Below are 72,089 nucleotides of genomic sequence, written 5' to 3' on the forward strand. Positions count from 1 at the left end.
CCAGAATGACGCTCACGTCTCCAGGAACGTTTCTACTGTTCTGAAGCGTGATCGGAGAAGAAAGTGATGAGTTACAATAGAGAGAAGGTGAAGGCTTCTAGAGAGAAGGTGGAGAAAATGGAGAGTTGAGTTCTGAGGAGGAAGAAGAGTGCGTGCAGGTGAGAGAGAGTTTTTCAAAAACTCAGTTTTGTTAATTTCCACGCCCAAACGAACGAGCGTCTCCTCTGCTGACACCTGCACTCCCACTTCTGATTTCAGAAACTTCTAACGTGACACGTGGCGCTCGTGCATGCAGTGCAAAGTGCGTTTTTAATGACTCTGAACAGTGACGTGGTGTGCAATAATTGGGATTTGACCTATAATTGCAGTGCTGATTTCCTAGGGTCTTACAAATCTATTTTGTTATACTAATAAAAATAATAATATACAACTTGAACAAAATCACAAAAACATTTAAATTAATAATAATTTAAATTTAGACATAGATATTTCTTTTTTTAAATTTCAGTATGGTAAACCAGATTTATAATAATGACATTAAATTATTATATTAGAGTAAATGAAATGTCTTTAAACAATTGTGGTTATAAAATTATACTTATAAAAATAAATTAAAAAATAAAAATAATTATGTAAAAAAATCATCAAAAGAGTATTCTACTTGATAAAAATAAATAACAAATAAAAGTATTAAGAAAATAAAAATGATCAAATATGTGTCTAAGAAAGTACATCAAATATATGAAAGAACATCCCAAATATCAAAGTAATGGAATCTTTAATAGATAATGAAAGAAAATTAACAAAAAATTTTTCAAGTAAAACAAAAATTTAAAGATAAAAAGATACTAAAAAAGATAATATTTTTTGTATTAGCTAGTAAATGAAAGTTATGCAATTGAATATTTGAGATTAAAAATCAAATATTTTCATATGAATAAAAAATAAATTATAAATAAAAATATTAAAAAGTAAAAATGTGAAAAAAAAACTATTTAAATATAAATAAATATACATGTTATTAAAATTGTGTTAAAAGGGTACTATTAGGCAAGTTTCCTACATATACATAATACTTAGCATGAGGCAAGTTTGGTATTTGTTCATTGAGACCATTAGTCCATGCTATTTTAACTTCCATCTTTTGACTTTCGTATTTTAAACTTTCGCTTAGTAACTAAAGAGGAAATAAAATGTAGAGCTCAGGTACGACTCAACTAATAGAACGACCAGAATTAATAATTTTTTACTAAGAAGTTTGTTAACTTTATGTCTCACGATACCAAACAAACCCTACTGTTCTCTAAGAAGTCAATAAAGAAAACAGAAGGAAACTAACTTATAAAGTTCCTCCCACTGATTATTATCTTATTTTACTTTTAATACATAATTAGTTTTTCTATTCATTGAAAGTCAAAGACAATCTAAATATATAATTAAAAAAGAAGAGGCTTCAAGGATACAGGAAGCAAAAATTGAAAATGATGCCATCATGAAAGGTGTCGGTCCAAAATATTTAATATATGTCAAAAAAATGTTGCTTTCTCCAAATGCCATACCCAAAATACGCGCTTTGAATATGACAAAGTGTTAGATAATAATTATATATAATGTTCGAAGTGTTATTTATTTTAGAATGAATAGAAGGAAAGAAAATTGAGAGGATCAAATAAGCACTTTTGAGTAGAGATGACTTTTCCGGCAGTCTTGGCCGCCAGAGCCGGTCATGAAACAACATCGGTTTTTAATTGTATGTAATTTAACAATTCAATTTTTCTTCTTAATTCTATTAGTCAAATATAGGATAATCCTTGTTTGGTATGCATCAAGTTCCCACTTAAGTCATTTCTGGTAATTTCCAATCTAATAGTTGATCAGCTTTGCCATATGTAGCACGTGTTGACATATTGTACAAAATTGCTTCCATGAAACATGAAGTGCCCTTCCGAAGGGGCCCGTGAGATTCACATGTCGACTGGTGATACATTTACTTGGGTAACATTATTTTAAATTTTTTAATTTATTATATATTGAGTAAAATATTTAAAGCTTGAGGGCATGGTGTTTTTGGAAGGGGTGGGAAATGGGAGTGTCCCTCACCCAATACCAATCAACGAGTCCGAGTCCAAGTCCAAGAGATCCATCACCAGCTGTGCTAGATGGGATGAATTTAATCGTTGAAAATTATTTTTTTTTCAGTCTTTTTGAGAAAAATGATGTCAAATGACAACATACTTAAATATTTTTTGAAGTTTATTATTTCAAATATGTCATTTTCTTTTCAATTTTTTTTTTCTTTTCCGCCATGTCTTGTTATGTGTGAGTTACAGCAGTTGATATAGAAAAAAAGGGAAACAAATTATTATCCAACGTTTTTCTTTATACTTTATTCCTTATTTTTATGATAGACAATAACAAAATAGTATCGGTAGGTAGGAACGTGAAATGGACATGTTTTTTTTAATTGTTTGAAATATTTTTTATTTTAATAGAAAATTTTCACATTCATATATGTCATCTTACATTTAAATTATTAAAACCCTTTTGATTTATTTAGCTAACTTAACAAATTTATATTAAATTTTATTTGGTATGTTTTTTTTAACTTACTTCTAATACACATTCAATAACTTTTATGTTTTTTATAATTTTTTATTTTTTATCTAATACTTTTATTTGACATTTACATAATTATAAGTTCTTTCTTAATCTTTAATATTAAAAAAATGCATATTTTGACATTAAATACTTAATAATGTCATTTTTTTTCTTTGATATGATTTTTTATTTTTCTATAAAAAAAGCATTTTCAATTTGGAACGGAGAAGATGAAAGATGGAAGAAGACAATTTGGAACGCACGGTGAGAACTCATGATGCTGTACGGGTGATTGTAGACCGATTGACCAAGAGCACTCATTTCTTGGCAATCAACCTGAGAATGTCTATGGCAAAGCTGGCGCAACTTTACATTAAGGAGATTGTGAGACTTCATGGAGTACCCTCCAGTATTGTGTCAGACAGAGACCCTAGGTTTACTTCCAGGTTTTGGCAAATACTACAGAGTGAGATGGGTAGCAGACTGCAGATGAGCTCGGCCTATCATCCCCAAACGGATGAACAGTCTGAAAGGACGATCCAGTCGCTTGAAGATTTATTGAGGACTTGTATCTTGGATCACCTATAGGGGTTTGGGATGAGGTGTTACCATTGGTGGAATTCACCTATAACAATAGCTACCAGGCTAGTATCGGCATGACGCCATTTAAGGCCTTGTATGAGAGGCGTTGTAGAACCCCTCTATGTTCGTTTCAGGAGGGTGAGTCTTTATTGACTGGGTGAGTCTTTATTGACTGGGCCAGAACTTGTGCAGCAAACTACGGATAAAGTGAAGTTGATTCAAGAAAGAATGAAGTCGTCTCAGAGCCGACAAAAATCATATGCTGATCAGAGGCGAAGAGCATTAGAATTCGCAGTTGGAGATCATGTATTCCTCCGAGTGACTCCTCCTACTGGTGTAGGAAGAGCCATTCGTGCTAGGAAATTATCTCCTATGTACCTTGGTCCTTACCAGATTCTGAAGCGTATAAGATCAGTTGCCTATGAGATAGCCATGCCGCCTCAGCTTGCAAATCTCCATCCAGTATTCCACGTTTCTCAACTCAGAAAGTGTGTGTTGGACCCTTCACACGTATTAGAGGCTGAAGATGTTCAAGTTAGGGAAGACTTGTCTGTAGAGGTGCAACCAATTAGAGTTGAGGAAAGTCAAACCAAACAGCCCAGGGGAAAGACTGTCAGACTAGTCAAGGTAATTTGGGATGCTAGGATAGGCGACTCTACCTGGGAGCTAGAGGACAAGATGAGGGATCCTACCCCCACCTATTCTCTGGTAAGTCTAATTTTCGGGGACGGAAATTTTAAATTGTTGGAGAGAATGTAAGGGCCTGAAAAATATAAGGCCATTGGGCCTTATGTGAGGCAGCCAAGCCCATCAAACCAAGGACAACTTGGCCTTAGGAAAGACTTCTAAGAAGTCTGATGCTTTTGCTTGAGTTCTCTCTCTCTCTAAAACTCTAATGCCCTAAATTCTCTCTGCCTTCTCTCTAGATTTTCAGCTCAAAAAACCATAGGAATTTGATTTTTGTGCTATCCAAGCGTCTGCGGCGTAGAGGGCTTCATTTCTACCGAACGTTCTCTTCATTCCGACCGGTAAGTCATTTATCCCCTTCTCCTTCACTGTTTTTAAACCTAGGGCATGCAACGTTACTGGTTGCATGTTACGAGTGGGGTTTCATTTTCGTACGTTTCGCCAAATCAAGCTCTAAGAGCTGCTGTTGTCACCACTTTGGTGGTTTGTAGGGGTCAGGTTGAGCTATTGTGCTATCAAGGGTACTGCTAGGACAATTTCAGTTAGTTATGCTTGGAGAAACCAGGTAAGGGGAGTTAGTTATGTTTTGTTTGAACTATATGATGTGTATGCTTGATAATTTATGATTATTTACTGTTGAGTTATATTTTTGTGGTGAGCATGTTGATTTGTATCTGCTGGATGTGTGGAAGTTGTGTAACCACGGTGTGCTGAACATTATTTGACTTGGATGAGGTTGTTGGCTGTAATGAATTTCTGGTCTGGAGTAAGAACTCTGTAAAACCGTCAATATGAGTAGTGGGTGAGTGTACATGTACTGTTTCAGGTTAGTGTGAAGGGAAGTGATGCATTGTAATTGGGCAATTGGAGTCTAGAACATATTGTACAGTTTGGATGAATTTTTGAGAGTACTTCGTTGGTAGGATAGAGGGACCTTAAAAACCTGAGTTGGCACATCCCTGATCATAGAGCAGCCCTGGTCTGATCTAGCAAGTTGTGACTAGTCATATGTGCTGGCGTCGAAGGTGAGTTTGATGTGTTCAGACATTGGGTTCTTCTCCGATGACCAATTGGGCAGTTTGGCTAGCTTGGATGAGTCAATTAGAACTGGTTAGGGTCATAAAACTGAGTAAAGTCATTAGCAACCTGGTAGAATTGAAATTGGGTCCTTAGTTTAATAAAATTGGAGTTTTAATGAAAAGTTAGGGAGTGATTACTTTAGAATCAGGTTAATAACACCTTATAAACATCTAGACAAGTTTAACTAGGTACCAAGTATGAATTAGAGGCAATAGAAGTTGGAAGAAAGGTCTAGAAGTGGTAAGGAATGGTTGAGTAGATAATTCTGCAGAAATTTCGTTCTGCAGAAATTTCGTTCTGCAGATTCTGCAGAGTCGCTATACGAGTCATCTCGCATAGTGAAACCCTGTAGAGGGTGCTCACTGTCAGGAAAATTCGCTGTGCGAGCTGGTGTGCTGTGCGAATTATCAGAGGGTGTTGCTCTCTGTTTGTGGACTCGCCTGGCGAGTCCTGTCGCTATGCGACTGGTGATGGTCTGGCACCATTGTCCAATTAATTCGAAGGACAAGTGGAGCGCATAGCGAGAGGTTTGAAGGGGATTGGTCTCTGTCTGGGCTCTCGCATAACGACCTGGGTGTGCTATGCGAGAGGTTTGAAGTATGATACATGCTGCGAATTAATTCGCTATGCGGATTAAGGTGTGCGCTGTGCGAGACCTGCCTGTCTCGCCTTAAGAGTAGGGGTGCGCTGTGCGATTCCTTTCGGGTCAAGTCTCTTCTTTTGATTTCTTTTGATTGAATCCAGTGTGTTGAATGCATAATATGATATGATCATGTGATTATGTTGGAGCTATGCGAGAGTATGAGTTATGTTTGGATTCACTGTGATAATATGATGGTATTTGGTTACTCATGCCTTGAGTTCAGTTTTAAAGTGACAGTATGGTTCATGGACGTAATTCCATGATCCTCAAGGAGAGGATACATGGTGGTGCCCTAGTAATGTGTAGAATGATTGCATGGTAGCTCAGTCTTGGGGGGTTTTCTGACGCTCCAATGGTCTTTCATTCTCAAGTAGAGATGATTGATCCTTGTGGTGAGGAGTAGCAGGAGGTCCTAGTCTTTGAGGCTTCTAGTATGCTCCAAGGCGCGGAACGGACTAACCTCGTGAGTTTGGTAGGGTGGAACCCATTGGCAATGGCTTTGCAAAGCAGTAGAGGCCACTACGAGTGCATAACCCGCCATAACTCGACAATCATTCTAGTCTGGACGAGTCGGTTTATAAAGCAACAAGTCTTGTGATGTCATTTTACCATGTTTTGAGTGAACTATGCATGCCGTGTGTGATTGAATAACATGCTTTTTATACCTAGCTCACCCTTTCTTGTTTGTGAATGATTCCTTTCACGATAATCATCCACTTGGATGGGAGCAGGTGGCGAGAAGGTTCTTTTGGAGACAGCTTTGAAAAATGAGGACAATGCTGCTGCCTAGTCTCCTTAGGACGTTATTAGTTATTTCTTGTATTTTGGAATACTTTTCCTTTTAAGTTTCCAATTTAGACTCTATTTCATTTAAGCTTAAATTCTGGAGTTACTTTAAGGATGACACGAAGAATGACATGACTGTAATCCTAATTACTCTTGATTATTTACTATATTATATATGATGGCGTCTTTATTTTATATATTAATCCTAATTACTCTTGATTATTTACTTTATTATATATGATGGCGTCTTTATTTTATATATTTTTTTATATAATTGAGACGGATAAAGCTTGAATTTATTTTTTGTTTTTCGATATGGAAAAAGTAAATAAATATATTAGAGTAGTAAATAAGATGAAAGAGAAAAAATAATTTTGAGACAGCTCATTCTTTGTCGAAAGCGGAGCTGAAAGTGGAACAATCCCACACAAATCCAAACATTTTATAGGGAAGCAATATCTTTCTGTCGTGTTAAGAACGAATCCCATTTTGTTGTCAAATGGCACGTAGCTTCACATTCTCCTTCTTCTTCCTCTTCTTCATATTTAAATCTCAATATACCACCGTCGTCTTCTCCCAGAATACCACCCAACAACGTTTTAAAGAAGCTCCAAAGTTCTATAACTCCCCCACATGCAACACCCTGCAGCACCACCCGAATGACACGTGCCCCAGGAATGCAGTCCACGTGGCAATGACCCTGGACGTGGCATACATCCGAGGATCCATGGCGGCAATCCTCTCCGTGCTCCAACACAGCTCATGCCCAGAAAACGTGATCTTCCACTTCCTCTCCGCAGCTTCCAAACCTTCCTCCTTCACTACCCTAAACCAAACACTAACTAATTCCTTTCCTTATTTGAATTTCCAAATTTATCCCTTCGACGACATCGCGGTTTCGCGCCTCATCTCCACCTCCATACGCTCCGCGCTGGACACGCCCCTCAATTATGCGCGAAGTTACCTTACAGACCTCCTCCCTCACTGCGTCGTCAGAGTCGTATACCTTGATTCCGACTTAATCCTTGTTGACGACATCGCCAAACTCGCCTCCACGCCGCTCAGCGACACGGAGGTCCTAGCCGCGCCGGAGTACTGTTCCGCCAACTTCTCGACCTACTTCACGCCCTCATTCTGGGCCAACCCCTCGCTATCGCTCTCCTTCTCGAACCGGAAGCGGCCGTGCTACTTCAACACCGGCGTTATGGTGATCGATCTACAGCGGTGGCGGGCCGGGGACTACACAACAGTCATCGAAGAGTGGATGGAGTTGCAGAAGAGGATGCGGATCTACGAGCTCGGGTCGCTTCCGCCATTCCTGCTCGTCTTCGCCGGAAGGATTGCGGCGGTGGATCGCCGTTGGAATCAGCACGGACTCGGCGGGGACAATTTTCGTGGGCTTTGCCGGGAACTGCATCCCGGGCCCGTGAGTCTGCTGCATTGGAGTGGGAAGGGGAAGCCTTGGGTCAGGCTCGATGCAAAGATGCCTTGCCCTTTGGACGTTCTGTGGGCGCCGTACGATCTGCTCCAAACTCCCTAGTTCTAAAATTTTTTATTTTGTTATTAAAAACTTATTACAATCAAACATAAAATTTAAATTTGATTCAACAGAATGTTTAAATTTTTTTTGCCATTGTAAAATTATTAAATATTATATTTTTAATACAAAAAATTGTTAATGTTAATAACTTTAGTTTTCTCTCATAGTTATAAATTATGTTAAAATCTATAATCAAATTGTTAAATAATATATTTTCTATGCTTAAACTCTAAACATATAATATAGTAAAATATAGTAAACATTCGATAAAATTTAAAATTCAAACAAACTGTTTAATGGAGTTAAATATTTTGTTTTTTTTATTAATTCTATTTTTAGCCTCCTAAGTTTCATACTCTTTTTATTTTGTATATAAAAAAAATGGAACCTAATATTCATATGTTTTTTATTCTCTCTTGGTTTTTCATGCCTTGGTTGAGGGAGTCTAAGAATTACCGTGTATATGAACTGGGCCGAAATTTTTTTGAGATGAATTTGTTATCTTTGTATCTTGATGACGAAGAACTGTTAATTAAGAGAAAAAAGAGACAGAGTTATTAGGATGATTTTTTTTTTATCATTCAAATATGGTAAGATTTAAATTTAACCTTTAAAATATTTTTTTATTTGTTTTCTCATATCTTTTTTTTTTAAATTAAAATACTTTCTAAAGCTAATTACATGTAATTGAGTAATGAAGTGTTCTAAAATATTAATAAAAATAAAATGAGATTAAAATAATTATATTTTATACAAAAATAAGAAAAAAAACGTAGTTTTAGTTATCTTTATAGCATTTTATAACTTTATTATAATTTTGACGGATTCATAAGTTTGTGATAATTGAAAATATTAATGTTAAAATATGAAGAAAGATAAAATAAAATTTTATAAAACGATAACAGTTAGAGTGATAAAATATGTAATCAAACTTAATTTCACGTTTATGGTTAAAAATTTATTATGTTATTATTTAGTTGTAATATAAATATGATTTTTGAAATTTAGTAAATATATTGTTCAAAAATCAAAGTTAATGTGCTTAAAAAAACATATAAAAACTGATTTATTACTATTAGGGTAATAATGAAGCCTATAGTATAGTTTTTTACTTTTATGTAGTGTCACTATAAAAATAAATACCATATTACCAATAAAAATAACTTAATGAGAAAATAAAAATTATTATCAGAATTTATTGATAGATTTTAGGATTTTATTTACTTACAAATATTTTTATTATTGAATTCATTGGTAAAATTATTTGGTAATAATTTTTTTATTAATGAAAAATATTTTCGTCGATAAAATGAGTATCAAAGTTTCTATTTAATAAGCTTTGATCATGTCATGGTAAATTTTTTGTAAATTTGCTGATAATAATTTTTGTAAGATCCAACACTTAGTCTATTAATAATTTAACTATATAAAATTTTATTATTAATCAATTAGTAATTGATTTTTTGAAAAATTCATCAATAAATTCATTGTTAATTGAATTTTTAATTTTTTTTATAAATTCATTGGTAAAAGGTGATGTGAAACTAGAGAGGTGAATTTGTTTTATGGATCTATCTAGATTGGAAGGCTAAAAAGCTCATCAATTTGGAAAATTGGTTAAAATGAGAAAACGAAAAAAGTTAAGAAGATTGAGTGGAAATTGATAGACATCACACTTTCAAGGATGGAAGACAAGTCTAAAAGTTTAAACACTAAAACTTAAGGGTTATTGAGCCACTCAAGAATGTAAGAAAATCACTCTCACTAATATAAAAGAGATATAGTAATAATTATGAATAAAACTCAACTTTTTTTTTCTTTGATGAAAATGGTTGAGCTTATACAGAAGGTTTAACAATGAGAATTACAAAAGATTATTAGTTATAACTACATTCCACTTAAACAAATAATGATCCCACTAACTTAACAATGATCTAGTTAATAATGATTCCACTACTTAATGGTTGATTGTAACTGAAATTGTGGCAACCAAAAAATCCAAAAATAATAAAACTCAGCCCACCAGTTAGCTGGCCATTAATCACAAACATGCGTATGACTTCTAACTATGCCTTGCGGCTCATATATACAAAAGATGGAAGCTCGACATTATAGAAGTTTGACAGTATATCAGCCTAACAACATAGAAGCCCAGCAGTATGGAGCTCGATACAATAACCCAATTTGTTAGCATGGACCTTGGCAGGATAGAACTCGACATTGAATTCATCAAAAGGGGCTCCAAATATTTCACAAAATTTTACAGAAATGTGTTATAAATAAAATAAATATGGGTGAGGATAATATGAGAAGTAGAAGAGAACATGAAGAGAAGAACGAGGAAAAAAGGAAAGGAGAAAGAAGATGAATAGTAGCAACGATAATGAGCATGCGATTACTGAAACTTATGAAAAAAGGAGTAAAAGTCAAGAAGATCAAGATTAAACATACACTTAAGTAGGGTTGGGAAGCTTATATGAAATGCTCAAAAGGACTCTTAGCAACAAGGCCTAGGTGCTCTAAAATGTCTTGCAAATATAAAAGTTGAAACAAATACGTAGAGAATATGAAGGTTGAAAACTATTTTTTTGGGTTAGTACATGTACGAGCTCTTTACATATAAATGTGGTGTGATTTACTAAGTTATAATTGAACATCTACATGGTGGTATTTTGATACAGTGCTCATGCTAAAGTAATATCCTATATGTTTATGACTTTAATTAGTATTTAATTATGTAATGTTTCTGTAATCTTATAAAAAGGTTGATCTTGTAAAAGGTTAGGACATATTAAATGTCCTGCTATATTTATTAAAAATTTTATATCTCATAAAAAGAAGTGGCGGCAACGAATGACATTGAAAGAGAAATAAGAGAAAGAAAAAGAAAAAAAATGTAATTGCATATAATTCAATAATTTTGCTTTATTAACGATTTTTTCTTTCTAATAAATTTTGTTTGAAGGTAAATATGATTTTTCTTGTGGTGGGTAATTAAGTATTGTTTATTTATTTTTTTTTTATAAATCTTTAAAAAATTTTGTATTCAAATTTGAAAATGAAAAGTAAATAATTGTTTAGTATTTTATCTAATAATTGTTTTCAATTTAGTTATAGTATTTTGAAATATTTAATCTTAATTTTATTTAAAAATAATGAATACAGTTTCTTTTTTTAGATTTAGGCGTGTTTAGACGATGTGGACGTGAGAAAATAAGTTTATATATATATATATATATATATATATATATATATATATATATATATATATATAATTTCATTAATAAAGTTAATAACGACCAAAGATTTCAAGTTTCTTTTTTAATTGAGAGGATTAATATAAAGTGATGGGTCATTTATTAAACATATACATATTTTTAAATAAATGTAAAATATAACAAGTTATATAATATAATAGGATGAAACTAAGTCAAAGAGAAGTACATTACTGGTGACATGTAGCATTGAGATGTTTTTCTTGTAAATATCCTTCCAAATAGATAATTTTTTAACAAACGTGTGCCAATTTTTTTTAGATGCATATATCAGTATGTAAGTATAATCAGTTATATATTGCAATTTCCAGAATTAGAACAAAAATATTGAAGATTTTCATTTTAAATGAAGATGGAAATATATTCCCTACAGCTAGAAATATATTCACTATAACTAGAAATGTGATTTACAAATAAACATTTAACAATATTTACAACAAAATTGAATAACATATTAAGTATAAAAGTTGTTATAATAATAATTTATAAGATTGTTATGTTTAATAATATTAAAAGGTAATTGGGCTGCTATTAAGTTATTATTAAGATAAAAGGCTCATTCAAATATTTATAAATACATATATGTAAGTAAAACATTCAATATTTTTAAATTTATTGAGTTTTATTTTAATAGAACACTAACTTAAATTTAAAGTGTTGTTCACAGATAATCAACCCGATAAACTAAAGAGAACAAAATCACAAAAAATATCCACTTTTTAATTTTAACAGATTTGTTTTTGGTACCAGTTCAGAAAACCTCTTATCAATGAAGGTATGTTAGATGTATATAAACTCATGTCCATTTCTTATTTTGTCTGATGTAAGACTTTGTTTGTACCCAACATCCTGCCCTCAAACAAAGGACTATGGTTCTCCACCTCTCCTATAGTGAAAGTCTTTTTCTTATCTTCGAGTACACCATGGTCATCACTTCTCTTTCACAATCAATGGTTAAACACTGAACATCTCTTTCTCTCTACCTCTTATGATTCACTTCCAGATTATTTGTCGGCCACTTGTCAAGACTTCACTTGATCATAGGAAACGTACTCATCTAAGTCCGATCACCAGAACTCAATTCATCCGTAAATTATGCTCTAATGAATTCCTGTATTCATGCGCGTTAATGTAGCGAAAGCACAAACCCAGAAAATGAAAGGATTGGAAAAGGGATTCGAAAACGACACAGTTTTCTAATTGAAAATGTCTTTCTCGGATTTTGTAAGTTTCAAGATTTCTTTGTAATCAGGGTAATAATATATATATATATATATATATATATATATATATATATATATATATATAGTATTTTATGTTTAATCTGGTGCTGAATGAAACTGAACCTACATTTTTTTTGGCTTTCAATCATTAGTACAAAAAAAGGCTTTAGACGTCTGTTATTTTGGTCTTTTGACGTCCGACATGCACCCGACGTCTTTGTGGGTGACGTTAACCAAACATCTATTGTGCAAGGTCGGACGTCTATATAGACGTCCGTTCCGACACAACAGACGTCTATATAGATGTCCGTTTGTGTCGTAACGGACGTCTATATGGCTGAACGGGTTATTTAGGGTTACGGGGTTTGGACGTCTGTTTGTGCACTGCCAGACGTCTAAGGGTCACTCAATGAAAATTATAATAACACGTCAAAAACATGCATACACAAAACGCTATCAAAAAATTATTAACGAAAAAACTAACCTGAAGAGCAGATTCAAAATGAAAATGGAGGGAAATGAAGGAGTGCACGACCTAAAACGTAAGCCAAAAAATGCCGCCCAAGAACACGGAACAAACTGCACCAAAACGCATCGAAAACGATTTTTAATCGGTCCAAATGAAAGATATTTCATCACTGAACATATTAATCGAAATAAAAGTAAGATTAAATGGTCCAAAACAGATAAAAACCAACCTGGAAATGCAAGGCGCAGAGGGAACTCTCACGGAAGCGTGTAACTCCTCGCGAGTTCGCGTTTTGGTATATATGTCCTTCTTTTAAACGTCTTTTAAACGTCCGTTCTTGAGGGGGCCAGGCGTCTATAATATTATAGACGTCCAGCCCCCTCCAGAACGCTATCAAAAAATTATTAACGAAAAAACTAACCTGAAGAGCAGATTCAAAATGAAAATGGAGGGAAATGGAGGAGTGCACGACCTAAAACGTAAGCCAAAAAATGCCGCCCAAGAACACGGAATAAACTGCACCAAAACGCACCGAAAACGATTTTTAATCGGTCCAAATGAAATATATTTCATCACTGAACATATTAATCGAAATAAAAGTAAGATTAAATGGTCCAAAACAGATAAAAACCAACCTGGAAATGCAAGGCGCAGAGGGAACTCTCACGGAAGCGCGTAACTCCTCGCGAGTTCGCGTTTTGGTATATATGTCCTTCTTTTAAACGTCTTTTAAACGTCCGTTCTTGAGGGGGCCAGACGTCTATAATATTATAGACGTCCAGCCCCCTCCATAACGGACGTTCAAAAGGCTGAAGCAATCAACTCTTCAACCCCCCCCCCCCCGTCAGCCTTTTGAACGTCCGTTCTGGAGGGGCCGGACGTCTACAATATTATAGACGTCCGACCCCCTCCAGAACGGACGCTCAAAAGGCTGACGGGTTCAACTACCCTGTCAGCCTCTTGAACGTCCGTTCTGGAGGGGGCCGGACGTCTACAAGCTGAAGCAATCAACTCTTCAACTCCCCCGTCAGTCTCTTGAACGTCCGTTCTGGAGGGGGTCGGACGTCTACAAGCTGAAGCAATCAACTCTTCAACTCCTTCAGTCTCTTGAATGTCCGTTCTGGAGGGGGCCGGACGTCTACAATATTATAGACGTCCGCCCCCTCCAGAACGGACGTTCAAGAGACTGACGGGAGAGTTGAAGAGTTGATTGCTTCAGCCTTTTGAACGTCCGTTTTGGATGGGACGGACGTCTATAATATTGTAGACGTTCGGCCCCCTCCAGAACAGACGTTCAGAAAGCTTAAGCAATCAACTCTTCAACTCCCCTCGTCAGCCTATTGAACGTCCGTTCCGGAGGGGGCCGGACGTCTACAATATTATAGACGTCCGTTCCCCTCCAGAACGGACGTTCAATAGGCTGAAGCAATCAACTCTTCAACCCCCGTCAGCCTTTTGAACGTCCGTCAGAGGGGACCGGACGTCTATAATATTATAGACGTCCGGCTCCCTCCAGAACGGACGTCTCCACACTCAATTATTTACATTTATGCCACTGGTCAATTATTTACGTTGGGGTTTTGGTGGACCGACGTCTATTGGGTGACGTTAAAGGCCAATTTTGCACTAGTGAATACGGTAACTGTGCATTATTTATTGAAATATATTCAGGTTCTGTGGGATAAGGTTATTTTTTTCTTTGCATAGTTATAGTGATCAATTCATTGACTCTACATCCCTTCAAAATGATAATAATGAGTTCGCTCACCAAGAGAAGTCTGTTGAATGAAATTATTTTCTTGAATATGAAAATGTTTTCATAAATTTTAGGATAAATTGATTTTTTTGTTATATCCAAGCAAAATTAATTGTTTTAAAATCAAATTTTTCATCAAAATTTATTCAAATGAAAATTAATTTCGATTATAATCAATTATAAAAAGTGGACATTCTATAACAAGACATATTATAACGTAGTTATGAAATCAGTCATAATATCGAATGCGGTGGCAAACTTGTAAATAATTTCAAAACATATTATAACGGAGTTATGAAAATCAGTCATAGTATAAAACGCGGTGGCAAACTTGTAAATAATTTCAAAATATATTATAACGGAGTTATGAAAGTCAGTTATAGTATAAAACGCGGTGGCAAACTTGTAAATAATTTCAAAACTTATTATAACAAAATTATAAATATTAGTCATGATATAAAATGCGATGACAAATTTGTAAATAAATTAAAAATATATTATATCGAAGTTATTGACCTATGTTATAATATATGAGTTTGGTAATATATTATGCCTGATGTTCAAAAATTGGTCATAATATCTCTTCATTTCATCTTCTGAAAACCTAATGACTTATTCCTTCTTTCTCGACGCCAATCCTCATCAACCTAACACCACACTTTAGTAGGGTCTTGACTCCATCCACGAGCCGATCTTCACATCTTCATTCAGCATTTCTTCTCTCGCGAGAAACACTCTCATTTCCACAGATTCACTCATTTCACCCTGGCGAGCATCAGAAGCTTCTCACTCTCTCTTGAGAGAGTTCTTAAGCCGTAAGTCTCCATTTCTCTTCACAGATCTGCATTTTCGCTTCACTCATCATCCAACCACATCTACTGCTAGGGTTTCTCACATACCTTCATCTTTTTCGCCTTTACCTTCGATTCCACCAATTGAAACATCATTTTCCACATTTTCTACCGATTATAATCACATTCTACCGATTATAATCCCTTTCCACCGATTAAACGTTGATTTGAAGGATGTTGTTGCGGCCGAGGTTATCGCGGGGAGGGGCAGTGGACCTGAAGACGGACTTGGCGAGGTTACAGCACGATTTGATATCGGAGATGACTACGTCAGAGGAGGCGAGGGCGGATGCTTCTGAATTGAGGAAGGATTTAGGGGAGAAGGAGTCGTTGGTTGAGTCTCTGGAGAAGGAACTTACAGCTTTGAAGAAGGTGAAGGCAGAGGGTGAGGTTATGGTTAGGGATTTGGAGAGAAAGATTGGAGTTCTGGAAACCAAGGAAATTGAGGAAAGGAACAAGAGGATTAGGTTCGAGGAGGAGATGAGAGATAAGGTCGATGAAAAGGAGAAGGAGATCAATGGTTTCAAACAGACGTTGGTGGAATTGGAGAAGGTTACTGCTGAGATATACGTCTAGGTAAATAGCTTACTCATTTTATCCTTACGCTGCTCTTTTGATTTCATCTCTAATTGGGATTTTGGTGTGTTGTATACTTTCCGCATGCTAAAAATTGGGGATGAAGGGGACTTTTGTCTTGCTAAAATGTTGACATATGATGATCTTGCTTCCTCAATGAGTGATATTGCCAAACTATTTTTTTGTTCACTGTTTCAACATTTTTGTCTAAATTAATTTCTGTTTGTTCTTGCTCTAAACTTAGGTCATTAGGACTCCAAGTTATATGTGCCCAGAATCACACCTGGGAGACTTTGTACTGGAAAAATCACTCGCTGAGAATCCAGAATCTAATGCATTGTCTAATTCTTGCTTTGCTGGATCTTATGGATACATAGCCCTAGGTAATAGTTGATTACACCATTGTCTTTTGTTATTCATCTCATTCTTTTGTTATGCAAACTTTTAATACCCAGATGAAATTTTAGTTTAATCTAATCAGAATTTTGTTCCAGAAACCTCTAAGTATCTTGTCCAAGTGTTAACCATGGATTGACATTTCTATGATTTTAGAGTATGCATACTCACTAAAGGGCACAGAGAAAACTGATGTGTACAACATAGGAATGGTGTTTATGGAATTTGTTACTATTAAAATGCCAACAGATGCAGCTCGAGATAGCCATACACTATATACAATGTTAGGAAGTTTCCTTGCAATCGTTACACTCGCTGCATGACATCCTCCACTAGCATTGATCTTAATCTTGCAAGGAAGGAAATGATCATCCTTGGGACACAGTATGCAGGGGAAATGAAGAAGGGTGTCTTTAATGTCATGCACTATCTCATGCCTAAGCGCCAAATCCTATCCCTGCACTCTGGCTGCAACATGGGAAAAGCTGGGGATGTTGCTCTCTTTTTTGGACTCTCAGGTATAACTCTGTTGGATCATCAAATAAGTGTTAGAACCAGAAATTTACCAGTCTTGTTACACAGAACTTTCGTATTCCAGAAATGGATTTTGTCCTCTTCCATTTTGCAGCACTAATTAATGGACCTTTTTTCTACAATTGTTCATATTAGGTACTGGAAAGACCGCTCTGTCCACGGATCATAATAAGTATTTAATTGGAGATGACGAACACTGTTGGAGTGAGAGTGGTGTCTCAAACATTGAAGGGGGTGCTACGCCAAATGCATTAATCTGGAGAATGTTGTCTTTATTGTAAATGTTTTATTAATAACTCGCCTTTTTAGTTCTTTTTATGCATTAAGAAAATTATATTGGCAGAGCTTGAAACTTTTTGTATATATAACGTAGAAATAAACTTTATATTCATATATATATATATATATATATATATATATATATCACTTACCATTATTTTCATTATGGTTAATAAAAATATTTTTAGCAATATAGTGTTAAAAATTGAGCATCATTGTTTGCCTTTTACTAATAATTAGTGTTTATCTACTCTAGTTGTATTTAGTATTCGTTAAAAGTCTATATTAAGGTAGAAGCTAATTAACTAATACTATTATATTTTCATAGCATGTGCATTTGATTTTAAAAATATGAATACTAATTATTTACCGACTTTAAGGATGAAACTTAAAAAATCCAACCTCAATTTGCAAAACTCCTGACGCAGATAGTTCATTTGATTTGCACTATATTTGGAGCATAAACAATAAAGTGGACTAAATTACAGAAAAAATTGGAGCATAAAAACATAATAAGTAGTTAGTTATAAATCAATTTTTATTGTAATAACAAATTATTACAATAAAAAAAATTGTAATAATCAAATTTTTTTTTTAAAAAAAAAAACACATATTATAACGTACTAAGTCATGTACGTCATAATACGTTAGTGTTGAAAACACCATATTATAACGTATCAACAAATCTACGTTATAATATCTTTCGCGCATATTATAACCGATTTCAGAAACTACGTTATAATATGTTTAAGCTATTATAACGTAAATTTCTGCTACGTTATAAAATAGGCAGACTTATTATATCGCCCAGAACTATATCTTTAGTAACTACGTTATAATAGGTCATTTTTGTACGTTATAAAATGTCATTTTTCCACTAGTGAATATAACTATTTGTTTATAAATGCTCGTATTGAAACAATCTAATCTTTGTAAATACCTCCTGATTATTCAGTTGATAGTGTACAACAACTTACTTATTCAGTTATAAAAACAAAAATACATGGAATAAATGAATTGAATAATCATTTGTCATTGGATAAACAAAACACTTCAAGCATATTTTATTAGACGTATACGAGAGTTGTAAAGAAAGAGTTAAGTGTGAACAACTTGTGATCTATGTTAATACAGATATTTTTTACAATATTTTAATATTGTATACGTGTTATTTTATCATTTAATTTAGAATACATCAGTACAATAACAATTAAAGAATAATCCAACAAAATAAATAATGCGTATTGTATCAAAATATTATCTAAAAATAAAATATTTTCTTTTCTTTAAGAACTGCCATAGTCTTTACTTCCCATAATTTCAGTAGCTTTGTTAGTCATTGGATAAGAACATAATTTCAAAGTAACCCTTGTCATGTCTTCAAAAACTAAACAAGCTACTAATTTCCCATGTACCATACATATATATGACATATATTTCTCTCTTGAAAGTGTTGCACAGTAAGTGTAATTGTAGATCAATCTTTTGAACGTCCCATTAGTTTTTCAATTCAACATCAAACAGCCACCGCACAACTAGCCACAAAACTCAAGCTGATGCAGCTCTTTCTTCTTCGTACTTGTCTCCTTTTCCTTCTCTCCTTCGAAAGTATCTATAGTAGATGTACTGCATTATTATCTGTCATATTGTTAAGGTTTTTATTATAATCTCACTTTCTTTAACAGTAAATAAATTACAGTTATATTTATCAATCCAATAGAAATAACAATCTGCATCGAGAACTACGTGTATAGGATACGAAAAGGTCCAATGCCACGCACAATACTGCATCCAATAACCATGGCATGTTAGCTTTGATGCTTTGCCTTTCTGTAGTTCTCACAAGAATACTGCATCAACAAGTGTTATTAGAGTTATCATTTTATTTCGCTTAATTTGAAGAATATAAATAATTGGACGCAAATCTATGGGCAGCAGGGTATGGAGTTTGGAACCTTCCCACGTAAGTGACATTAGCTACCAATGCAAAGACGAACATGAAAGGATTTAAGCCCTGTTGGGATGAAAGAAAAGGGAAAGTATACATAAAAATCTTGAAATACAATTTTAATATGATAGCAAGAGATGAAGATTCTGAGTATTATTAGTACCTCCACACTGCCTCTTTTAATCTGAATAATCATCAATTTAAGACAACAACATCAGTAACAACAAAGCGTGTATAAACAGTGTAATCAAACTGAAAATGAATATAGATGAAACGCAAAAAAGAAAAAATGCATGGTTTATTTTGATACTTACATTCAACCATATTTGAGGAAGCCGACCACTTATATAGATAGCAGCCATGAGCCATCCCAAGCATTGACCCAATGTACTATGTGTCTCGTATTCCTATGAACATTAGTTATGTAAAACACTAAACAAAATGGTGACTGTGAATTATTAAGGCACCAGAATCAGCAAGTCGCACCTGCAAAAGTTTTCTTCCGGCAAATCTCATGTACCCTTCCCTCAAAGCATTAGCCTTGAGAGGCAAACTAACAGCAGCTGCTAGAAATGTACCATAACTTCCCTGAAACGTACACGGTTTAATTAACAACTATAGTATTATAGTATGTGTATTAGTATACGAAGAGAACAAAATATGGAAGACTAACTGTACCGGAATAATGGGTTAAGGGTAAAGTTCAAATGTCAACGGTATTATTAGTAACATTCAGTGTGCCATTTCGACCACAATAAGCGTGAAAGACAAATTTAAGGAATATAAAGAGGTAATTTTCGGAGCAAAAGTGCTTTGTATTTGTGTGTCGTTATCTGATTATGCCAATATAATAAAGCTGGCTTCATGTTAAACAGTTGAAGAACTCACAACTGCAGGACGTTGGATTGGCCTAGCCTTGATTGGAGGATAAGCTTCATCATCCTCGGAAGAAGAGGCATCTATGGATTCCATGGTTGAAGGACCACTTTTAGCAGCTCTCATGTAAGTTCCCCAGGGTGGAGTGCCACTTCCAGCCAATGATCTTGCTGACCTGCACAATTAATTAATCCAATTCAATTCGAAAAATTACACTTCAGTTGATTACGTCCCCATTAAGATTTTTGTAACCGAGATAAAAAGAATAGCGTTTACAGTGCACACTATGCTTAATACTGGGAAGAAACTATATGCGTACATATAATAGTGCTCCTGTCTAGGTACTGCTTTGCGTGTGCCATTTGGTATTGGAATTCCAGACTCGTAGGCTGGCTTCGGTGCCTTCAATGGTTTTCTCTCATCTTCTTCATCCTACAAAATAACAAGGTATGTTGATAATTACCCCTTCAACGAGCCACAGAACAAAGTTTTGTGAATTGCTCATTTCATTAATCGACGAGAAGGAATCTGAGAATTTGTAATTGTACCCTTTTGTGGTTGAGCTTCTGAGGACGTTTGTACCAATTGCTTATGTAGTCGTAATATATGATTAGCAGAAGTAATACGATCGTAGTGATTGTGTAAAGCTGTGAAACACAACTTTCACTGCTCATTAATAAGATCAAAATTGCAGTTTTCGTTGGTTAAAACGAAGAATTATCATAATGAGATTTAACTACGGGCACGCTACATAGCTACAGTAGAAGTTAAACCAAAATTATTTTCTTTAAAGTAAAAAAGAAATAGTAAAAGAATTTTTATAATCAAAAAGCAACTTTACAAAAGAAAATACTGACTAAATTCTTATAGGGGTTGTAAAAGAAAAATATCTATCTTACATTTCACTGTAAGTTAAAACAGTAATAAAAGAATAAACTTTTATATTTGTAAAAAATAAAAAGAAAATAGAAAATAATAAAAGATAATGTCACATAAATATAAAATCTTTTTAATGTTAAAATATCTTCTACAATCTTATTTAAACTTTCATTTTATAGTTATTTTCAAATGAAAAAACTGCTTTTGCAAATACATTGTAAAATGTGAAATCGTGTCACAAGAAAGAGAAATAAATGATTTCAAAATAAAATGAAGTTATTGAAGGCCGATTTGGCGGTATTACTAGGCTGCGCCAGACCACAACACCAATCAAGTGAAGCCAACGATATTGGTTTGGGGCCAAACAGCTGACACGTGTCCAGCACAAAACAGACCTTCAAATCTTTTCACACATTCTTCCTAAATTATTATCATGGTTTCAAAAATAGATACTAAAGATGATAGCATAACCAGGTGATATATTCATCACCATGCAGTTTTAATAAAAGGATTCTAAGATCAACTAACGACAGAAAACGATTAATTCAACACGAACAACAAACTAAAGAAGATGCAGCAAAAAATTGACAGCTAGCAATTAATTTACCAGAGCTGTGTAATACTGTGTTGGCAGCTGCCCCCATCAATCGTTCCAGAAGAAAAAGAAGATGAACGTTAGTCAACAATAACATGAAATTAAAGTAAGAAAACACGAAATCGATTATTAAAGAGAGACTAATGGCAGCCAGTTGTAAGTCAGGGTTTTGTGTCTATCTTTTGTAGGACCACCATCATGCTCAAACAAATTTTAAGAGTGCATATACATGGTTAAGAATCACTCACAGTAGCTGGTTCGAGAAGGCAACCAGTCAAATTGCATATATCCCTGAATCACATATAATTAGTCATGTTGATTTGGTTAGAAAATACAAAGTGGAAAAGTTAGTTACAGAAAGTGAATGAAAAGAAAATAAAAAAAGAATGAAAATTGTTGGCTAACCCAGCGACCCAAGTGAGGAGAAAGATGAGGGATACTCCATGGCTTTTCTTAGTACGAAAAATGGTTATTATTTGAGGAATTTCAGCTACTCCCCAGAATACTAGACTTGTGAGACCCAAACCGAACGAGATTTCATCCTTCATATTGCAGAGGCAATCTTTGAAATATTTCTCCACCCATCTCACACATACCTTTCTCTCATTAACGCAGAAAGAAGCTGCCATTCTCTCTCTCTAGCTGTTTAACTTTCTTTCTTCTTTTCGCGTCTCTGTGGTGGTTTTAACAAAGCCAGGGAGAGGGGTTGAAGAGGGTGGTTTTATATATAGCAAGAGAAGCCTTACCAAATTACATAGCAAGCCATTGACTGAAAAATGTACCGAATCTTATTGCCTTTTCAGTTATGTTGTGTAGTAATTTCAGAACAAATCAGACACAGTAACTCTGCGTAATCATATCAAATAATGAGAAAAATTGACTCGGCATTTAATAATTTTCTATCACAAAAATGCTGCTATTTATTTGGTAACATTTAAGAAAAAAATGTTGATTAGAAAAATTCAATAGACACTTGACAAAATCGCTATAAATATATTGTATCAACAACTTAACTCATAAAATAATGATAATATAGCATCGTTTCATGTTTTTAATTTTTGTTGCTGTAAAAGCCTAGTTTCATGCTTATCTGACACAGATTTACACAATCCAAACTTCCTTCGAATGCTTCGATGCTAGTTTTCCTAGTGTAAAAATGAGTTATTTTAAGTATTCTACTTTTTTTAAAATACTATATATATATATATATATATATATATATATATATATATATAATTTAATAAGTTTTTTAAGTTTTAATTTGTGTGGAAAACATAAAAAAAAAACTTAAATGAAACATTTTCATTGATAAAATCGAAGTCTTGTAATTTTTCAATAAAAACGTATTATATACAATGTTTTGATGATTTTCTGTTTCTAAAAGTTCTGTACCTGTATATATGAAAAGTTTTAAAATCTAAGTTTCATATAACCGTTGAATCTAATAATTTAATAAACTTAATTCTGTTCATAGAAAAGGAAATATTTCAAATAAAAAAATTTTATTTCTTAAGGATTAATAGAGCACTTAATATTATTAAGTTGGTACTTTTATAAATATATAAATAAATAAATTATTTAATATTGACGATTGTACTTATTAAATTTAATAACTAAAATTCATACTATTATTATTATATAACAATTTTTAAATAAAATTCATGATAATGAATAATTTCTAATTGATTTACTCTCTCCGTCCCTCCTTTTCTTTTTATGTTTTATATTTTTGAAATATTCTTATATTTCTTTAACTATATTTTTTTTAGAATTAAAGGCAACACTAGTTGAGTTTTTGTAATTTATAATCTTCTTTTAGAACTAATTTTTTTTATTAATTTACATGTAAAGACCTAAAAAAATAAATTTTAAAAGTGATAAATAATTTAGAAATAGTGAGACTTGATTATTTTAACGTTAAAATATTTTAATACAAATAGTTTTGTTATTTCATTATTTTAAAACACAATATCCTTTGTAAAACATTCTTCTAGAGTTTTCTTATTTCTTTCTAAGAATTATTCATCTTTGTTGGTCTATTTGAAGAAAAAAAAAATCATAGGATCGATCCTTAAGGCGAAAAGTGTTTCCGTGTTTTTTCTCGATTATAAAATTTGTCATTAAACGTCAAAAAGTGTCGTTGAGTGTCAAAAAGTATCGTTGAGCACTAGAAAGTGTCGTTGAACACATCTTTTACGGGAAGAATAATGATGAGTATCATGTCTGTCATTGAGCGTCATGACTATCGTTAAGCACCACCTTTTGCAAGAGGTCCAACGTTAAGCCCACTTCTGAGTGTCAATATTTGTATTTATCTTCTTCTTTGACGGTTTAAAATAATACACAATGGACTTTATGTATATTTAAGAGTATTTGTGGCGTTTTTTTAGTGTGTGTATTGATATATGAATTTAGTATTAGGAGTTATATTATCATTCCAATAATCATCAATCTCAAGTGAAGAAGGGTGAGGTATGTAGTAAGAGGTGCAAAATGTTCTAGTCTAAGAGTTTTACTTTGGCCAAAGATGTTAATGGACTAAACTTGTGTATTGTAGCTTGGGTGGGCCACCACAAGTGCATAACTCATAAATGTTTGATATCAATACATGTATTTAAATAATCGAGTCTAGTATGTGATATGAATGTTTTTATGAATGAGTGATATATGATAGTATATCTCTTTTGCACATTATCTTACCATGTTCTTTCTTTTGGTGTTTCTTGTATTTATGTTTGTTTCTTTTGCGATGATCACCTTATTGGTGTGAGTAGATGAGAGATAGCTGTTGAAAAATTTCTGGTGAAGACCATGATACAATGGAGTTTTCTTTTTGGTCATCTAGTAGTTATTCATAGTTGTTTTAGATATATTTATTATTATGACTATATTTTATTTAGATATTGTTTTTTGTTTTAAACTACTAAAATTAGGATATTACTTTCTATATATGTATTTCTTGTGATATAAAAATAATGGTAACATAAAAAATATATAAATATTTATTATCATAAAATTTTGTATTGTTTTTGTAATTTCAAGCAAAACCCTATATAACATTAAAAAATAAAATAAAAGGAGTAGTAATTAGTATTGATATTATAGTAAGAGGAATGCTGATTTATTGTTAGAGTATATTAGAGCGTAACAATTTTTTTATTTATTTCTCATTAATACGAAATGTCTTTTTCTGAAAATTTAATTGGTAATGAAATATTTTATTATTACCTTTTATAATTCTAACTAATTATCATTATATGTATTACTTTTATTTTCGTTACCACTTACTTTTGTTTTAAAATATTTTCAAATTATAATTAAATTTAAATTAAAAATATAAAAAATAACTATAGATAAGAGTTTACTCTTTCAAAATATAATTTGATTGACAAATTGTGTAGGGTAATACAACACCCGAAACATGTACCTATATGAATACGTAAAGATTTGAAAACTTATTCATATTTTAATATGTTTCGTATGTGAGGTTAAAAATTACTCTTTCACGCTTTTTTATGATCTTTCAACATTGTCTTTTATTTTCATTACAATTGTTATTAGTCTTCTTCCTTTAATCTTAAAGCCGAGCGTTGGTGTATTTGTTAAAGACACTCCAACACTCAAGTCAGTAATGAATTTGATCGGTATAAAGTTTCAAAATAAATGCAATCACTTGTCTCATTACTTTACTTTTGTATTTATAGGTTTCAAAGTAGACTTTTAATTAAAGTTGGCCCAATTACGATTTAAGAGTTCATAAATATTATTTTATCTTGTTAAACATGTTGGATTTGTGGTGAGGTTTTAACATGTATTACCATATCCGAAATGGTAATCGATCAAATGATATTGTTATGGGGTTTTTAGATTTTGGGATAGTTAACCATTCGATAATTAGGAAAGTGCGTTGATCGGATAGTTATATGGTACATAATATATAATTTTTTAATTTTCTTTAGATATATTAGTGAAAAAACATACATATATAAATAATTTTTACAATTTAGTTATAGATCATTTTTATTCATTTTATAAATAGTTTTTCCCCGTATTTTGGAGTCCTTAAAATGTATAACTATATTAATGTTAATTATATGTAGTAAATTTTTTATAATTTTGAACATTCTAACATAATTATAATTTTCATTCAAATATACCATTTAAATGGAATGATCTCAAAATGTATAAAAGAAAAGATTAATAGACAAAATTATATGTAAAACCCTAAAAAAACCTTTTCAAATGAGATAGAAAATTTATAACATACTTTCGATTATTTTATTATTAAAATACTTTTATATAAATAGATAATAATTAAATAAAGTTTATTGTTATAAAAGTTACTATTTCTCTATAGAGAGAAAATAACCATCCTCTAGATAACAATTAAATAAAATTTATTATTATAAAAGTTACTTTTTCTTTAAAAAGAGAAAAGAACCATCCTCCTCATTATCTTCTTTCTAAAAATTTTAATCTTATACCCTTTAAAAATACCAGAGAGCATTATAACATAGATTGCATAGTATATAGTATAGATTGCATGATATATATTGGTATTGCTCATGGTCATTTTGTAGTAATTAGTAATTGAATATTGGATTTTTTTTTTTTTTGCTTTTTCTAGTTACTCCCGTTGTATATGTTCTCTTATTAATCCATTTATAGTTTTATTTCATTGTGCAATGTTTAGATAAAATTTGCACTCAAACTTTCTGACCATTTTTGTCAACCATCTATGTCAAAAGGTTCTAGATGAATTTACCGGCCATTGTTACATATTTCATCATGGAAAAATCTAAAATCGAAGCATCTGAGATTATAATTTTCTTTCTCAGAAGGGACAAGTGACTCTGGTTAAATGATTTCAAAGATGCGCTGTTATACATCAAAAATTTTGTTTTGCTTTATTTAATTCTCCTTATTATTGTGATTAATATAATTGTTATTTGCTTTTATCATCTCAAATAGTTTGTGCCTTTGTGTTTGTGTTAAGATGTCTGAGAATAACATGACATGGTTTCCTCTTAATTAAAGAAGCTCCCTGACAACTTTTTCTTTACTTACAATCGAGTTTTATCCTTTAAGCTTTAAGAAGAATAGGAATTGTTGAACAGATTTCATTTGGTAGAAGTGTAGTAGTAATTACAGAGTAAATAAGATGAACAGATTTAAAAAGAAATGAAGCACAAGAGAAAGGTTTAGCTGAACAATTTCATTTATACCTTCTTTCACCAATCATCCTGACTTTTCGTTTTCTTTTCCTCCAGATGCCACGTGACTGTAGCAGTCACCATAATTGCCTGGTTTGTCCTTCTTATAATTAGGTTGGTTACATTAATCTTGAAAAGTGGAAGAATGAAAAGATGAGTATGGAGAAGGGTTACACGTCATTTCACTAAGAAACAGCGTCGATCGCCGCACGCAACTTGATGCAATGTTGACTCAAGTCATGACATGACCAAGGCATGCCGACGTGTAACAAATGGGTGCACCTTATCTTCTTAACAGTGCCCACTTGCCAGACAAACCCTACCTTCTGCATATCCACTATGTGACAGTGATATCATTGGGTGCAGAGAATCCAGAACACAAAAATAAGCTTTATTAGGTCTGAAAGCGATACATGCATATATCGTATGAACCAGAATGTTCCCAGCGTTTCAACTATCTAAGTGAAACATATAACAGAGATATATTACATTAATAAGGTTCTTATTTATCTAATAATTCATGTAATGGGTCACATTATATATAAAATGCCTCATTGTTATCTTTCTTTCTTTTTTTATTTTATGCTATCTTCATTTATCGTTTTACTTCCTTTTTGTGACTGTCTCTTTGTTTCTTCTTCACCTTTTCTGTTTCTCCATTTCACCTCTTCTTCTATATTCTATATTCATTTGGATCTTTTATTTAATTTTACAAAACATATAATTAACATCACTGTAATATCAATCAATGTTATATATGTAATCCACTTTCTGCAAACTTATATCACTCCATAAAGCCCATGCAACTAATATCAATTAGGACTTCACTTTTTATTTCCATGACATTCAACACTCTACACTATAAAGAATGTTGAAGTTTTATTTATACACTATTATAAACTAACATCAATATTTATATACTTTTTTATAAGTGCTCACTTTCCTTTTTTATTGGCTATGTTTTTTAATTCATCCACACACATGTTAGTGAAATGTCGTTATACTAAAAATATCTTTGATTTAATTTAAAATTTGAATATCATCTACATAAAATATGACTAGAAATATTTTAGAAAATGAATTTTTTTTATATAAACAAAAGCTTAATTAATTAGTATCTTTAGTTCAAAATGTAAAACCCTTTTTTCTTTTTAAATGTGCAAAGCCAGCACCATAAACATAACTCTCACATCTTGACTCTTCTCCATTCTCTCTATTCTCTTCCTCTTCAAAATTCTCATCTTTCCTCATTTTTTTCTTGGCTAAAGTTGGAAATATAACCAGGAAATGACAGCTTTTTCACTCCCTTGTCCTAATCTAGTTCAAAATAAGTACATCCCTTCCATTTCATAAGTCCATCCTTTCTCACATTGCAAGTTCCACCTTCTTTTGCATATCATTTCTTTATAGATATGCCTAAAGCTTCTTTTCCAGAATGTGAACCTAATGTAGCGTTTGAATCACTAATCGAAGTTTATTTGTGTTTGTAGGGTATTTTTTTTGGGTCTTTGAATCTTAGAGCATATTAGAGGGAGTAGAAATCTTTCCAACACAATAAGATGAAGGAAGCTTTGATTTTCTACCAATTAGTTGTTTGCATGTTGAATTGTTTTGTGGATACTGATTTTATGATGCATAAGGGGTGTTTTGATCCATGAGCTATTTTGATTGATTGTTGCATGTGTCTTTTTCTATATTTTGTTGATATGTTAATTTGAAAAATTATACCAATTGGAATGTTTTAAAATGAGATATTTTAATGGTTGAAATTGGTCAGTATCATTTATGAAACATATTAAATGAATTTGAGTTGAGAAAAAAAAAAGCAAGATATCAAATTATGCAATGTAATAAGCCAAAATATAACATTTAGAAGCATTTGGTATGACACTGACCAATAGTTTGAGAGAGCTAAACAATGACTTTAAAACCTTAAACTTAGTGACATTTTCTACCTCTAAGCGCACTCAAGTCAAAGAGCTCTAGTGGCCCTAACGTTGAGTGTGTAAATTCTTTAGTGTGTGTGCATGTGTATGGATTCAAGCAAGAAGATATCTTGACGCTTTAATAATTATTCTCACTCATATAGAGTTGAATGTGTTATGTGGTGAGAGTAGAAATAGATCTTAGTCTAGAGGTTTTTCCTTGGCCTATGACGCATAAGAGATTAACATAATGTGTAATAGAGTTAAACCCATTTTGTATGGCTCTGTAGAGTAGTAGATGCCACTACAAGTACATGTTTCCAGTGAATCTGATATCGATGCATGTATTAGGATAATTGAGTCTAATGAGTTAGTTATTGTATGTTTGAATATTTTGTGAAAGTTCTGTATATGCTATTTTGTGATCAAATTAGTTTAACTGTTATATGCTTATTCTTTTATAAATTAGCTTACATTTTCTTGTGATTATGCTTAATGTATTTTTATTTTTTTTGCAATGATCACAAAAATTTGATGTGAGCAGATAAGGAGTTAGTCATTGGTTCAACCAAAGATGATGATGATGGTGCAGTTGTCTAATCTTTCTATTAGCTATACATCCTTTGTATCTTTATTTTGAAAAAACTTTGTAGTTCTTAGCCTTCTTATAGTTGTTTTTTGGATTTAGATTAATTTTTTTTTGTTACAACATTACCTTTTGATATTATTATAATGAAGCAATGATTTACTTTGTTCATGTTTATTGGATAACAATCATATAATATCTTAACCTATAGTTGTGTACTATTAATTGTGATGTTATATAAAATAAAATTATTTTTTTATATTTATCTCCAAAAAGAATATGAAAAGCTAGAAGACTATTTTACACCGAATCCTGAAAACTAGAGCTGGAAGAAGTCTAAGTACAAATGTGAAAGGTAGGATTGTTCAGAGACACACAACAGTTATGTAAGCCCAGCCCAGACGCGCACATACGTATTTTTATCCTCTAAACTTTACCAACAAAAAATACGAGAGTTTCAACAAATGATGCCCCTACACACAATTTTCAACAAATGAAGAACTATGATACGGCCCAATATTTTTTAAGATCATTTCCATTCTCATAATAGACCTTTCAAGAACAAACCTACGGAGAAATGTACCACTTTTTTTTTTTTTTAATCTTGAAATGATGTAGATTCTTGGAATGCTGAGTTTGAGGTGAAAAAAACCTTGTTTTTCTATCTCTCACAGGACTGATTTCATCAATTATGTTTAAGATATTGAGCTTGATTATTTGAGAACTAGATAACCTGAAGATGCGAAATTTTGGGTCTTTATAATTCTTTAAAAATGACAAGTGATTTTGAAGTTGTTAGTAAATTAGTTTTTCCTTCAAATATTCTATTTTTATTTTTTAAGAAATGTATTAATAGGAATTATGAAGTTAAGAATTATCGAAATATTTTACTTTTAATAACTTTTATTGATATAAAATTTTTAACATTTAAAATTAAAAAATCAGTCCATATTATTTGTTATGCTTGAATAACATCATTTTGTTTGATATTAATAAAAAAAAAAGTTGAATTAGATTATAATAATATTTGTATTGTGAATAAATTTTTTAATTAAAAATTTAGATGTTCTAACGTGATATGTTAATATAGTTTCATTCGTTGACTAGTTTTCCTTCTTTGAAGGAAAGTATTGTTAATAGTTTGTAAGATTTACATGATAATTAGACTCATATTAGTTCTAAATCAATTATTTTTTATATTTTTATTTATTTTTTAATAAATTTTTCATATATAATAGGATGTCTAACATAATTTATAAAAAATAATTCATCCTTGATTAAAAGTAGTTTTAAGATAACTAACCCATTGATCTGGTCAAAATAAATATATTGACAAAAAGATAAATCATCGTAGGTTACAAATTTTAGATGTAAACAAAATTATTTTTCAGATTTTGTTTTACTAAAGTCTAGGTTCCAAATATCAACTTATTGTGTAAATAAATGACTTTTTATATAAAAATAGCTCAAATTAGAATAAAAAAAACTTTTCCGATATGTTGTCAGAAATCTCGTGAAGAAAGAAACATACATTGGTTGAAGTATTCTGTGATAGCTGAACTAATTAACCAGAAAATTTAATATTGGAGGTTGAATTAATATGGAGGTCCACCGGCGAGGACAATAAAAAATCTTGTAACGGTTATTAATACATGCATAGTCAACAAAAGCTCAATAATTATTTAGAATCGTAAATGTATTTTTACACACATCGAAATTTCTAGATATGACAATGACTCTAGTGACAATAGTCATATAGTAAGCATTATTGCCTTGGATCTGATTATATATCAAATAGACTACTTACAACCTCACTTAATTAAGATTTATACCTCACATCACATTATATCTTAAATATAATTATAAAGAAATTATATAACATAATTTGAATTAATATATAATTTATGTAATTACAAAATTAAAATTCAAAATTATCATGAGTCAGCAGCATATATAAATTTAAAAAGAATAATTAAAATATTAAAGTACAATATTATAAGTATTACAAAGATAATAGTTGTGCAAACTAATGATCTTTCAGTCTAATGGTTCTGATTAGCTAAAAATTTATAACATATTTACACTAAACTTATAAAATAAATAATTTTAACTACAAAAATTACTAAAGTTATTGACAAAATTTTATCAACAAAAATAAATTTATCAATAAATTCAAATTATTAATGACTAATTTTAAAATTTATATTATTAATGAATTTATTTCATCAGTAAATATTATTGATAAATCTATTGATAATACAAATTTTAATTATCAAATAATTTTGTTTTTGGTAAAATCCATCAATACTTATTTAAACTCCATCAATAAAAATAACGATAAATTTTTATTTAAATATAGATTTATTATTAGTTAGTGGATAAATTCATTTATAAAATTTATCAGTAATTTAAAATTTATATTATCGAGAAATGTTTTTGTTGATGAATCTGTTGAAGAAAGTAATAAATTTTCTATCCAAATTTGACCATAAATATATTATAAATTAAGATTAAATATGTTTTTATATTTGAAATTTTACTCAAAAATTAAAATGAATTTCTTTTCAAAAAATGTATGGATTTATCTTCAAAATATAACAATGTTAAAATTTCATTAAGTTGTCTAAGAGTTTCATCATCATGAAGGATGATATTTGAACACCTCATTATCCACATGTCATTTTGTAAGGAATATATAATGCACTTAACTATATTTTTTCTCTTTAGAAATTTTAGTAAAGTTAAAGCTAAAAATAAAAAAGAAATCATAAAGTATAATTCATTTAATAATTTTCAATAATTTTTAGTTTAAAAAGGTGATTATTGAAGAAAACAGAAGATAGATAGAGGAAGAAAAAGAAGGAGATAAGAGAGTGGTAATAGTTTAGGTAAGAATTTTTCCTGTTCTTTTAAGAAACAAAAGTACTCAATCAGTTAAGGTGATTTAGAAAATGTGGTTCACTCAACTTTTGTTTTTAAGGAAAGACGTACAAAGCTAGAAAAGGTAAATCAAATGCTATTTCAATTATTTCGCGAAAAAGAATCATAATCATTTGATATTAACGCCATATATAAGAAAAAAAGAGTGATAAATCATATAGTAAAACATGGTGATAACTATGTAATTTATTATAATTAATTTATGTCAAAGTAGTTATTGTGAGATAAAAATAAAATAAAAGGTATGGTAATTATTTTGTTTGTGGGTAAAAATGTTGGAAAATAGAGAAGAAAAAAATAGAAGGGAGGCCTAAACAGTAGAGTGTGGTACTGAGAAGGAAAACACAAGAGAGAGTGATTTGAATTAATGAGAAAACTGTTCCATCCACTTATTTTTGGACCCAGTAGGAAACTACCATGCACTTTCCTTCCCAACAACATCACTTATTTTTCTGATCACGCACTTTCACAGCAACTCCCATTTTACTTTCCATATACATCACCACGTCTCAATCCTTCTGCCTCTTCCATTGTATTATATTAAAGATTACGATTTTTTTAAAATATCAAGTAAACGTTATAAAGAAATTATAAAAAAATTTATTAAAAAAACATTTTCCTATATTAAAACCGACTTCTACGCTGTTATTTATACGTTAGTACCACTTACATAAACCTCACAAACCCATTTGCTTTTTCTCCTTTCTCATACCTCCAATGGCTACGGATACAATTTTCAACCCTTCTAAGTGGTTCTCCAACAAAACTCTTAAGTTAAGCCTTCGTCGTCCAAGATCAAGATCCTCCAACTCACCATCACAATCCTCAACTGCTTCTCCACGATCTCCCATGTCAACATGCACAACCCCAAAGAAGGAAGACATCAACGGCCTGGTGGAAGCTTTTCGTCACTTCGATGGTGATGGAGATGGGAAAATCTCGGCCTACGAGCTTAGGTCGTATTTTGGGTCCATTGGGGAGCACGTGTCTCACGAGGATGTCGAAGGGGTGATCCATGACCTGGATTCCGATGGGGATAACATGTTGGACTTGCAGGATTTCACGAAGCTGATGAAGAGAGATGGTGGTGATGGTGATGAGGGGGATCTGAGAAAGGCTTTTGAGATGTTTGTGTGGGAGAAAGAAGGGTGTGGTTGCATCACCCCGAAGGGGTTGCAGAGGATGTTGCACCGTCTTGGAGATGACAGGTCCTATGATGAGTGTGTTGCCATGATTGGTGCCTTTGACATTGATCACAACGGTGTTCTTGATTTCGATGAGTTTTACCAAATGATGGCTTAGTCAATTTATATAATCCCTTCGTTTCTCTCTGCTTTGCATCTTTTTCATTTCAATCCAAACCGTTTGCAGAGTTTAATCGATGATGCATCAAAACTTCAACTCAAACTTTTATGTAAATATATGTACATGGAGGCCATTTCAACTATAAGTACTTGTTGTGTTCTGAAATAAGGCACCTTTTATATATTCATATTCTTAAGTGGTAATATATTTGTCTTCTATTTTTTTTTTTTTCCTTTATCTTTTAAAAAATTATTTTGGTTTTATAGCGTTTATATATATATATATATATATATATATATATATCTGGATCAACCCTCTAAGATAGTGATTTTTTTTTTTTAAATTTTGACTAATGTGAGACATGAAATTTGTTTCCTTAGATTCCTCTACCTGAAAATTTATAGAAGCGAACTGTTGTTGGAACAGGATATAGTTTAAAAATTGTCAAAATTACACGAGAGAATGACTGTAACTAAACAAGTAACTGAAAAATTTAGTATTGGATTTTTTTTACTGCTAATGTGACTTACATTTTATCCAGTTCTCCCTAGGTTTTGTTTATATACAAATAAAACGTTAACTGTAAAAAATATTTAATTTACTCTTAATAATATTAAAAGAATATTTTTTTCTAATGAATACGATAAATCTAGATAATAATAAAATATTTATTATCAAAATAATTTGATAAAAAAAGGAGTACATAGAATATTCTAGTTTAGAATCTTCATACATATTGACTAAATCACCAGCGAATATTATCATACGTACGGTTTATCGAATATGATTTAGTAAAATTTATTCAAAATTATAAACTTTTAGCACTCTTATTTTTTATTTAATGAATCCTTTATGATTTTATGGTTTTGAACACTCAAATAATTATCTTAATTATCCCGAATAAATTAAGCGCTAATGGATTTGGAGCTCATTTGAAAACAAAAAATGGTTGCTTTGGCTTAAGAATTGTACTTTTACTGGTAAGTCATCCATTGTACTTTTTACCCTCTAAAGCTAAAGCGAGGTGATAAGAACATGTACGAAAGAAAGAGGAAGATAACATGCAATGTCGGCTTTGATTGATTAGTTTTTTCTATTTAGAATGAAATATTTATTAACTTTTTATGATTAATTTCTATAGAAGAATTTGGTTAATCAGACCAATAAAACCTTTTTTAACTATATTTTTTATATCCATTAGACTCAAAATCTTAACTAAAATATTCAAGTATAATATCACTTGAAAAATCTCCTGTGAATACATAACTTTTAAATCACCAGCTTTAGTTTGTTTTAAAGTAATCTGGTATCTTTATTCTAGTGAAGAAGTTTAATTATAATTCATTTTATAAATAGGTATTTGTTTTGAGATGTATTTAAAAAATATTTTAACTTATTTCAGTGATTATTAAATATTTTATAAAAAATAACTCAACTTACAAAAGATCATAACCTTGTTTTTAAATTGTTAAAATAACTCATACATAATTTTATATGATAAACACTTACATTCAAAACATAATTATTAGATATTCTTAGGTAATTTAAATAGAAGAAAAATAGTACACTCTTTTTTTCTATCGTGATCTAAATTGTAGATCACAGTTCCAACAGCATTTTCTGGATATGTGAGCCACGTGGTAATAATTATTTTCATGAAACATTATTGAGAAACTGAAAACAAAATCAATTTATTGACATTCAATGGCATGCTCCTTGGCAGAAGTGATTCTTTCTTTCATGGTGGAATCTGGGTATTTTCTTTTATTTCTTTTCAATGATATCAAATTTACAAACAAACAAATTATTTTCTGTCATCTTTTATACAATTCCATTACAATTTCTTATTTAATTACATTTTTAACTAATATCCTATGTGAATTTAGTGATGTAAAAATGAGTTAGAAACTCGTGAGTTAACCTAATCTACTACAAGTTTGGGTTGGGTTAGGTTGAAAAAAAATGTGAAATTTTGATGTGAGTCAATTTTGATTCGGCTTATTAAGAATTTGGTTCACTCAAGTTAAACTCGTGGTGAGCTGGGTCAACCCACCTATTTATTTTTAATGAAATGAAATTAATTAATTATTCGAATAAATAAAACATTACAACTCAAACTCTTGTCTATGTAAAACATTTTTGTATCAATTGGTCAAATTATTACTGTTTCAATTTGATCGATCATTAATAATCTGTTATAAGAATTCTGAAAGAAGAGGATAAAAACAAGTTAAGTGAGTTAGTGAGTCAATTCATTTAACCCATCAACCTCTGATGGGTCAGACCGAATCTAAATTTTTTCGACTCATTAATAAATGAGTTGAATTGGTTGAACATGAGTCGGGTTAGGTTTTTACAAAACCATGTGAACGTATGGTAAATTTTGAAAAGCACATCTTTCATTTAAGAGAGTGGCTGTTTGTTTCCCAAAATAATTGTAGTTGAAAGTGTAGCACCACTAAATTGTATGGTCCCACAATAAGGTTATCGTATACACTTTGAAGGTCTAAAACGAATTGTTGTTATCACAATCGATGGAAAAATTACCTTCACTGGTAGAAAGAAAAAATAAATGAAGAACGGATATTAAGAATATGCATATAATATAATATGTTTTTATCATAAATTTATGAAGTTGTTCATGGTTTTTAATAAAGGAAATTTCATTGATAAAAAAAATATTAGATATTGATATTTTTAAGTCCTAAATTATACGTTTATCTATTTTTTATTATTATTACTCTTTTCATTTTAGTCCCTTAACTTTTTATTTTATGTTTTTTATATTTATCATTCATTTGTTATTTTTTCAGTGATAAGTTTGTTAAGGACATTGAAAAGATTGAGATAGGAGGTAAAAGGGAATGATATGATGTAAGTAAGAGGAAAATGTATAAGATACAAGAGATTGAGGAGAAAGATAAAAAAAATTATTCAAGTAAAAACAGACAATAAAGAGTTCATCAATAAGTGTATTATAGAATATAATATTAAATAAAGTATGTGTTCAGAGTTAAGAAAGGAATAAAACTAAATCGAAAGAAGAGTTAGCTTACGATAACTATTGTAAAACATAGGAAGAATGAGCATAATTGACACAATTTGAGTGGTTCTAAAGCAGTTATCACAATTTATGAAATTGTTTCTATACTTTATTTTGGTTTAATAGTAAAAAGAAAGGAAAAATAAATGCAATATCTTTTCAGTTAAGTTGAAATTTCATCTCCTTTTCACACCTATTCTCTTTTGGAAAGTGTGTGAGGTCTTTTTGAGTTTGTATGTACTTCTAGCATCTTTAATTTTACTCTTTGTTAACTAGTGTTTTGTTGGTTGGGTTCGATCGTCTTTTCATTGTCTATAGGTTAAGGTAGAGGTTTTGTGAGTTCGAAGTCAGTTGGGACTTTTCAAATTTTTAGGTTGTCTCTTCAAAGTTGACATAAGCTAAAATTTGAGTCAATTTTGAAATTTAGATAATTCATTGGTGAAATTTTCATTTGTTGTAAGTGTGAATTTGAGTTAATTGAACGTTTGTTGTGAAAGGTGTTGCATGACTAGAAGATGAATTGAAATTTTATTATGGTTTGGTTATATGCTACTGAATTATTGTCGTTGCAGTGTAGAAATTGTGATTTATGGGATGTAATTGTACTAAATTGTGTTATTGGGTTTTTGTTGGATTGTGGTTTTATAATCAAATTTGAATGAGAAGATTTTAAATTAAGGAATTTATAGTTTATTAAAGTCATAATAAAGATGACTATTACTTTATTAAACAAAATAAAGATTATAATGAATGTGACTGATGTTTATTAAAGATATGGATAGATATCTATTTAAAAAATAAAAAAAAATAAAACATCAGTTTTAAAAATTAATTTTCTATTTTAAAATTAAAAATGAAAATGCCATTTGGTATAATCATCACCAAGTTCTCTAGTCAAAATATATAATTATTTCTGACTTACACTTCGACATTTCTAAAAGAAATTATCAGTAACTAAAATACAATATATAACATTATAAACCTAAAAACATTTATTTGGTCCATTGACCCCTCGACTCATTCAGATAGCTCATATTTAACAATAAATGTTGTTCTCTAACAAATTCAACGTAACTACAAGCACAAGTTCGAGTATTTAATTACAAAACTTGTTTTATTCGGCAGCAGAATACTTATTTCTCACATAAAATTTGTTCTACTGTTGAAACCGAAATTTTAATATGCCATACACAATAAATTAATTACTAAAGCAATGAATAAGCCTTGTACACGAGAACCGACCCAATATTTGAGACAGCAGTGAAGTTGAAGGAATTAAGTGCATCCAGTAGGCCACCAACGTACAAAACAGAATTAAACCTGCAAGAAACTTGCGTACTTGGCACCTAGGAAAAGCCGCTGGATGCAGAGTAGTGCATTCTTAGTAACTTCAGCATTTTCATGGTTCATAAGCTTCATCACCCGTTCCTTGGCCTTGAGGTCTGTCACAATTATCCGTCCAGCAGGATGGTGCTGGATAAACTGTGAAAGATCATAACAAGCAACTGCCAGAGTCCTTGGATCACTAGAAGTGTCCAAAATTGTTATTAGGACCCTTAGGATCTGTAACAGATGAAGATAGTATTAATAAATAGTAGATGATCAGAAGAATGTTTAGGATAGAGGGTGCACGATTACACTATCATCATCTTTCCTTTCTAGCATTATCAAATGGCACTTAATATAGCATAATCACCCGTTCCCGCTATAAAAATATTTTTTCCTTATCAAAATGGATAGCAAGGAAAATAGTTTTATAGTAAGCAATTGTTCCTTTGAGGATCCACGAGCACCCTCAAAGGAACAAAACATTTTAACATTGATTTTCTATATTTCGTACAGTATAATGTATATTTACTTTGAGATGAATATCATATCTATTTAATTTACAAACACCAAAAGTATTTATCTAACACGATGAAATCAAGTAACAATACCGCTACACAGAACCATAAACTGTTTAAAAGTTATTTGATTTTACAAAAAGAAATGATATTGGACCACGGAATAAGTTTTACCGGCAACGCTTTAGGACTCAAAATGATAGTTATAAGGAATAAATTAATTAAACATATTTATCTCTTTTGACCATAACTTAATGACAAAGAAGAGATTCAGTCAGCTGCAATCATTTACAATGTATTAACGCCAATGAAAACTTGTTAGATTAGAAGATATGATTTGATGTTTCCAACCATTTGAAGATGAATGACTTAATGGAGTTTGCCTCAACCTTGATAAAGATTGGATGATTTTATTGTTTGAGTCTAGTTGAGTTGTAATTCTTAGGTTTAGAGTTTGTTTGAGTGAGGGTGTGATGCCTGATCTTGATATTTTGTGCTAAAATTGTTTCCAAAGAGTTTTTACACGAATTCACTGGGTCTAAAGGAAAGTTAAGAATTCAATTGATTATAATCTGTTTTAGAAGGTTGAAATGTTCATAGCTTGGTAGAAAACACAAGCATAGCATTTCAATCGATTAAAACAAGTTTTTAATTGGTTAAAAACCTGAAACTTCTGTTGAAAACCAATTTCTCACTTCTCAATCAATTGAAATAGGTTTTCAACCAGTTGAAAATATCAATTCATCGGAATTGTTTTCTATCTTCTTTTCTCTTCAAAAAGAAAACCCGAAATAGCTTTTTATCCAAAATTTTATTTAAACTTCAGAATCCTACTTTTAGTTGACCGAAAAACTATCTTTGGGAGTTCTCATTCTGAAAAATCTTTCTAAAGATCAAGATTAAGTGTTGCAACTCATTTTTGTTGAGGATCACCAAGCATTGCTTCTAGAGGGAGTTATTTTTTGAACTTAATTGTATTCAATTCCAAATTGCTTTCTTTGTTGTTGGTTGTTCTAGACTAGGGCTGTCAAGAAGGTTTTGTTGTGAAAAGGTTCAGAAAAGGTTGTAAGAGATCTAGTGGATTCAAGATCTTGTGTTGTACTAAATTTCTTGTAAGGTGCTTCTAAAAACTTGAAATTAGTCTACTAGTCTAATCAAGGTGATTCAACAACCAGATGCGGATGAACACTATAATTCTTGGTGTTATTCTCTTCTTGTCTCTTACAACTCATCTGAATTATATACATATTGCAGGGTTATGGAAAATTAAAGAACATTAAAAGTAGTATTTCTAGAAGCTGAAAATGGTTTGTTTATTGTTCAAAGTTAATCATTCAATCATTTGTAAAAACTTTCTAAATTCTTTTCAAGTTTAATTCACCCCTCTCTTGAACTCAAGCCTATTTTTCTAACAAAAGCGTCAGAGTACACAGCAATTATCAATTGAAATTCATGTCATGTCTGCACAGCTTGCAAAACACCATCCATTTTGATACCATCACAATTACTATAAGAAACAAAACATATATACCTTGCACAATCAACTACGTAATGCTGAGACTAAGTCCTATGTGTGAGGTCATATTCTATCACGGAACACATCAAGTAATTCCATACTGTCTTAAATGGAAAAGTATAAGAGAGGTATCACAGACACTCACATTGATATAGACACCGGACACGGCAACACAGGGGTGTCTCTGTGTGTGGTATGTAGTGTATTGAACATCATTATGAATTATTTAAATTCACCATCAAGAGTTACATAGTCAAAATCATCTATGAAAAAAAAGTTAATCAGATATAAAAATCTGAACATATTGTTACCTAAAACAAAAAATAAATTTAATCCATCTATCTAAAATCCAAAAAGTGAACAGAGAATCTAATTCATTTGAGACATTTCACCCCCTTCTTAATAATCATCATCGAAAAGAACACTCTAGCCGAGATTCATCTAAAGAAAAACAAACAAGTTCAAAAATTTCTATATTGTATAAAGATACGATAGGAGAATGAACAAAAACATCCTAATAATACATATATAATCTAAACATTCTTAATTATTTAGAACCTGTTCCTTATTTCTATAATTATAATAGATACTTAGAATAAAAATCATGGTATCTGCCCTTATTCACATTGTCAGACTTGTCATAGACCCAAAAATATGTTTTCTAAATTAGACACTTTAATACGTGTCATTCAGGTGTCGATGTCTGGTACATGTCATACACAGGGACACACAATTGAAGAGGTGTGTCCAAGCTTCATAGATTACACAAGCACTCTAGCCAGCCAGTTAGTATTAGTGCATAACCATTTCTATCAAGGTGAAACCCAATATGAGCACAATCTGAGAATACCGATTTTATACGAAATAACAGAAATTAGTACGGTCACAAGCAACTGAAGCCCTTGTTATTTCCTCAGCCTAAATTTTCATGTTTGCTTAAATAAGAAATAAATTAAAGCACAAAGGAAGAAATGCACATATACCTGGAAATCATTTTCTTCAAAGTTGGTTATATTTTCTCTCCAGAATAAGGGATCTTTGTGCATGGGAGACCAATCTAGATGGCCAAGGAGAACTTCTTGCTTGTACATATCAAAAGAACTTAGTCTTTTAATATTATCCTTAAGCCCTTCTTCCAGAGAATTCAGTGCCTCCAATAAGTCCTACACAAACTTTTCTAATCAATAGAAATATTGGGCTAACAATACAAAATAGGCTATCTCAAAAGGAAATGTAATAATAGAGGTTTAAAAGAGCTATCTATTTTTAAGTTTGTAATTTAAGATAATGTGATAAATCTCAAGCAATACACACACATATAGTTTAAGCAAATGAAGGAGAGAATGGAAAAGACACTTTAGAATAGTCAAAAACTGATGTCCGGTGAACCTTCCAGAATGTGTATTAAAGTTAGCAGCATGATTGGTGTATCATGCATAAGGGTTCATGTACACTTGTGCATTACAGTGCAAATAGAAAACAGAGACAACGCTATTGTTATGGCCAACACAAGAGTCACTGTGTAACCAGGAAGCAATGCATCACAGATTAATCAAATTTCATCAACCATGTTGTAAATCACAACTTATCTATTGAGTAACAATAAATACTCGAAAGGAAGCATCATATCATTCCAATAAGTAAATTCTGCTGTAACAGTAAATCTGACTTTCCTAAGTGCATACATCAAATGGTAAGTGCCATTAAAAGGGTGAGGAATCACAGATAACAGCAAGTGTATCTAACTGTTTTTGGTATCGGCATGACAACATAAGACAAGAATAATACATAATATTGCAAAGGCCATGTTATATAAAAACACTGACTATGATGACAAAAAAACTAAAATATTAGTTCTGATAGCAAATACTTCAATAGTAGCAAGATTTAAATAGAGGGCAACCTAAAGCACAAGACTCCCCGTCCCACTTGATGGGGTTTGGGGAGGGTAGGCATAGGTGCATAACACCTAATCCTGCAAGACACTGTTTTCAGGAATTGAACCTCTGATTGTGAGGTCACAAGACAGTAACTTTACGGTTAAAGTTCAAATAGCAAAAGGTATAAATCAAAAATATTTTTCTCTGCATGGCACCTGCTATAAATTTGCACACAAGTTCAACAGGAAATTAACGTAGTCTAGGTCTTAATTATCTGACCTCATCACTCCATGCTTGTGCCTTTAAACTCTGGACAACTTGTGGCAGCTGAAGGTCAACCATCTGAGCACCCAATGTCCCTTTTGACATCAAGTTCTTAAGAGTCAGCACAATAACTCTAACCACCTTGTAAATCAAGTGTACCAACATTAGACTGCTATGCCAGAGAAAGTTATAAACAAAAAATATCTACTTGCTACTATTACAGACAGAGATATAGCAGAAAGTTAATACAAATTAAGCTAACAGCTATAAAAGAACAATAAGTCTGAAACTACTGATGATGTTGTAAGAAATAGAGAGATGTGAACAACATTTTGTTTATAAGAGAGAAATGAGATGTAGATAAATTCAATAAGCAATACCTTCTCTTTTGTAGAGCTCTTAACAACATCAATAAGTCGAGGAAGAGTCCTTGAAGTAGCCAAATATTCAATTGCTGGCTCATAATAGGATAAGAGCCATATGCACAGACATGTTTCATAAAGAAGCTGTTACAGAGGAATTTATCAATTAAGTTCACTTTGTCTATCCTTAAAAAATCACCCACGAAATCTAAATAACTTCATCAATAACATTTTATTTTTTTTAGTGATAATTCAATTTAGAAGCCAACATATCTGAAATCAGAAATCACTCTATCAATGTTGATCAAAACAATCATTATTTGGTAAAAAGCACCAAGCATAAGTTATCCATGTCTTACTAAATGCAATACAGACTCTTCGATTTCTAGCAAGTATTACAGGCATAGCTAGATATACCATGCTTACCCAAGCACACCTATCCTATTGGTAGGCCAACTACGGAAAAATTCAATTACTCATATTTTCAGATTCTCAGAGGTAGATTCCGACAAACTTACCTGAATGGACTGTTGTGTGGATGCTGGTGAAATCAATGGCACAAGTAACTTGACCCCATCTGCCTGAACAAAGGAAGACCTAACCACAGGTTCCTTAAGCAGTGTTGCTAGGCAATTGATAGCAGTTGGGACTCCACGAGTAGGATGAAAAGGTTTCTTCAACTACAAATTTAATAAATCAATCATAGATGAACGTAAGAAAGCATGCATATTTGGTAGAAAGGGATCCTTAACATCTTCAGAATATTTCATAAACATCCTATTTATCTGAGTTCAATCTTAATGAGTCTAGTTTAATTGATTCAGTGGTACAATTTATAACTTAGTGTTCACGTTCAGAAAATAATGCCACACTTGTGCAATCACAAATCTAACTTAATTTTCATACACGTCAAGTGATTGTGGCAGCTTCCTGCCTAAGTTGATAAGATTAGTTGCATTGTCAACATATATGTGAATTACTATTATCCAGTGGATCTAGAGAGATGGAAACAATTTTCAGTATCGCATACCTGTTCACAAAGCCATTTTACTAATCCTATCAAAACATCATCAATAGTGGTAAATGGCTTCTTTCCATTTGATGCTTCTCCATTAGACACAACACCATTCTGATTTTTTGGCCTGACACTATTATCAGAAAAGGGTGAAATTCTGTAATAACTTGTAAGGCAATAACTTATACAGCTTGAATCTGATATTTAATCAAAGTCTGAGAAGTTTTTTAGAATTAAAATGTGAAAAGATCTCGAGTTTGTATTACCTGACAATTAAAGCAAGGATCTTACAACTTTTCTCTTGAATGAACCAATTTCCTTTCCAGAGCAATCTGCAAGATGGATAAAATTCTTTTTTCTCATTTTTTGAATATCATAAATTTGAAGTACAAAGAAATTTTCGAAGTCCAAGACAATGACATGACATTATATAAACAACAAGTGTACATAGCATTTGATCTTCTGTAAAAGAAATGACAAAGAAATGTAATTAAAAGCGACTGACTTTCAGTTTCTCTGTTCAAAAGAAAGGTATAATATTAGACTACAGATGACCATATAAAGCATAATCTTCCACAAGAACTATTTTACATACACTCAGATACTATCATCAATGGTTAGACTCCCTGCAAAGAAAATTCTTAAAACCGTTTTGCTGAGGCTTAAATAAGTTTTAGGTCTAGTATATATATGACTAATATTTGTTTTAAGTACCCAATAAAAAAAATTAAAATTGGGACCTAATAATATATAAATTTTGGTTTAAATCCCTAACATATTTTGTCCCCACTATTACATTGATTCTTTTAACTGATCCCTAAAGTATTTTTTCTATCTTTATTTTGAACTTTCAACCTATTCTATTATCATGACAGCCGATAGTTTTCCATCATATAATGGCGTATCCTGTCATTATAGTTATCCATCATATAATGGCGTATCCTGTCAATATAGTTAATAAAAGGAATTTAATGTGCACCATCACTCAATGGGAAACATATTTCAACCTAGCAACACATGTATTATAGAACTAGTAGGTATCAGAATGGACCAAAATGTTTAACTTGTTATTTGAAAAACAAAGTATCGGGTACTCAACACAAAAATCAGCTATATATTAGGAATGTGGAACTTATTTAAACCTTTGGCTGAAGTAATGAACACGGTAACAAATACATTTTATTTGAAACAAAAATGCTGAACTGTATATAGTGTATTAATGAGAGATTTTAATGTGTGTGATAGATAAACATACACTGTACATGAGCTAGTCTCACCTCCAAAACAAAGAAATCTAATAATTAATTAGAACAAAAAAACATATTTGAGTAAAGACTTAACTTAGGAAAGGCTCATAAGTATCTTCATCTGCAAGAGTACTGTCATGAAACAGTCTTGCTCTCTTGGGGTTTGCTGCAAAAGATAATTTAAGGTTGTTACACTGTTGACAAACAAATGAGAGAAAAAAATGGACCAATTTCAACAATTTACCTGCAAGCATTTCATCTATCAGTGCCAAAACATACTCTACAGTATCTTCCTTGAAAATATCACGCAGAACACGAACAAACACGCGAACATACGAGGGACCATCCTGCCACACAACGAACAAGCTTGCACTTTCAATACCAATAGACAACAAACTTGGGAATCACAAATTGAATCCACTTCAAATCAAAATCGCAATCAAATCAAGTTTAAAAGTTCAGCACAACAATTAACAAACTATAATTTACTATTACTTTCCCAAAAAAAAAATTGAAAAAAATTACATCATCGAGCAACTGTGCTCTGTGACTCTCTGATCGGTGATCATAGCGCCTTAAGAGCTGAAGGCTGGTGCTTGAGATGAGCTTCGTGGACATATAGGTCTCCCATGGAATGTCCCTACTCAGAACCTTCAAGAAAACATGACACAATGCCAGTGAAGAAATTCAAACCACATCGAAAACCAACAGAATAAAATGCACGAGAACTAAATCCAAACGGAATCGAGCACAATCGGTACTTTGCGATCAGATCGAGGAACGAAGAAACTAATAGAGAGGAAACGGATCAGAAATTACCAGTTCGGTGGTTAATTCGGCCTGGTCCATGGCAACGGGAACCCTAGAACTCGCTCGGGAAAATTAAATTTGGTACTGCGAGAGCAGAAGCGAAATCCAGTGAAATGAATGCAAGTGACGGAGACACAAGTGAAATTGCAATGAAGAAAAGTGAGAAAGTGAAGAACCAGATGAGGATTATTTTACCCGCGATTTGGTGGTTTTTGGATTTGTAGCAGAGAGACAGAAGTGAGAAGGAGAAGGAAATAGATCAGTTTTGGAATCACATATTGGTAAGCATCCCTCGCCACGACCATGCTACAGTCATGTTCATACTGGTCCACGTGCCTGCCTATCTGTTAAATTTTTTATTACCGATAAATTTCTATATTATTATTTATATATAATTATATTTTTATTTTTATTTTTAATTAAAATAATTATATTTTTATTTTCATCTTTATATTTAATTATCTTTTAAGTTAAAATAACAGATTTTATCTTTCTAAATCATTGTTTATTTAAATTCTGTTATTTTTTAAATTAAACGAATTATCTATAATAAAAAAGCGGGTACATTTTTAACAATTATTTGAATTAAAAAAATAGTTATAAAATTAAAAGTTAATTTTTTATTCAAATTTTAGAAAAACTGTCATAAAGAAGTAAAATTAAAAAATAAATTCCCTCCATTAATGTTATAGCAAAAATTTTATTAATTATGAAATGATTTTTAATTATTAAAATAAAAATATAATGTAATTTTTAACTTGCAAAATATAATTTATAAATAATTTTTATGATTTTTTATTGTAAAAATATTTTTTTATTATAAATAATCATTTGAATTTAAAAATTTAATTATTAAAAAATAAATTAAAAATAATTTTTTATTTGAATTTAAAAAATAATTATTAAAAAGATAAAATTGAAAAATAAAATCTCCTCTGTAGATAGTAAAAAAAATCATTTTCACACTAAAAAATCATAAAAATTATTTAAAAAGTATAAAATAAATTTAACAAATTGTAGTGCCCGCGTACAAATCACAGTACCTGAACATCATTCTCAATTTCATGTTATCACATGTCATTATCTTTATCCATCTTCTCTTAAAAATTTTCATCATTTTTAGAAATTAATTGCACCGTGAAATTGAGGAATTAGGGAATCCTTTAAATCGATTGGATTTTAAAATAGTGTAAATTTTTATCAATTTTATAGAATTATTCATTCTATTTTTTTATTTTTAGTCATAAATCTTAGTGAAAACGATTAAGAGAAGTGATATCTTAACTTAACCTATAATATATTGAATTTTTGTTTTGTTGGATACTTTGCATTTCGTCTTTAGTTGTGAGTAACTCAATTCATAAAGTTGTCAACTTTTAGCTTTAGAAAATAACTATTTATGATAATAGAAGTTAGTAAAAGTCAAAAAAAAAAAATATTATTGTTTCATGCTTATAATGTTAATGAGAAGACTATGATAAATGGATGAGGTTTTGAACACTATTTGTAAAGTAATTGTTATGTTGTGACCGGATTGCTATGTTAGAAATGAATGAATTAAATGTTTTGATCTAGAATGATGATGAGGATAGAAAAATAGTAAGATATTCTTCACTTTGGACCAAATCTTCACGGATTTGCTTTTGGTACCACTCCAAAAACCTCTTACCAATGGAGTATATAAACTCATATCTGCATCTTCTTTTAACTGATGTGGAATGTTGTTTGTATCCCAACATTTTAGAAATTGAAAAGGCACTTTAAAAAGGATTTTTATTTATTTATGAAGGTATTAATAGTTCTAAACCATTTATTTATTGTTAATTTTTCTTGCACACGTAGAAAGTATTGAATATTTTATGAGCTATCATTGCATAAAATATAAGCAATATTTAACAATCTACTATTTTATTTTAGTGTGTTTGGATAAATAATTTTAATTTATTAAGATAAAATATATAAGGTGTGTTCAATAAGTTGCCGTTAATAACATGATTATCAAAATTTGAAATGGAGAGCATGAAGGAGATAAAAGCTGTTAAAATAGAATTGATGATTCTGTTCGTTAGATCTCACGAAGGTGAATTGTAGAGAATTCATGAAATACATAACGGACTTCATTTCATTGCAACATTGTTTATTGCTTTTCATATTGTGAGGTTGGACATAAAAGAAATTTCCATCTAGGTTTGGATTTAAATGCAATTCATTGTGTAAAAGATTAGCATTCTGAATTCAAGATAGAGCAAGAAAGTTTGGTTTTGAAAGGTGAAAGATTGTCCCAACGATTTGTTATTGATTTACATTCAACAAACGAAGCACAACCTCTTTTTACCTCTTTTATTAAGATAATCAAAAAAAGACATTAGCTTGAAGACTACGACAACTTAATAACTTTTTCATAATAAACTATGTGTCACTGTTTTATTGATTCATATATTTGAAACGGATTAATCACGAACTATCACGGTGGTAAAAAAGTTGTCAAAAAAATTATTAAAATGACTTTTTCCTTCGCAGAGAGTAAATAGAAACTTAAAATCCTGTGCATTTTCAACTGCTGCAAGGTATTTTGTAACACATATAGAATATAAGAGACAACGTTTATCTGGAAAGAAAAAGAGAAAAAATATACTTTTGGCAACCGGAGACTAACAGGAGCCTTTTTGATTCCTTATTTAGTCCGGTGTAATGTCAAAATTATATACTTTTTGAATCTTTGCATCCTATTTAATTTAAATGAAAAAGCTGATATATCGGTTGCTGTAGAGGAAAGAAGATTGTATCATGTTTCTCCATTTGGTTTCTCTAAGTGAGTCCATCCTCTAGAGAGAAAGTAAAAAGTCTCACTCATTGATGAAAATAACCATTGATATCATATGCTTGTGCATAATATTTCACTAACTCCTAAATTTTCTCATCAACAGTTGAGATTCCTTACTTTATTCATGAAAATGAATTGCTCACTCTGAACCGCTTTTCAATATGGAAAACTACCAGTCATTCGGATATGGTCAAGGGTCCTTTTAAGGCCATACTTGAGCACTGCCTGGTTACCCTCTCTGAATCCATCTCCATAAGCTGATGAACTATCTGACTCAATCTGGTGTTTGAAGTATTCACCAAGTTTCTTCTCAAAGTCAGAACGTTTGCCCTTCTTAGACGATGCAGAGGATGAAGGTGAGGAGGAGGATGAGGAAGAAGCAGAAGACGACGATGATGGTAATGCACCTTCATTCCCAGAGCTGGAATAGATCTCTGAATCTAACCACATATGAGCCAAGACTTGGCAAATTCCCTCTTCAACTTCTGGCCTCAGATTGCCATAGCCTGCCATAACCCCACAAATCTGTCTAATTTAGCGCTATGAAATGAAAATACAAATTTTCCACATTGATCACATGAAGGATGATGGTACCTTTAAGTCTAAGCCACGCATGCATCATTTCGTGAGCCAGGATTGATCCAGTCAATAGCCTATGAACATAAAAAAATCTTGAATTTATACAGTGAACTCCAAATGCAAACACTCGAGTTCATAAAAATAGTAGGCATCAGAAGGATACCTGGGAAGGCCATACAAAACAAGTATGGCTGTCACATCGCATCGACGGATCAGTCTAAAAGGCTCAGTTATCATATCTATGAGCTGGTATCCTGCCCCTATCCTTGGTCTCCTTAAAATCTGGAATTACAAGAAAAGAGTATAAACCACTGCTTGATGAATAGAGATAGTTTATTGAGAATTTAAACCATTAATGAAGATTGAAATTAAGAAGAGATCTCTACAGTGGGAACAGTTTGCTCTTCAGACAAGCAAAGTCCTCTAGTTTCAGGTAAGTGGTGATGACCCTACACTCAAAAAGCAATGCAAAAATCAGGACAATAGAAGGGTATGATGTAGAGAAGAGAAAATGAAAGGAAAATTTCATGAATGAATGTTCAAAACGTTAACATTTACATTCTTCTCTCCCTCCATGGCTTCGTTCAGTGCTTGTCTCTCAACCAAAAGCATAGGAATTTGCTGCTCTATCTTCATATGTAAGCCTTCATAAAATTCTTGTATCTCAACATAGAGAGGTTGGCATTCATGGGTATCCATGATAGCTGAGTCAAGACACTCCAGACACAGCTTTCGGCCATCATCAAGCAACAGATATTTGGCATCCACTGACTGCATTGATTGGAAAGTTTCATATCAGATATGAAAATGCAAAAGAAAGACAGAGAAAGGAATGAGAAATGGGATACACGAACAAATGATCACATGTTTTGGAGGCCGTTATAACTGACCTCCATTCTTTGACAGCTACAACAACGAGGAGTTCCATCACGCTCATGCGATGGGCAATATTTTTGTAGCCAGAAAGGATGTGCTCTATACTCAATGAGGCCACCTGAGTTTGGTGGGATCTGCAATGAACAGTGTGTAAAATGACTTTAACTTTGAAAACGGCTCAACATCCATAGTCTTCCAACAAAACACATGATATAGTGAAATTTGTATGCCAATCAAATTTTATTGAAACCATTAATCAAACACCGGCATAATGAATTCACTAAAAATCTGTAAGAGAAAACTCACTGCCATTACTTACAAAGTTTTTGCAAACATCACATTTCGGATGATGCAACTCCTTATAGCAGGACTTATGATAACGGCCATTTCCAGACATTGAAAACTGCAAATGGATACGGATGTGAACATTATTTACAATCATATTAACAAAAAAAAGAAGCTAAAGATCTTCATTTTTGAATTCCAGAAGAAAGCTAAATGTGTTCAAATTGAGTTTCATGAAGCATATAGCAATCAACCCAAGAATCTAACCTCATAATCAGTGATTGGAAGTTTGCAAGCATGACAACAAAAACATTCGGGATGCCAAAAACCTCCCATGCAACTCAAAAATCTTCCACTGCCAATCTCGGCATTGCAACCAGCACAAGTTCTGCAAGCACATTTTGCAAAAACCAGGTTACCGCATGTGTTCCATTAAAGCAATTTTACTAATGAGGACAATAATTTGTCCCCCTCTGTTTACCACAATCAGTGAAGTTTGGCAATTTCCATATGTGGTATTTGAAATTGGGCTCTAACTACAGATAAAAGGTATCATCTTTTCCACAGGTACCTGTAAACAGGTGGGAATAAGTTTGCAAGAGGTTGAAATAAAGAATCAGTGTCAGATCGAGGAGGAGAACTGATGCTCAAACTTTCTTGAATTGCCCTGGCAAGTTGTTCATCTTCCTCAAGTTGAAATTCATCAAGATTTTTGTCTTCATCCTGTTGAATTTGAGCATGATGGTCATCTTCGTCTTGCTGAACTTCCCCAACACGATTGTCTTCCTCATCGTCAAGTGGACACAGTTCATCATCTTCAGATTCAGAGTCGTCCTCTGGTTTTGAGAGGCAAAAACATGAGGTATTTAGCAGGGGGAAAAAAATCAGGAATCCATTTCCAAACACAAGTTTACCAAATGAAATTTCAGATTCTTTTTAATGGACTCTAACCATATGAAAAATATGTTCAGTACTTTTTCAACCAAGCATCAGAATCAACAAATCCTGATTATGGTATAGATTAGAATTATATTTTAATTGAGATAATTGATCACTGACACCAAGACACTTAGATTGTTACACAAGAACTTAATAAATCGATATGCATTATGTTTAGAGTATACATTTTAGGTAACCTGGCACACTGAATTCCTGATTTTAACAAGATACATAAAAAAGCAAAAGCATAAATCTCACCAATAACTCCTTTCCCTTTCGGATCTGCCTCTGAAAGAGAGAGTGCTATTGCCCGATCAATTTCTTCTTTCTCAATTTCCGTCAAATCATCCTGCTCTCAGTTCAGACTATTAGAATTCATAACTTTAGACCAAATCCGAAAGGAACTAGTGCTATGTTATGTTCAAGCAACTATCGTGCTAGAAAATGACATGATAAGTTGAAATAATGATAATTTTTTTACAAGAAGCAGAAAGTGTGATTACCGCTGAATTATCATGATTGTCTGAATATCTGTCCTCTTCATATTTCCCATGATATCCTCCTCCTGAATATTTACGGTTGGATCCCTTGAGCAGTTTAGTAAACCAACCCATGCAATATTATTTGGTGCAAGTTGGTACAACCTCTTCTGAAACAGCAAGACCTCAAGTTCAATTCAATCTTCAAATGTAGCATGATCAGAACTATTGACGAATTAAAAGATCGTACACAAATAAATGCTCGAGGAAAAAATGTTGTGATCCCAAAACTTTTACCAACCAGTGCTATTTGAGGTATTACATTTGCATTGGCAAAGCAGGTATCATGAAGAGTAGATAGATCACGGAATAAAAAATCCATATCACCTCTTATTGTGGGAATCACATGCTACCAAGATTCTCAGATCCTAAACAGTATGACAGACCAAGGAAAATGATAAAAAGAAAAAGAAAAGGCGGGGTGGAGGTTGACAAATAAAATATTAAATGAATAGAGAGAATTAGCATGACTTGTAAGAAAGCTTGCTAAATGCATGTGTCTAATTTTCAAGGAAGAATGGCTAAGATGTTCTTCTGAAGACATTTTGAAAACGCAAGAAAAATTATATCCAATCAGCGGGATATTTGTGTGAACGATCAAATAATGTTACAGTTTCAGAAATAGATTAATCAATCAAGCAGTTCTTCAAGCAAGGAAATAAGAAAGGCATTGATTCCATGTCAAACGTACGAATTAGCTCAAATGTCTTCAGTTCTGCAGCACCGAAATCGCTCTTTCTTCTGTGTTTTTCCCTTAAAGCAACGCCCTATGAGGCTTGATAATGAATAGACTCAAATTGAATTGCTTCAAGAGAAATTCAAATAATTGGACATGCATAAAAGAAAAAACTTCCACCAACCCCACCATCTATGTTGTTGATTATAGATTGAAAAGACCGCAAGCATGAAGGCCCCCAGATAGACAAAAATAATATTCCAGAGCAGACAGGGGGAAAAAGGAGTAAAAGAAAGAGAATTTATGACAGAAGAAAACGCACCTTAAGGAGATTATGAATCAGCAGAGACAAAGGAATCGGATGAATCCCAGTTGAAGTACAGTTTGTGGATTCTTATTCCCATGAAGACACAGTCAACCACAGAGCAATAGCTATTTCTCTCTCTTTCTGTCTGTGACTGTGTGTGATCCTGGGACTAGCTTTTTGAGTGCAAAGGGTGAAAAGGGGAGTGCTTGGATGGCACGCAAATACAGGGAGGCGAAAAGGGATAAAAACTCTAATAGTGGATTGTTTTAAGAAGGGATGAATGCATTTTTATCTTAAAGGAACAGAGGAAAAGACGGATTGGAAGGTAGATATGGAGAATCAGAAGAAGCAGTTGAGTTTCAAATTCAATGTCACTGTTTACTCTGCCATGTGGGGTCCTCTACTTTTTTTTCTGCCACATTCCACCAAATGTCAATAGCAACATGAAGTATATAAAACTTTTCGGTGGCTTCTTTCACATGGGAGACCGGGACGGTGAAAGATTGAGTTTTTGTTTTATTTTGTTTCTGCTCCATGAGGTACTGCCTATTTCAGTCTTCATGCATGCCTTGTGCCGTGTCAATTCTGCCTTCATTTCTTACTTTAACCGAATACCACGTACAGTTAATTGTTTAAATTTAAATTTAATTGGATTAATAATACATAGCATACCATATAACATCAATCAATATTGTGTTGTATTGACAAAGTATATAACTTTAATTAAATTCTTCTGGTACGCGTTTTGAGAGAAATTAAGTTAATTATTTTATTGAATTTGGTATTTTGTTTTGTTTTTCAGAGTTTTCAAAATACACTAATGTCCTTTAATTATAATGTTTTTAAAATATACTAACTTTTTTTACATAATAAAATCAGTATATTTTGCGGACATATCAAAAACTTGATACCAACAAATTAATAAAAGATTTATATAAATATGAATATGAATAATATTTATATCTATATATCATACTTTAACCAAATAGCTAGAATTAATTTCTAAATTTAAGTATTAATATAATTAATATGTATGGACAAAGTATATAAATTTTAATTAATGACAAAAATAAATTCATTCCGTGTCCTCGTTCTTCTCAATAAATGTTTCTAATTTTGAAGAAAAATCTTTACGTTTAATTATATATATGGTCTTTATAGTGATTTTTTTAAATAGGTTTCTCACTATCTTTTGTCTTAATTAAATCTTTATTTTTGAAAAATTAAAGCAATTAGATATTTGTCGTTAGGTTTGTACTAACATAATTAAAAAGGGTGTCATGCATCACTTTGTGTTTTTTTCTTTAACTTTTTAAGTAATTTTATTTAAAATATCATGTGTCAAACTGACATTGTACTATACGACAATGATAGTGTCTCGTGGCACTAACAATGATACGTGTTATTGAATTAGTATCAATTTGGTCCTGTATTTTTATTTTGTCTCAATTTGGTTCCTGTATTTTTATTTTGTCTCAATTTGGTTCCTGTATTTTATTTTGTCTCAATTTAGACCTAATATTTTTAAGAATTAAACAAATTTGTCTCTTCCAAAATTTAAACAAAATTTAATTTGTATATAAATCTTTACAAATATTTTTTAAATTGATATTTTTATTAAATATTTTTAAAAAGATTAGGTTTATTTATATTTATATTTAGTTAATTATATAAATGTTAATTATGTTTTTTAAATATACCTATAAGAGTTTAAAAAAATAGATATAAAAAACTTGACACCAAAAAGTTAATAAAAAATTTATATAAATATGAATATGAATAATATTTATATATATATATATATATATATATATATATATATATATTACTTTAACCAAATAGCTATAATTAATTGTCTACATTTAAGTTCAATTGGACTATTACAATTAAGATATAAATTTTAATTAATGACAAAAATAAACTCATTATGTGTCCGCATTCTTCTCAATAAGCGTTTCCAATTTTGAAAAAATATCTTAAGGTTTAATCATACATATGGTCTCTCTTTATAGTGTTTTTTCTTAAATAGGTCCTCACTTTCTATTTATCTCAATTAAGTCTTTAATTTTGAAAAATTGAAGCAATTAAGTTTTTGTGGTGTTATTTTCCTACTAACACGGGTTAAAGAGCATGTGTGAGTGCTTTTTTTTATTAATTTTTTAAAAAACTAAATTATTTTTATTTAAAATGTCGTGTGTCAAACTGACATTGTGTCACACAACAATGAGAATGTGACGTGGCACTAATATTCCACGTGTTAAGTTAGGTCACGACATTAGTATCAATTTGATTCCTGTATTTTTATTTTGTCTGAATTTATTTTCTATATTTTTATTTTGTCTCCATTTAGTCCTTATATTTTTAAAATTAAACAATTTTATCTTTTTCCAAATTCAAATAAAATTTAATTTGTATATAAATCTTTACAAATCTCTTTTTAAATTGGTATTTTTATTAAATATTTTTAACAAAATTATGTTTATTTATATTTAGTTAATTATATAAATTTTAATTATGTTTTTTAAATATACCTACAAGAGTTTAAAAAAATAGATATAAAAAAACATGACACCAAAAAATTAACAAAAAATTTATATAAATATGAATAATATTTATACCTCTATATATATATATATATATATATATATATATATATATATATATATATATATATATATATATATATATATATATATACATATATACATATATGTATATACATATATATATATATACATATATACATATATGTATATACATATATATATATATACATATATACATATATGTATATACATATATATATGGGGTTTGCTAACGCGCGTACGCCTGTTTTTCAGTTGGTATATTTTAGCAATGTGTACCGGATTTTAGTAGACAAAAATACCCTTATATATCATGGATTCAAGTTTTAAGGTTAAGGGTATTTTAATAATTTTCATTCTCAAAACTTAAAAAAAAAAGAAAGAAACCCCCAAACCCTTGCTCACCTTTCTCATTCCTCTCAATCCTTTCTCTTTCATCTCTCTCACTCCAACCTTTTCTCTATCATCCCTACTGTAGCCCTAATTGAAAAAATCAGAAACACTTGCCTTTAAACAATTTCTCTTTCTAAAGAGTTGAGTCATTGACATATTCACCTTGAGGCAAAAGTTCATTCAAGATCTCTTCAATTTCATCATCTTCACTAATTTCTCTAATTTCATCATCTGCATATGTTGAATCATCATCTCTAAAAAAACCCTCCAGGCCAATTACCATTTCTTTCGGACGTTATTATGCTTGTGAAAATTAGATAAAATTAGATAAGACAAAAATTATAAAATAAAAACTCATTATAAAATCATTTTTTGTAAGAAATTGTTTAACAAAGTATTTCTGATTTTTTCCAGGTCAATTACCAATTCCTTTATGCTTGTGAAAATTGGATAAAATTAGATAAGACAAAAATTATAAGATCAAAACTCATTATAAAATCATTTTTTTGTAAGATTGTTTAACGGCAAGTGTTTCTGATTTTTTCAATTGGGGCTACAGTAGGGTGTTTCTGATTTTTTCAATTGGGGCTACAGTAGGAATGACAGAGAAAAGCTTGGAGTGAGAAAGATGAAAGAGAAAGGGTTGAGAGGAATGAGAGAGGTGAGTAAGGGTTTTGGGGTTTTTTTTTTTTTAGTTTTGAGAATGAAAATTATTAAAATACCCTTAACCTTAGAACTTATAATCCATGGTATATAAGGGTATTTTTGTCTACTAAAACCCGGTACACATTGCTAAAATGTACCAACTGAAAAACAGGTGTACGCGCGTTAGCAAACCCCTATATATATATATATATATACATGTACATATACAAATATACATATACATATATATACATATACATATATATATACACACTAGTACAGTAGAAGGAAATGGCCTCGGTTGTTTTTGCTCATAGGCCTCGGTTGTAAACCGAGTTAGTATCTTGTCTTATACTGTCTCAGTTGAAACCTGAACCGAGGCAGTAAAGTGATTTTTTTTTTTTTGCCACACCTTGTGGAGCACGGGGAAGCAAAAGTGCGTCCAGAGTGGTTACACAAGCTTTAAAGACAAAAAACAATTCATCTCTGGGAAACTCTTGGCTCAACTTGGCAGCAATATCTCAACCCAATTTCATGATAGCAATAAGTTGGCAAATAATTTCCTGCAATATTTCAACCCAATATCCAATGAGATTGGCAGCAATATCAGTAAACAACCCAGATATTGTTCATCGAAAATAAAAAAAAAAGTGAGCTTTACCGTGTGTTCATCGAACAACCCAGATGCTGCCCCTTCAATCCCTTATATTCCCCCTTCAATCCCTTCAATCCCTTCATCACCGAAAAACACCAAAAAACAGCCCAAGCTTTACCGTGTGTTCAATCCCTTCATCACTGAAAATCACCCAAGACCAACCAAGAGTTGCAGCAAAAAACAAAAGTTCAAGATCAAACAAAAAAACCTAACACCAAAAATACTTCCCCTCTCCAAAGCTTCAAACTTTTATCGATTCAGAGTCCAGCCAAACCCCACCACATGCATCAATCAGAAACAAAGAGGGGGGCGATGAAGGAGGAGTGGAGGAGGGGTTGGCAGTAGTCGATGAGAAGAACAGGCGGCGGTGGTTGATGAGAAGAACAGGCGGTAGTGGTGGACGATGAAGGCAAGGACCAGTGGCGACGACGGCAGTGGTGGACTTGGTAGTGGCGACGGCGGGGAGGCAAGGACCAGTGGCGACGATGAAGAACAGGCAAAACCACGACGCCCAGAGGTTGAGCCAGCAACGGTAGTGGGGCACCTAACAGGGGGAATTGAGACGACGGGAGCGGTGGTGCAGTGGTGGCCGAAGCAAAAAGCAGTGGTGAACGGCGAGGGGCAGAGAGGTTTTGCGGGAAGAGAGGTTTTGCGGGGAGAAGAATAGTGAAAGTGAATAAAGTTTTGAACTTTAACCCTCAGACCCAGCCATCGAGGCAAATATAGGCCTCGGTTACAATAAAACCGCAGCATAAATGTGTTACAATTTCGTTTTAATTTCCAACCGGTGCAGTATACTCTTTTAAAAAGCGGGTTTAAAAGAACCGAGGCATATAGTGTCTCCAAAATTACATTTCTGCCACCGCGTTTTTATACGTCTCGGGCTTTCAAAAACCGAGGCATAATACGCGATTTAAAAACCCTATTTTTTACTAGTGACATATATATATATATATATATTACTTTAACCAAATAGCTAGAAATAAGGGTCTACATTTAAGTTCAATTAGACTAATATAATTAAGATGCATAGACAAAGTATATAAATTTTAATTAATGACAAAAATAAACTCATTCCGTGTCCGCGTACTTCTCAATAAGTGTTTCCAATTTTGAAAAAATATCTTTAGGTTTAATCATACATATAGTCTCTATTTATAGTGATTTTTTTTTAAATAGGTTCTCACTTTTTACTTTTGAAAAATTGAAGCAATTAGGTCTTTGTCGTGTTAGTTCCATACTAACACGGGTTAAAGAGCATGTGTGATGGATTTTTTTATTAATATTTTAAAAAATTTAATTATTTTTATTTAAAATGTCATGTGTTAAACTGACATTCTGCCAGACAACAATGAGAATGTAAGGTGGCACTAATAGTGCCACTTGTTAAGACATGCCACGTTTTATTACCTTAGTATTAATTTTATTTTGTCTCCATTTAGTCCTATTTTTTTAAAAAAATTAAACAATTTTGTCTCTTCCCAAATTCAAAAGAAATTAATTTGTATATAAATCTTTACAAATCTTTTTTTAAATTGATATTTTTATTATATTTTTAACAATATTAGGTTTATTTATATTTAGTTAATTATATAAATTTTAATTATGTTTTTTAAATATACCTACAAGAATTTTAAAAAATATATATAAAAAAACTTGACACCCAAAATTAATAAAAAAATTTATCTAAATATGAATATGAATAATATTTATACATACATACATATATATATATATATATATATATATATATATATATATATATATATATATATATATATTACTTTAACCAAATAGCTAGAATTAATTGTCTACATTTAATTGGACTAATATAATTAAGATGCATGGACAAAGTATTTAAATTTTAATTAATGACAAAATTAAACTCATTCCGTGTCCGTGTTCTTCTCAATAAGTGTTTCTAATTTTGAAAAAATATCTTTAGGTTTAATCACACATATGATCTCTATTTATAGTGATTTTTCTTAAATAGGTCCTCACTTTTTATTTGTCTCAATTGAGTCTTTATTTTTGAAAAATTGAAGCAATTAGGTGTTTGTCGTGTTAGTTTCGTACTAACACGGGTTAAAGAGCATGTGTGAGTGTTTTTTTACTAATAGTGCCACATGTTAAGTCAGGTCACGTGTCATTACATTAGTATCAATTTGCTACCTGTATTTTTATTTTGTCTCAATTTATTTCCTGTGTTTTTATTTTGTCTCCATTTAGTCCTATTTTTTTTTTTTAAAATTAAACAATTTTGTCTCTTCCCAGATTCAAACAAAATTTCATTTGTATATAAATCTTTACAAATCTTTTTTTGAATTGATGCTTTTATTATATATTTTTAACAAGATTAGGTTTATTTATATTTTTTTTAAATATATAAATTTTAATTATGTTTTTTAAATATATCTATAAGAGTTTTGAAAAAAACAGCAACATGACACGCTGGTGCGGATTTTTCAAATGATGTGACTCGGTGAACAAATTATTAATGTGAAATTCCACTTTTTTTAAAATAAAAACTTTGAGAAAATTTTCGTAAAAAGAATAATTAAAGATAGTTTATCATCTTTCACATTAATAAAAAATTTATATAAATATGAATATGAATAATATGTATACCCATATATCTTACTTTAACAAAATAGCTAGCATTAATTGTCTAAATTTAAGTTCAATTGGATTAATATAATTAAGATGCATCGACAAAGTGTATAAAATTGAATTAATGACAAGAATAAACTCATTCCGTGTTCTTCAAATCAAGTGTTGTTTTGAAGAAAAATCTTTAGGTTTAATCGTACATATGGTGATCTCTATTTATGGTGATTTTTCTTAAATAGGCCCCTCATTATTTTTTGTCCAAGTTAAGTTGAAGAAAAATCTTTAGGTTTAATCATACATATGATCTCTATTTATGGTGATTTTTCTTAAATAGGCCCCTCATTATTTTTTGTCCAAGTTAAGTCTTTATTTTTAAAATATTGGAACAATTAGGTACTTGTCATTAGTTTCATACTAACACTTAGCTCCTGTTAACTTGAATGAATTTGAGGGAGAGTGATTGAATCAATTTGAGAGGATTTGAAGTTAAATTTTTTGTTGTTTATTTGAGTGAATTTTGGAAGTAAGTGAGAGTGGGTTTAGAAGTTTGTGAGAATTAATGTAGAATTTGATTGATATGACAGATTAAAAAAAATTTACTTTCAAGTCCACTCTCACTTACTTCCAAATAAAAAAAATTACCTTCAAATCCTCTTAATCCTCTTAAATCCATTCAATCATTCTCTCTCAAGTCCATTCAAGTGAACACTTAAAGAGGATGTCATGTGTCAATGATTTTTAAATTTTTAATTTTTTTTATGTGGAAACAGTAATTAAGGGTAGTTTCTTCTTTCATGATCTTCCACATTATTTAGGATTTTTACAAAATTTTCTCCAATTTTTTATTTTAAAAAAAATAAGATTCCATGTCATTAATTGTTGATTGCTTTTTTTCAACTCTTATAGGTATATTTAAAGAACATAATTAACATTTATATAATTAACTAAATGTAAATATAAATAAACTTAATCTTGTTGAAAATATTTATTAAAAATATCAATTTTAATAAAAATATTTGTATAATATTTATTTGCAAATTAAATTTTATTTCAATTTGGGGAGAGAAAAAAAAATGTTTAATTTAAAAAAAATAGGAATAAATTGAGACAAAATAAAAATGAAGGGACCAAATTGAGACAAAAGTAAAAATATAGGGATCAAATTGAGACTAATACAATAACATGTGACCTAACAATGATACGTTGCAACGTCATTGCCACGTGGAACAATGTTATTTTGACACGTGACATTTTAATTTTTTTAAAAAAAGTTAAATAAAAAATATTTAAAAAATTCAAAAAAACCACAAATTGCACGTGACACCCTCTTTAACGGGGTGTTAGTACAGCAATGACTTAATTACTTAAATTTTTCAAAAATAGGGACTCATTTGAGAAAAGAAGAAGTGAAGGAACTATTTGAGAAATGTCACCAAAAATAAGGACCATATATATGATTAAACCTTTTTAAAAAAATTGGGACTGAATTGAGATGAAATAATAATCTAGACACAAAATTGAAATTTAGGTAATGACTCATAGCATGAAAATTACACGTGGCATTGTCACTGCCACAACCACGTGACACAACATCAGTTTGAGTCATTAAAAAAAATATTTTTAAAAATATTAAAATTTCAAAAATTTTAAAAAATAAAAAATTCACAAACTGACACGTGTCACATCTTTAATGGTGTTAGTACACTACTAACGAAAATGACTTGATTGCATCAAAATTTTCAAAATAGAGATCAAAATGAGATGAATAAAAATAAGGCACTAATTTGAAATTTCCCTATAAAATGGGATGAACAGAACGATTTAACCTATATGATTTTATTACAAAATCAAATCATATTTTTCTATGATGAATTTTTGTAGTTTATTATAGTTTATTTTTTAATGTGTTAAATTTGAAATGAATTAATTCATTTAGGATTATAGTTGTATTTTATATTGTTTCAAAAATTTATAATAGACAAAATGTATTGAGTATTTTTATATTTAAGATATGTATATCTTTTAAAAGGTTGTCGATATGGAAAAAGAGGAAGAGTGTTCATTTGTCAATGATGAAGACTTCATAAATGATGTGGTAAGTGTGGATTTAATATTATTTCACACATGCAACAACAATTACAATTGAGGACAAGAGTTAACATGATAATAATGTTATGCATTATTGGATATGGGAATTTAAGTCCAATAACGATAAATAGACCTAGAGGCTTTGTGCCCTAAAATAAGCGTCGTAAGGAGCAACTAATGTCATATTTGGTACATACTAATCCGTGTCGTAACATTATTCACATAAGACCAAAAACATGTATTAATTTGTATCAATGCTTAAGGGCAACTAGGTTAGTTAAGGATGCATTTCGATCAATTGTTGAGGAACACATTGCTAAATTTCTATACATCATTGACATAATCAGAAGAATCTAAGTGTATAATTTTTTTTCCATCAATCCAGAGAAATCGTTAGTAAACACTTTTATAATGTATTGAATGCAATTTTGATGTTAGAATCAAACTTTTTATGCCAACCATCAACAAATAAGGTTTATCAATATGTCCTTAACAATAGTAGGTTTTGTCCATACTTTAAGGTAACATCTTATGGTCAATGAAAATGTTTTATAGTATATATATTAGTGCTAACGTTGTCATTTACACAATTATTTGTATGAATAAGATTATTTAGGAGTTATTGATGGAACTGATGTTCGAGTAAATGCTCCAAGATCACATGTTGTCAGATATTGAGGTAGGAAAGATTGACCAATGTAGGATGTATTCGTAGCATGTGACTTTAACATGAAATTCAGATATGTACTAGCTGGGTGAGAGGGAATAACTTCTGATTCAAGAATTTTAAAGGAGACTATAATTGCATTGGATCCTTTGGTCAACAAAATATGTATCTTTATACCTTGGAAGTTTATGGGTTTTAAATTAGTTGCAATCACGAATTTTGGTTTTAATTGTAGGAGAGTATTACCTTGGAGATGTGGGGTTTATGTTGAAAAGAAACATAATTACAACATATAGAGGTGTAAGATATCACTTCAAGGAGAACAACATATAGATGTTGCTTAATCATCATCATTTACCATTGAGAGATGTTATTGAAAGGACATTTGGTGTGTTGAAAAAATGATTTTCCATTATAGCAAGTGGAACGAAGCGTCATTATTCTTTCGATATAATAACTTAAATAAAATAGAGTTGATATGTTGCATTGTTCACAACTTTTTACGAGGAGTAGAGAATGATGACACCTTTCTTGAAGAAGTGGATTGAGAATTGATGGACCAAGTTGAAGATGTTTCAAATACTCAAGATCATGAAGTTGACTACAAACATGAGTGTAACCTTAGGGATGAAATAGCAAATTAAATGTGGAGAGATTATGAAAACAATTAAATTTAGTTTTATTTCACATCAGAGCATGTTTTTTTTATTTGTCCCATAGGTAATCATGAATAGGGGAAAAGGTATTGCCTTAGACTCATCTATCAACCTTCATGAATTCACGAAATGGATGGAGGATATGGACCTCTGACTGTTGTCTGTTATGGTAAATGAAGCTCGATATGGTAATAGGATTGAAAAGAGTTGGACATCCCAAGCATACAACAACATTCTTAAAAATCTCCACCAATCTGACTTGGTGCATTTTGTTGATGCTCTAAAGCAATCAATTTTTCTAGCAAATATACTAGGAAGTTTGAGTACAATAAGTGTCGTATCCACATAGATTTGGATGAAAACATAATGTTCTAAACTAGCTTGACTTTGAATAAAAAAATAAAATGGTGCGTGAAAGGTGTGGAAAGGGATTTGATTTAAGAAAACAAAGCCAATTTTGCAAAGTAACACATTATAAATAAATTTGAAATTAAAAAAGGTGGACTTCAAGATGATAAAGGTGTGTTGAAGCTAGATTTCACCACTTTGTCCTTCTCTTGTGAATATTCAATTATTATTTATAAAGACACGACTATTCATGTCCTAAGAGTTCTCTTTGAATTTAACTCTAGGTCTATCTCTAGCACCTAGATCCTAAGATCACTAGACTTCAGTATAAATCCTTAGTGACTTCTTGAATGAATCATTTGCATTAAGATCAATACTCTATAAACAGTTAGAGCCTTAGATCTATTCCTAGCACCTAAAAACAAAACAAGAATTAGTTGGACCACAACTTGAAACCAAATCACGTTTAATCTCAAGCTAGTGAAATAAGATGAATGATCAGTTCATCCAATAACAAGCACAAAATAATTACATACATGTAATAAAAGCATACTTTGTTAAATAAATACTACCAATACAAGAGAGTTCTAAAGGGTTACATCTTTGCTGTAACACCTTAGTTAGCTCCTCATAATAGATGGAAAGAATACAATACAAGGAAGAGTCATTATCTCCTAAACCTCCAATAATATTCTTTAAAGTACTAAGGAAAATGTTTGAGAAAATCTTTAAAAAGTCTCTCTCTAAGGTCTCTATAGAAGTCTCCTGAAATAGAGGAGCAACTATGTTTTTATAAACTTTCCAAGGTGTGACTTTAGCGGTGAAAGTGTGGCTCCAAGTACAAAGGTTTCTTTCCAAGTTGGGTTTTCTTTGTGACTCATGCCTCGTCCTTTTGGTGTTGTAGCCCTTAAGATATCTTCTTTGAGAATGAATCTTCACAGCTTAGCCTCAGGTTTAGTGCTTGAGGTTTCTCTCCAAGGTGAGTTTTCTCTGTAGTTCAAGCCTCAAGATCGCTACTCAACTGTGATAAAGTCATTTTTGTCAAAAATTGTTTAAATTTCCTCCATTTCCTTTATTTTTCTCTTTTGACTTTCTGTAATGAAACAAAACTGCAAAAAAAAGTCAAATTAGGATAATTTCTACAAATATTTGCAAAATCAAAACAAGATAAGTGTCAAATTGATCTTAAAATTAACTTATATTGGTCACTTATCACATTTAATAAGAATTATATAAAAAATAAACAAAAAGTACTTAAAAATAAGTGGCGCGAGGTCGATGACCTATTTTTTGGGTTAAATAGGTTTTCTTGGAATGACTCAACCAAGATCTTGGAAGCTAAAGACAAAGTTTGGAGTGACTTAATCAAGGTAATCGATGAACATTAAATTAATTTTAAAATATCACTATTAACAAAGTGTTTGTAACTACTTTATTTTTGTTAATCAATTTCAAGCAAAGTCAAGCATTGCGAAAGGGAGAGTGAATTCGATCAAACACTATGACTTAAAGGAGGAGTTGCGGGGGTCTAATTATGCCACAAGAGCCAAGTGTCGGACAACCCATAGAGCAAGAAAAGACGTACAAGCACAAATGTTCAATGTGAATTTGAATGACCATGTGGATTACATCCTCAACTTACCTGAACTTGATCAAGTGTCACAATGAACACCACCATCACCTACTCATGTGGACTTATATAACCCTAAACTAACATCATCGGTGCCATATGCACCTTCTTCACCATCTGCTAGGACCTTATCATCTGACAGGTCTAAAAGAAAATCTCCCATGGTTGATGTCGTTGACTCTCCATTTGCAGCGCTCTCAACACAACTAGATGGATTCATAAAACTCCTTGGTAGAATAAATGTTCACTTTGAGAAACTTTCTTCTTGTGCTAAATGACGGGTGGTTGTATCAGAAGAATGGTGGCATTCAAACAAAGGAATGACATTCTCCATTGTACTTCCACTTTTCAATACACGATGAGCGACATCTGAGAAATGTTAGCAACAATGAACATACCAGATGATTAGGTGGTGAAATAATGCTACGACTTATTGTGCGTAAACCCATTCTTTGTTAAACGACTTATGGTAATACTCCCCTTGCGTTACTGGAACAAGTTGTATAAGATGATGGCAGAAGGTGGTGGTTCTTCAAATTATTCTATCTAACAATTAACTATATGTAATATTTTATGGTTCAATATCATGCGTTGACATTTAAATTGTGTTTGACATGTAACAACTCATGTTTTATGGTTAACTAAACTAACATGTTTTATTAACTTTTACTATGTATATGTTTAATGACTTGATCACTTGTTATATCCATTATAACTCATACAATCTATTGTGGGACATGACTTTGTCTTCTTCAAGTAAAAGGGAAAAAAAGTGGTAAAACACGTAAAGGAAAATCACGTGCAACTCCTCCTGATGATGTTACTGAATAAAAATATGTAAACCAACTATAATAGACAAAGTGGTTCACATCCTCAGCCCAAATGAAAAAAATATAATGTTCACTTCTTTATATGACATGTTTTATCACCTAAAATCATGGTTTTGTGGTTCTTCGATGAGTCACAATTTCGATAACTTGATCCCCTTCTTCCTTTTTCCCTGTCGATTTTCTGTTGTCTCTATCGGTTTGTTGTTGTCTCTAGCTCGTTCAGTGTTGTCTTCTATCCATTAGTTCCAAAACCGTTTGGATGATACCTGCAAAAGATACTCTCTAATGTTTAAATAAGACGAGATCCGATCACTTAAGTATTCAATGCAACAATCAATGTAATTAACTACTTCACATGGATTCCTTATTTATATAAATTGTAATGGACTTTTACTTATCACCGACCTAATTACAGTTTAATCAACTATTAGTTGTAATTATTACAATTATTTACACTACTCACTACAAATAAGTCTAACCATGCTAATGGTATACATGATCAGTCATTTTTACTTACTAGATGGTCTTCATATAAACCTGATTAGATATGTTCTATATACAAAAATTGGATTCGACTCAACCTACAATACAAAAATAAAGTACATAAAAATATATTAAAAAAATAGTATAAATTGTGTAAACTAAAATTGAAGCTAAAAGTGTCTGATTCAAGCAAAATATAGAATAAATATAAAATAGAGAAATTGCTAAAAATAAATGATAAATACTATAGTAGGCAGATTTTTAAAATTAACACACGAATTGGTTTCTTATCTTTATATCAAATGAACACATATAGAAATGCCTAATTATGTAATGTTGTTTTAGGTTTGACTATTGTTTTCTTCCTACTAAAAAGTTAACCTATTGAGTGTTTATATTCGGTAACATTTGAAAAAAAAAATCAAATTAGGTTAATATATTCTTGGAATCTAAAGGAGTAAGTTGGTATATATATTTAACAGAAAGCACTCCAAAAACAAATGAACATTGGTTATATCAAATCGTTAGGTAGTGGAATATTTAGGAGTTAAATAACCTTTGTTGTACCACTTTTCTTTGCATAGAAGACAAAATCATGAATAAGAAAATTATGGTTGTGTGATTGCATAGTTGATAAAATAATGAAGAAAATTAGTTGTAAATTAGTTACATCACAGATTGGGAAGGGTTAAAACTATATGACATTACGATAATAATCAATAATGAATTTGAGAAGTGGGACAAAAGACATGAATACTTTATTTGCATAGTTTTGAACCTAATTAATCTATAATTGAGTTTGGGGTTGACTACTTTATCTAATTTAGACAGCTATTGAATTTAGTAACGAACATGCTCGATGCAACTTCCCCTGTAAATGAAATTGACACCTAAACTTTAAAGTGCTAAATGTCTGTCTCTCTAACTATAATTTATGCAGATACAACAATAAACAGACTAACTAGTTAATGATAACATTTTGTTAAAACATATTACTAAAATTGGGACATGTCATTGAGAAATTGTTAAATTGTTTATTGTTGTTTTTATACTAATTAGTTATACTTATATTAAAATTTGATTTTATATTCACATGTCTTGCTTGTATCTTTGCATATGTAAATTCATTTTTTAGCTGCTTTGACAGTTAAGAATGTAGAACTAAAATTTCGCTAGTTATAGTAAAATTTATTATTATTTTTTTTCACTTGTTGACAGCGACTTTTTTTTATTAGCATGTATAAAAAGTTAGAAATTTACCCTGAATAACCAATTCCTGCCATTATGTAGTTATATAGCATTAAACCACTATTCATGAACCCGATTTCTCAACATGTAATTTATTTATTTTTTCTAAAATTCTTTGAGAAATACGAGTAACCAAATTCTTATCGACCCCTTTTTATTATTTAAAAAATATTTAATTGTTTATTTGTTTTATTAGTCGAAAGTTTGTTAAGTCTTCTAAAATTTGCCTGGTAAAATTTAAAAGAAAAAAGTAATGTCTGTGAAGACAATAAATAGTTTTTTTAAATCATCTGAAAATTTTAATAAATTTTTAAAATAAATAAATAACATTGTAAAAATTGAGGATGTTGATGAAAAACTTATAAATAGGAAATATATAGTTTAAAAATGATATTATTGTATTATAATTAAAAACATATAATTTGAAATAGTTTAATTAATAAATAATTAACGTAAAGGTTATTAGTTATTAAACAACTATAACCAATTATTAATTTATAGTATAACCAGTTTTAATTCATTTTAAGAATTTGAAAAATGTAGAAGGTATACTATTAACAATTTAAAGGATTATTTACTTTTCAATATTATTAAGGATACAAATAAATTTGATAATAATTCATTTTAAAATAATTATTTTATAAATAATTTAATTAATTTTTAAATTTAATAATAGTTATAATTGTATGTATTGCTAAATTGTGTAATATGTGTATATATTGTTAAATTTAAATTGCTAACTGTTGATTTTTTTTTTGAAATAAAGAATGTTATTTTAAATGTTAACATTTACAATTGGAATACTTTTATAATAATTATTTAATTAATTTATTATTTTTATATTGTCGAGGTAAGATTAAATTGGAAGTAAATTACTGAGATATCATTAAAATAAAGATGGATTGTTGAAAAAATTGAAAGATAATAAGTAAAAGATGAAAGGATTTCTTTGAAATTAATATGTTAGAGGAGCATAATTTGAGACGGCATGTTGACATATGAGAACTTGTGGAACATTTTGTTGTTGGCATAACGAGAACTTCTGAAAACATTTTGTTATTGAGGTTGACGTACGATTTTGTATTGAATATTAGATGATTGGTTACAAAAATTATTGACAAAACATGGATATTGAAAATAACAAAACAATTTTGTTTTGTTATGTTAAAATAATACTTCTAGCAATGTATGCGAATGAAATATGGTTGGTCAAAGAGTATTTAATTTTAGATAAATAAATATTTTATGATATATGTTAAAGTAAGTGAAATTTACATGAGAAATTACAATTATTTAATCATAATTTATTTTTTTGAAATAAAATTAAGATTATTGAATTTTAAGGGTAATGAGCTTAAAATGAGAAGAAATATCATGCTATCAGACCTTAAGGATGATTTTCATGTATAGTAATCCATTCAATTTTCATTTTTTTATAACAAGGAGAACAATATAGCAATCTTTTTTTATGTGAAGTTTTTCGAAGTGTCACTAATTCTTTTTATATTGTGTAATAAGAATAGTTGGTAAATTGATTAAGAGATGTGTTTTTTTTTTTTTATTTTATTTGAGATGTATATTATGAGGGCTTTAGGCTTGACGATGAGAGTGTTACACATTTCATCTTAACCTGCAAATCTGTCACCACTACTTCCACGATTTTCGATGAGCAGCAACTAAATAGTGTGATCAGTGACCATTAGTGCTCACATTATTCCTCCTGGGTTGGATCGCACGTTTCTCTCGAGCTTCTTGTGTTGCTTATTGTGTGTGAGTGTAATGAGTGAAGTGAAACAAACAAACAATTAAGGGCCACATGGACCAACCCATTTGTACTAATGTTCAATATTTTGTGCAAATATCAAGCTTTATTAGAAACAATTATTTCATTTATGAGTATTTCATAAATTTAAATATTTTTAGTTAGATTTATACCAAAGGTAATATTGTTTCATAATTATTTATACGTGTCTGCATTTAAAACATAACAAAATAATTTAATTACATTTTATGTTCTCATAAATTTAAACGTTTTTAATAGAATTTATATTAAGAAAATGTTTTGCTCAAGGTTAAAAATATTTATATTCTTGAATTAAGTTTCTTGATGTCATCTTGTAATAGCATCATAAACTTGGAGAACAATAAAAATAAAATTTTAAAATCATTATTATCTTACGAAATATGACATCGTATTGTATCTCCTTATGGTTTGATTTTATATCTTTAATATTTAATTTTGAAAAGAAACATTGTTGTATTTGGTAAAAATAATTATTTCTATCTTACTTAATAGTTTATATTGTTTAGGCATTAAAGATTAATATTTTGATCCCAAATCCGTAACATCGATAGAGTCGATCAATGTGTATTTAATGTATTATTTTTTTTGGAATGTAAAAATTTGTCATAGTTTTATCCTTAAAAAATACATAAAAAAAAGTTGAAGAATTATTTAAATTGTTTTAGACCTCAACTCTTAAATGATATGAAACTAGGTATGATAAAAACAAAAATAATTCTTGAAAACTTTCCTTTTATTATTGTTTAAGTTGTCGTGTTTGAAATTATAAAATTAATTATCACATCACTCAATTAACTATAAAATTAAATGATAAATATTTAATTAAAAATACAAATATTTTGATCACTCAATAAAAAAATATTTTTATAGAAAATCAATTAAAAATAACAAAATTTATCAAAAGAAATAAAAGTTAAATATTTCAATAATTGTTATTTGTTTTAATATTATAATAAACAATATAATTTAAATGTTTGTTTCCCAATAATTATAAATATAAATACATTCAAAATAATATGTTAAATAAAAAATATGGTGTATATTATTATATAAATTAATATCAACAAAACTATACAAAATTCTAATTGATTTATATAGTTTATTTTTCATAAGTTTATAAATAAATTAAAAATTTTCAAAATTAATATTATATACAAATATTTTAAATATATATTTAGATGATTTCTTATTTTAATTACCATTGCAATTAAAATTTATAAATAAATATTACATGCAGAAAAATTATCTTATTAAATCTATTTCAGTTCTTTATTTTAAAGTATAATACAAATATAAGAAAATAATATTATATAATTATGAGATGATATTACCTTCTATTACCATAAAAATAGGGTTGTGCGCGTCGGACAAAACAAAAAGACTCGTAATTTACAATATGGTCTGGTCTGAGTTGTGGATTAGGGTGGTGTGGCAGTTGATGAGTCACTTCGGCTAGTTATTGGAAGGTGACTAGTCCATTTTACAAGTTTCTCGTGCTTGCAACTTGCTGGCTAGGGAAAGAAAGGAACACGTCATTTTATTTTTCAAAAGAAAGCCAAAGATTATTGACCCACCATTTATTAATACATCCAACACCTTCTTCCATCCAATCACCTTAATTTCTTTGTGCATTAATTACGGAGTTAGAGTCTACGTTTTGGGTAAAATAAACTTTATTCATCGTAATGAAACCTTTTTATAACATATGCTCTTTCCTAATCATGTTTTCTCTTAAACTCTTAAGATTTATACAGTAATTCAAAAATACACAATATATATATTAATATGATGCATTTTTAGTAGTAAGTCACAACCAATTTCTTTCAAAAAATCAAAATTATAACAATCCTATAAATTAAACATGGATCTATACATCAAATATATTTAACAAACAAAATATCAACCAACACCTTTCAAAAAAAAGGTATATTCTATCACAGATTAACTTCTAATTCAAAACATAATACTTGCTTAAAAAATGATTAGAGTAATTTCATTACAATTTAAGCCACATATTTATATACGTCACTGTGTGCAAAAATTCTCACTCAACTTCTTACTACCTAATATGTTAATTTTGGTGATTTAGACCATTAGTGAAATAAAATGATTTGTTATAACATAAGTGTGAATACTTAATACATAAATAAAACAATAATTCACATGTAATTCTAAATATGTTATCATAATTTCATATAAGTTTCGTCATTCTCAATAATAATTTCATTTAATCAAAATCACAAATTAGTTAATATTCTTATAAGACCAAATATATTCTATAAGAACTCCAACAAATACTTCAAACGCTTCAAGCTTCCAATTCTAGGGGTATTCATCCTCTCCAAAGGTGTTCGTCTTCTTTTAGTCTGTAGGAGTTGTGCTTGCAAAAAACATTATAACGCTCAAGTCAGCCAAATGAGTTTGTGAACAATAAATGTGATAATCTAATGATCATCTGACGCATTTGGTTGACTTGAACGTTAGAGTGTCTTCTGCAGACATAACCCTTATCCAGCTTGAAAAAGACAAACGCCCTTAAAAAAGATGAGTACCCCTATAGTTGGAAGTTTAGAGCATTTAAAATACTTGTTGGAACTACTATATTTGACCCTATAAAAACAATTAATATGAAAACTAATATTCCTTTAATATTTATAATAAACATTCAAATACAATCCATTAAAGAGACTATAAGAGAAAAAGAAAGAAAGAAAAATATTTCTTTTAAGCTTGAGCAAAAATGTTCTCACATGAGAAAAAATCTGATTAAAATAGAGTGAGTTGTAATGCTATGTTTACTTGACTAAAAAATCATTCATTTGAGAAAAAAAATCATATGTTGAGCAAAATTAGAAATAAGAGTAAGGTATGAATCTTTGATATTTTTGTTTGAACGAAA

At 30.7% G+C, this 72,089-nt stretch overlaps 4 protein-coding genes and 3 pseudogenes across 11 annotated transcripts; 4 read left to right on the plus strand and 3 right to left on the minus strand.

Annotated features, from left to right (window-relative positions):
* Positions 1 to 6,745: 6,745 nt before the first annotated feature.
* Positions 6,746 to 8,058, plus strand: LOC124836330 (putative galacturonosyltransferase-like 1 pseudogene; annotated as a pseudogene).
* A 7,152-nt stretch (positions 8,059 to 15,210) lies between these two features.
* On the plus strand, positions 15,211 to 17,348 carry LOC148206705 (peroxisomal and mitochondrial division factor 2 pseudogene; annotated as a pseudogene). 7 transcript variants are annotated; one of them, XR_015783716.1, is made up of 5 exons: positions 15,215 to 15,454; positions 15,664 to 16,066; positions 16,311 to 16,449; positions 16,619 to 16,980; positions 17,132 to 17,348. The product of XR_015783716.1 is annotated as a peroxisomal and mitochondrial division factor 2 pseudogene, transcript variant X1 (transcript). The 7 variants fall into 7 exon arrangements; XR_015783717.1 differs by having other exon boundaries at positions 15,214 to 16,066; positions 16,561 to 16,980; XR_015783718.1 differs by having other exon boundaries at positions 15,214 to 16,066; positions 16,712 to 16,980.
* On the plus strand, positions 16,782 to 17,277 carry LOC148206706 (phosphoenolpyruvate carboxykinase (ATP) 1 pseudogene; annotated as a pseudogene).
* Positions 17,349 to 18,519: 1,171 nt separating the features above from the next.
* On the minus strand, positions 18,520 to 22,279 carry LOC124833120 (uncharacterized). The gene is made up of 12 exons (XM_047307507.2): positions 21,979 to 22,279; positions 21,822 to 21,864; positions 21,586 to 21,612; positions 20,648 to 20,746; positions 20,419 to 20,531; positions 20,112 to 20,274; positions 19,710 to 19,811; positions 19,538 to 19,630; positions 19,387 to 19,407; positions 19,231 to 19,289; positions 19,035 to 19,125; positions 18,520 to 18,913 (listed from the first exon to the last, which is right to left on the minus strand). The coding sequence occupies exons 1-12, from the start codon at positions 22,200 to 22,202 to the stop codon at positions 18,824 to 18,826; spliced, it is 1,125 nt and encodes a 374-aa protein (XP_047163463.1). The 5' UTR covers positions 22,203 to 22,279; the 3' UTR covers positions 18,520 to 18,823.
* Positions 22,280 to 32,898: 10,619 nt separating this feature from the next.
* Positions 32,899 to 33,747, plus strand: LOC124833123 (putative calcium-binding protein CML41). The gene has a single exon (XM_047307511.2). The coding sequence runs from the start codon at positions 32,955 to 32,957 to the stop codon at positions 33,537 to 33,539; it is 585 nt and encodes a 194-aa protein (XP_047163467.1). The 5' UTR covers positions 32,899 to 32,954; the 3' UTR covers positions 33,540 to 33,747.
* Positions 33,748 to 37,554: 3,807 nt separating this feature from the next.
* Positions 37,555 to 45,854, minus strand: LOC124833118 (vacuolar ATP synthase subunit H family protein). The gene is made up of 12 exons (XM_047307505.2): positions 45,719 to 45,854; positions 45,533 to 45,607; positions 45,239 to 45,364; positions 44,958 to 45,060; positions 44,807 to 44,879; positions 43,733 to 43,798; positions 43,482 to 43,599; positions 42,970 to 43,131; positions 42,470 to 42,595; positions 42,105 to 42,230; positions 40,929 to 41,108; positions 37,555 to 38,148 (listed from the first exon to the last, which is right to left on the minus strand). The coding sequence occupies exons 2-12, from the start codon at positions 45,560 to 45,562 to the stop codon at positions 37,900 to 37,902; spliced, it is 1,359 nt and encodes a 452-aa protein (XP_047163461.1). The 5' UTR covers positions 45,563 to 45,607; positions 45,719 to 45,854; the 3' UTR covers positions 37,555 to 37,899.
* A 2,193-nt stretch (positions 45,855 to 48,047) lies between these two features.
* LOC124833121 (protein DA1-related 1-like) lies at positions 48,048 to 52,879 on the minus strand. The gene is made up of 12 exons (XM_047307510.2): positions 52,564 to 52,879; positions 51,530 to 51,675; positions 51,285 to 51,375; positions 50,659 to 50,923; positions 50,355 to 50,475; positions 50,122 to 50,205; positions 49,817 to 49,936; positions 49,485 to 49,697; positions 49,313 to 49,375; positions 49,090 to 49,208; positions 48,942 to 49,000; positions 48,048 to 48,853 (listed from the first exon to the last, which is right to left on the minus strand). Exons 2-12 carry the CDS (start codon positions 51,638 to 51,640, stop codon positions 48,504 to 48,506), a joined length of 1,596 nt encoding a protein of 531 aa, XP_047163466.2. The 5' UTR covers positions 51,641 to 51,675; positions 52,564 to 52,879; the 3' UTR covers positions 48,048 to 48,503.
* Between the last annotated feature and the right edge of the window lie 19,210 nt (positions 52,880 to 72,089).

The sequence above is a fragment of the Vigna umbellata genome, chromosome 1, assembly GCF_029865625.1.
Source record: "Vigna umbellata cultivar VRB3 chromosome 1, Vumbellata_1.0, whole genome shotgun sequence".
Taxonomy (NCBI): Eukaryota; Viridiplantae; Streptophyta; class Magnoliopsida; order Fabales; family Fabaceae; genus Vigna; species Vigna umbellata.

Bases quoted from the DNA above. Each gene is read 5' to 3' on its own strand.
- LOC124833120 (XM_047307507.2), bottom strand. From the start codon at position 22,202: ATGGCAGCTTCTTTCTGCGTTAATGAGAGAAAGGTATGTGTGAGATGG. The intron at 20,275-20,418 runs GTACGCATATAG...TTAATTGTGCAG, and splicing joins AGACAGGAGCACTATTATAT to GTCAGCAAGATCATTGGCTG. The intron at 19,408-19,537 runs GTAAGTATCAAA...ATGATTATTCAG, and splicing joins TTCCTCAAATATGGTTGAAT to ATTAAAAGAGGCAGTGTGGA.
- LOC124833123 (XM_047307511.2), top strand. From the start codon at position 32,955: ATGGCTACGGATACAATTTTCAACCCTTCTAAGTGGTTCTCCAACAAA.
- LOC124833118 (XM_047307505.2), bottom strand. From the start codon at position 45,562: ATGGACCAGGCCGAATTAACCACCGAACTG. The intron at 45,365-45,532 runs GTAATTTCTGAT...GTTTTCTTGAAG, and splicing joins CCGAATTAACCACCGAACTG to GTTCTGAGTAGGGACATTCC. The intron at 44,880-44,957 runs GTAAATTGTTGA...TATCTTTTGCAG, and splicing joins GATAGATGAAATGCTTGCAG to CAAACCCCAAGAGAGCAAGA.
- LOC124833121 (XM_047307510.2), bottom strand. From the start codon at position 51,640: ATGGGTTGGTTTACTAAACTGCTCAAGGGATCCAACCGTAAATATTCA. The intron at 50,924-51,284 runs GTGAGATTTATG...TCTCAAAACCAG, and splicing joins GAAAGGGAAAGGAGTTATTG to AGGACGACTCTGAATCTGAA. The intron at 49,001-49,089 runs GTATCCTTCTGA...TTATGTTCATAG, and splicing joins GTTTTGTATGGCCTTCCCAG to GCTATTGACTGGATCAATCC.